Below are 50,924 nucleotides of genomic sequence, written 5' to 3'. Positions count from 1 at the left end.
ATCAAGAGGGTCTCAGATGTTGTTTTGTGGGAAAGCTTTGAACATCCTACAGATACTCTTTTGCCCGGAATGAAAGTTAGTGATGTCACCAAAGGATGGTCATTAACATCATGGAAAAGTACTGAAGACCCTGCTCCTGGTCTTTTCTCTATGCATCTCGGTTCTTGGAACGGGGGTTCTTGGAAAGAATTAATTGTAATGAAGGGATCTGAAACATACTGGTCTAGCGCATTCATTGGTCTTTTGAATGATATATTAGTGATTGATGGGGAGTCCGTTACTTGGCGTAGTAAGTACACCGACAAAATGTTAAGAATAGTTTTAGATGTAACAGGGCAGTTTAGACTGCTCGAATCGAAAGAAGATGGCCTGTCTTGGCATTCGTTACCCTCGCCTAAGTGCGGAGCTTATGCATTATGTGGTGCTTACAGCATATGCAGTGAGACAACCGATAGAAGATGTGATTGTTTGCCAGGATTTAAACAGGTGGTTGCTGAAGGAAATAAGTCGAGTGGCCTAGGGTGTGTGAGGAAAATTGATCTCAAGTGCGGCAATGATACAAAATTTTCCCCCTTGCCTCAGGTAGATTGGCCCCGTAATCCGAAAAAATTGGACATCAGCGACTCTGTAGAGTGCATGTCAGCTTGCTCGACCGACTGTTCCTGTATTGCTTATGCTTATGATCATCGAAAGCATGAATGCTTAGTATGGGAAGGTCCTCTGCTAAATGTGAAGCAGCTCTCAGAAGATGACGGATATGGAAATGATTTTTATCTGAAGCTTGATCCTTCGGAATCGATTACGAAAGGTCAGCAAAAACACAAGGACTTGTTAGCTATTGGTGACTGTTATTGCTGTTGTTAGTCTCTTCTTCTTCTTTTCTTCTTCTTTCTTCAATTATTTACTTTTCTGTTTGAGTCATGAGATTTTTTCGAGGAGGTGCCTCTAGGCACTGCCAATGGTAAATCCAGTCGTAACACAAGTACAACGCACGTATAATTCTATTTCTCTGATTTCCTTCCAGGGAATGGAACTGTAACATCTCCAGGACATAAGAACACGAAGGTTGCAGGACTATTGTGGGCAATCATCATACCAACCGTATCTTTTGCACTGGTATTCAGTCTTCTTGTTTATTGTGCGAGGAGAAAGAAGGAGCTCAAAAGAAAGGGTGAGCAAAGAAGTGTTCAAAATGTATTTCGGAAATCAAAATGTATATTACTGAGCAAAGCCGTAATCATATGTTGTTCACCATGCAGGGGACAATTTGTTACTGTTAGATTTGACCATAGAGTCTAATAGTTCGGAGCTTACTGAATCAAGTAGGCATGGGGATAGCAGAAGAGGCAAAGTCAAAATGCCATTATTCAGTTTTGCAAGTGTTTCTGCTGCAACTGGTAATTTCTCGCCTGGAAATAAGCTTGGCGAGGGCGGTTTTGGACCCGTTTACAAGGTATGTTTACGTATCCCTAAACTTACTTCGAGGATGCCAGGTTAATGAAATAAGAAGTGGGCTGACTTCGGGTTAATGAAACTTAGTTTAAACTAAACTGTTGTATACACGCCATGGGGAGGTAGTTTAGAGTTTTTTTTGTCAGACTTTGAATACCAGGTTAAAATAAGTAAGATGATTATCATATGCAATAATTCTTATATAAGAATGGTTGCATCGCTTTGAGAAGAAGAGAAATTGGGAGATGTCAGAGTCCTTGTAAGTAAACTGATAGGATAACTTTTAGTGTGTGAGATTTGGGGGTGGTGTGTTAAATGTGAGGGTATTGTGGTCTCGAGATTGAAAGTTTCCAAACTTGTTGGTTTTAGAGATGAAAGTTTCCGAGTGCTTATCATTGATAGTGGATTTCTTGTGGATGCAGTTTACTATTTTAATTGTTTAATTTCTATCTTTTTCAAAATAAAAACAAATCCAGGGAACGTTACAGAGAGGGGATGTAGCTGTAAAAAGACTTTCAAGAAAATCTGGGCAAGGTTGGGAGGAGCTAAAGAACGAAGCAATGCTCATAGCCACTCTCCAACACAAGAATCTTGTTAGACTTTTGGGCTGCTGCATTGAAGGAGATGAAAAGATACTAGTTTACGAGTATATGCCAAATAAAAGCTTGGATTTCTTTATTTTTGGTTTGTAGTTTCTCGCACTTAGAAATACATTTCATTCCTCTCTGTGGAATTTTATTTTGTCGTTCAAATTTGGCCCCGTGTTGTCAATATAATCATATTTTTAAAACAGATGCAGAAAAGCGCAAGATACTAGACTGGGGGAAACGGATTCAAATCATTCAAGGGGTTGCTCAAGGACTTCTTTATCTTCATCAGTATTCCAGGTTAAGGATTATACATAGGGACTTGAAGGCTAGCAACATTTTGTTGGACACCGACATGAATCCCAAAATATCAGATTTTGGAATGGCAAGAATATTTGGAGGAAACGAGTCAGAAGCAAATACCAATAGGATCGTGGGCACACAGTAAGTCAAATAAAGGACGCTACTCAATCATAAAAACCAACCCAACAGTATAGCATACACGTAAAACTTTCTGCTACTTATATTTTTAACTTGATGATGGTGAACAGGGGTTACATGTCACCTGAATATCTTATGCAAGGTGTCTTCTCCATCAAATCTGATGTCTTTAGCTTCGGTGTCTTGTTGTTAGAGATTTTGAGTGGCCGGAAGAACACTGGCCATCTTTTGGGATATGTGAGTATCTGACTTGTACCTTCTGGTGGATAAATTCAAACACATTTGACTTCTGATTGATACTCAGGATTTTCACATTGTTAATGCAAAAGAAACTAGAAATAGTTAGGAAGCAAATGGAAGAATTCCAGAACTGCAAAGAAAGTTAATCCATTACTCCTCTCCTCTTATATATACCTGGCCCTCTCCTCTGAGTACTCTGATATGATGATGAATTGCCACTCTCTCAAAAGCTCAAATGATAGGAAAAAGGAATTCACTCACTTACCATTTTTTTTTTTTTTATTTGAAGGCGTGGGAATTATGGAGTACTGAGAAGGGATCAGACATAGTGGACCCGTTGCTCCTTGATGATATGTGCTCCATGTCTGTGGTGTTGAGATGTATTAACATTGCTCTCCTCTGTGTACAAGAAAGTGCAGCGGATAGACCTACAATGTCCGACGTTGTTGCAATGCTTAGCAATGATAGTAAAGTTCTACCTTATCCCAACCAACCTGGTCTCATGTTTGTGAGAAGTATGGTGAAGGCAATCCCAATCAGTGGCGTGTCAGACTTCTCTTATCTGAAGAATGAAACGGTTTCAATAGTTGAAGGCCGTTAAGCTTTGAAAGACGGGCCATAAGCATTATGCTATCTGTGTAAATCATCAGAAAAACATTCTGTTAGGTTGCCCACGGGTTGTACTTCCCTTTTTCCTGTTTTATGTCAAAGTCCACTCAACAGAGTGAGCAGTGTGTTTGGGATTTTTGAGTCTTTAGCCGTAGAACCTGTTAATATGGTTATGGTATTATAGTCAATCCTGTTACATATGCAATGAATATATGTAACTTTCGAGAGAGAGTCAATGTTGTTACTTCGATCTCCAACATTTTTTAACTCTTTTGATGTTCGGGAATGTGGAGGATTATCGACTAATACCATGGGAGACAAGATGATGTGGATGAACATGGACAAAACTTCCTAGATGCTAATAATTCCAAAATCCTATATTGCACTCAGATGTCTGTCTAATATTAACAACATTTTACGTGTTTGGTCCTAGCGCGTAGGACAAAAGACCAAAACATGAATGTTCAATGCAAAAAAACTAAACTTTTTCAAACATGTGAAGAGCCATGATCAAATTCTTATCATAGTTCGCTCTAGAGAGAGTAACTCATTTAAAAACAGGTTAGTATTGCCAGCTAGTTTAACATGTAGGTAATCATTTGGTGAGCCGGGCTTATTACGAGTGGGGCAGTCTCTACTGGATTGGCTTTCAAACAGGTATCTGTTTTTTTGTTCATTACAGTGCAAAACAGTTGCAAATAATATTGATCTGTATGGGATTTTGAATTTTATATTTGTTAGAAATCCTGTCCTAACCTATTCTCCTCTTGTTTGTGAAGTTCACATATTCAGGGGGAATAGGGTCAAGAAGCATGATCTGATCCCTAGCATTGGTATACCTATCATTTAGTCCCATAAGAAACTGAATGACATTATCTCTTTGACATCTTTCATTTAGAACAGTCAATTTTCCACATGCACAAGTAGGTATAGGATCATAAATAGCAAGTTCATCCCATAGAGTTTTAAGTTTACCATAGTAAACACTCACTGGATCATTTTCTTGTCTCAAGTTGGTCAGGTTCCTTTTCAATTGAAAGATGCGGGGTCCATTCTGCTGAGTGAAGCGGTCCCTGAGTTCATTCCATACATCCTGTGCATCATCAACAAAGGCAATACTTGACTTCACAGCAGGACTGATGGAGTTCTGGATCCAGCATACAATCATATCATTGCACCTTTCCCAAGCGTCAAATAAAGGATCTGCAGGGCCAGTAGGTTTGGCAATATTCCCATTGATGAAGCCGAGCTTGTTTCTTGCTCTAAGGGCTCGACGCATAGCTCGTGACCATGTTGTATAATTGTCAGTGGTGAGAAGATCAGTAACAAGGGTTACAGTGGTATTATCTCCATGATCAACACGGTAAGGATTGTTTGGGTTAGAGAAATTGAGGAAGGGGGAAGTGGGATTTGTATCTTGAGTGACCTCATGCTCAGTGTTGATCGATTGTTCTTCCATAGTGAAGGAAAATACAAAATCAGAGGATCAACCTGTGCTCTCTGATACCATGTAAGAAAAGGAGGAGAAAATAATAGGTATGTTCATCTTATCACTCCAATTAATTGGTTTCAGTTTACAATGTTATTAGAAGATTCAGAACCTCAAAAGAACCATTATACATCCACGCAACTGTCGGTTTGTTCTCTCTGTTTCTTCCTGGCAGTTAAGAGCATATATAAAACATTGTTTGACACCACAAAATGTGGACATAATTTCCAACTATACGTGCCCTTTTTGTTTGATCCAAAAATAAACATGACTAACGGAGTAGTTTTATAGAGAGCAAATGATCAGCTAGATCAAAGTAAGGTATTAGAATATCGTAACAGTTATTCATTATAGTCCAGTGTTACGAATGGACATGTTTGCTTGCTGTGCGGCCAACGTGCTCAGGGGATTCTGTGGGATACATACTTTCTTGGCGTTAACATCTCAGGCATAGTTATAACCAGACTATGCGGCGCCTTTAAAGGTCACAAGCATGATCAGTATACTTCTGGAGCAGGAGTTGAAAGTGTTTGAGACAGCAATACGTTTATCTATTAAGGTAACCTTCCTCTTGACTATGCAAAATCTTTCTTTTTGTAGGGTTTTTTGTTTTTTGTTTTTTGTTTTTAAAGCGTATGTGGGCTTTATGTATTAGAGTAAGTAAATTGCATCTTTGCACCCTCAAGGTTACCGTTAGAGTACTTTAATTTTTTTATTTAATGATTAAGAAAATGACTATTAATGAAATTGTATATTTTTTAATTTTTTTTAATAATGAAGGATGTTAAAAAAATAACTACAAATTTGAACTAGCCGTAAACGCTGGGCACGACTCCGCTATGACCATCTTTAGGGTAATGAGAAAGAATAATGTGATTTGTCCTTTTTATATATTATTGTAATTTGTCATTTTTATATAATATTATTCTATCTTAATACTTAAATATATATGCGTTTAAATAAAAAAGTAAAAATAATAAATCATATGTTGAAGTATGTAACGTATAACATTTCTCTTCATTTTGAAAGACTTTCGTTATAACATCTCTCTTTGTTTTCCATATGAGCGTGCTCAGTGGGTGTTGTTTAGTACTGTGGAGTCTGGTTCACATTGCTTGAGACTCCGTGGAGTCATTTACTCATTGGCCACTCTAGCGGAGGTAAGTCAGGGAGGTCCGCTTGAAGACAGCTCGACAGTGAGCTCGAGCAGTTGCGTGAAGAAGGTTCGCTTGACACGCGCTCGACACGCCAATCAAGCGAACATTGCTATTACATGGATTTAGGATTTTTTCCCCAATTTGATTATAAATATTTCATTTTGTGAAATATGGTCGTACAGTGAGAACAGTAATCATCCCACCATTGTATTGTGATTCCTCAAGTAATAAAAATAATCTGTAGCTCCTATAGACGTAGGCAATTTGCTTAACCACATAAATCTTTATGTCATGTGTGATTTTTTTCTCTTTCGTATTTACTTTTACTTTATTTTCATCGTTTTTCACAACAATTAGTATCAAGAGCCAAGGTTCAGCTCTGAGGGAAAACGATGGCTGCAGACGAAGTGAAAGTATCGAGGATCGAGAAGTTTGATGGCACGGATTTTGGATACTGGAAGATGCAGATAGAGGACTACCTCTATGGGAAGAAACTTCATCTTCCACTGTTGGGAAAGCGACCGGAAAAAATGGAGGAGGCTCATTAGAATCTGTTGGATTGACAGGTTCTGGGGGTTATTCGGCTAACCCTATCAAGATCCGTTGCACACAACGTCATTAAGGAGAAGACGACTGCATATCTCATGGCAGCTTTGTCAGATATGTATGAAAAGCCGTCAGCGAATAACAAGGTACATTTGATAAAAAAGTTATTCAGTTTGAAGATGACAGATGGTACATCTATTGCACAACATCTGAATGATTTTAATACTATCACAAATCAATTGTCGTCTGTTGAAATTGAATTTGATGATGAGATACGTGCACTGATATTATTGGCCTCACTGCCAAATAGCTGGGAAGCCATGAGAATGGCTATCAATTCTGCCGGTAAGTCAAGTTGAAATATGACGATATTCATGATTTGATTTTGGCTGAAGAGGTGCGCAGGAAAGATTCAGGTGAGACCTCGGGTTCGAGTTCAGCACTAAATGTTGATTCTCGAGGGAGATCACAAGACAAGAACTCAAACAGAGGAAGATCAAAATCAAAATACAGAAGCAAGAGCAAAGCAATGCCTGGTCAACAGGTAACTTGCTGGAATTGCGGCAAAGCTGGCCACATAAAGAAGAACTGCAAAAATCCTAAGAAGACCGAGAATGATAATGCTAATATAATAACTGAAGAAGTACATGATGTACTATTGCTTGCAGTTCATAGTCCAGTTGATGACTGGATACTGGATTCAGGGGCTTCATTCCATACATCTTCCCATCGGGAGCTAATGCAGAACTATGTTCCAAGTGATTTTGGGAAGGTGTATCTGGTTAATGGAGAGACTTTAAACGTAGTGGGGATGAGAGACATTGACATTGCACTCCCTAACAAAAACAAATGGACCTTGCAAAAGGTCAGACACATTCCTAAGTTAAAGAAGAATCTCATTTCTATTGGGCAGCTTGATGAATGTGGTCATTCAATAGTGTTCTCAAATGGCACCTGGAAGGTCACTAAAAGGGCATTGGTATTGGCTCGAGTTAAGAAAACTAGTACTCTCTATATGACTACTGATTTGATTAACATTATTGCTACTATCGTTGCAAAAAGTACAGCAGATTTGTGTCATTGCAGGCTTGGCCATATGAGTCAGAAGGGTATGAAAGAACTTCTATCTAGAGACAAGCTACTAGAACTAAAGTCAGTTGATCTCAATATGTGTGAGAGTTGCATTATGGGGAAACAAAAGAAGGTTAGCTTCTTGAAAAGTGGCAAAACGCTTAAGACAGGAAAACTAGATCTTATGCACACAGATGTGTGAGGACCTTCCCCAGTGGCATCTCTTGGAGGTTCTCGTTACTATGTCACATTCATAGATGACCATAGTATGAAGGTATGAGTCTATTTTTTGAAGCATAAATATGATGTATTCAATGTGTTCAAAATTTGGAAGGCCATGGTTGAGACAAAGACAAGCTTGAAACTAAAATATTTGAGGTTTGATAATGGTGGTGGGTATATTGATGGTGGGTTCAAGGAGTATTGTGCAGCTTTGGGTATCAAAATGGAGAAAACCATTCCTGGGACACCACAGCAAAATGGAGTTGCTGAACGTATGAACAGAACTATAAATGAGCATGCTAGAAGCATGAGGCTGCACGCTGGATTACCACCTACTTTCTGGGCAGATGCAGTCAGCACGGTCGTCTACTTGATAAACAGAGGGCCATCAATTCTATTAGATTGTGGATTGTCTGAAGAGGTTTGGAGTGGGAAAGAGGTCAAATTTTCTAACCTTAAAACTTATAGCTATCTTCCTTATATTCTTATTGATTTTGATGCTTGTAGTAAATTTAAGACTAAGTCAAAGAAATGTTATTTCATTGGCTATGGAGATAAGGCATTGGGCTATCGATTCTGGGATGATCAGGGTTGGAAGATCATAAGAAGCAGGAATGTGATTTTCAATGAGAAGATTGTGTACAAGAACAAGTCTAGTACAGCTTCTGAAGCAACTCCTCAAGAGTCCGAGTTATTAAAATTGGGGACCTACCAGAGGTCACAGTGCAGTGCAGAGATGTGAGTGATGGAGATCTTGAAGAAGACATCACTTCATGGAGACCTTGAATAAGACATTTACATGCACCAACCTAAGAGGTTTGTAGTACAGGAAAATGAAACTTTAGTTTGCAGACTGAAGAAGAGCTTATATGGCCTAAAGCAAGCTCCTAGACAGTGGTATAAGAAATTTGATAACTTCATGCGCAGTGCAGGGTACATCAGATGTCAGGCAGATCACTGTTGCTATGTCAGGCACATTGACAATTCTTACATTATTTTGTTATTGTATGTGGATGACATGCTTATTTCAGGGGCTAGTATTAATGAGATCAATAATCTGAAGAAGTAGATATCAGAGCACTTTGCAATAAAGGATCTGGGAGTTGCAAAAAAGGGTTAGTGATATGTGCCTTGCTGATGGAACTACGTTACATTCTCCCCGGGTTATTCATCACGCTATTGTTGAGTACTTTCAACATTTTTTAAGTCAAAGTCGCAGTACAGAATTGCCGAATTTAAGTGACTTAATTTCCCCTATGGTTACTACTGAGGAAAATCTTTTACTCTGTAAAGATCCTTCTTTGGAAGAAATTAAAGATACTCTTTTTAGTATCCACATTGATAGTAGCTTTGGCCCATATGGTTTTGGTTTTGACTTCTTTAGAGTCTGTTGAGATTTTACTAAGGATGACTTACTAGAAGCTATCTCTGAGTTTTTCTAAAGAGAGACTTTTCCCAGGTTCTATACTGTTTTTTACGTTGTTTTGATTCCCAAGTTGGACAAGCCGACTGGTTTTGATAAATTCAATCCCATAAGTCTTTGTTCAATTGTTTATAAGGTTTGCTCTAAAATTATTGTGGTATGTTTGACGAAATTGCTTTCTAAGATGATATCTCAGGAGCAAGGGACTTTTATCCCTAGTCGTAGTGTCTTTGAGAATATTTCCTTAACCCAAGAGATGGTCCATTCTACCCAAAAAAAATCAATGGGGGTAACGTGTTGCTTAAGCTTGATATGTCAAAGGTATATGATTGAGTTAATTGGAGTTTTCTACTGCATGTCTTGGATGCTTTTGGTTTTCCCCTCAGTCTATGAGTTGTTTAAGGCGTGTATTTCTTTGCCTTGGTATTCTATTATGATGAATGACACATCTTTGGGGTTATTTAAAGTTGAGCATGGTCTGCGACAAGGTGATCCTCTGTCACCGTATTTATTTATCATTATGCAATAGGTGCTCTCTCGTCTTTTTAAGCATTATTTTGAACAATGTAAAATTTGGCAGTTTACTCAAGCTAAAGGTACTCCTCTTGTTACCAACCTCATGTATGTTGATGATATTATTATTTTTGCTAATGGTGGTAAAAGATCTGTGCGAGCGTTGATACATGCTTTACAGATTTATGAGGATTGGTTGGGTCAAGTTCTTAGTAAAGATAAAACTGCTATTTATTTTTCTAAGCTTATTCCTGTATCTAGAAAGAGATTGCCCCTTCAAATCATTGGTTTTTATGAAGGGTTTTTTCTTTCAATGACACCGCTCGGTGTCCTGATTACGCCCAAAGAATAATGCAGTAGTTGTAGCACATCTTTGAGGTATCGATTCTACAGGGAGACAATTTAAAAATATAGCAGAAGGAACAAAAAAACTAAAGGAAAAATATTAAATAAGTTATGGAGAACAAAGATTAATTTTAACTGCAAAATAATAGTAAAGCAAAGCGATTAACAGAAAAAATACTTAAATTTGACGAACAGTAGAGTGTCGGGAATCCCTTGCACAAATCTGATATTTTAATTATTCTTAATTCATTGGATAACTCAATTAGGAACTCAATTTACGAAATTTTCAATCAGAATGTATAGATTTATAAACCAAAATTAAATCAAATGTAACCCTTTGAAAAATCATTCACCACTTTTAAAATACGTAAATTACTATCCCTATTGAGAAAATCTAATGAAGACAATATACTCAAGAAACAATATTGCAACAAAAAACTAAATTAGTATAGATAAATAATTGATCCAAACATAATCAAAGAACTAATCCATTCAATAGAAAAAGTATGACTGAATCCATAAACAGAATAAATTCTATAATTATTTGGAGAAGAAAACATCAATGATGAATTGAGAATGATAAAACAAAAGAGTTTTAACAATTGAAAATCAAATACATGGATTAAAAATAAATTAGAAATACCATCTATTTTGCTTGGTTGTTTGAAGGCGTTGGACTTAGGTGAGTTACTTGGGAAGGGAAAAGGAAAATTGCGGGTTGGAAGATGAAATTGCTTTCAACTAGTGGTAGAATTATTCTTTTACGTCATGTTTTATCTAATATGGCCACTCATCTTCTTGTTGTCTTACATGTCCCTAATATGGTGATCAAGGCGCTAAATAGGCTTATGAGTTTATTCTTTTGAGATAATTATGAAGGTAAAGGTAAGAGAAAATGGGTGTCTTGGAATAAAATTTGTAAACCCATTGATGAAGGTGGGGTGGGCATTCACGAATTTAGGGGATACTCAAAAGGCTTTACACATGAAGCTGGCATGTAGATTGATTTATGGGCAATCATAGTGGGCGGATTTTTTCAGAGGTAAGTATGTTCGGGGTAATCATTTTTTCCTTGTTAATCCTACGAATGGTCTTGATTTTGGAAGGCTATTCTTAATAGTATCCCTGATGTTCTAAACAATTTTAAGTGGATAGTGAGAAATGGAAACATCTCCTTTTGGTATGATAATTGGGATGAGGATGGCCCTCTTCATGGCCAGTACCCCGTGACTGAAAAGCCTTTGTTGAAAATTAAAGAGTGTCGTATTGATAATGGGTGGGATATTCATCTATTGGAAAGGTTTGTGGGTCCCCAAAAGCTATTGATTTACTTCCATTTTTGGCTAGGCATATGAAGGGGCAGGGTTTTCTTATTTGGAAGAATGATAAGGATTGTCATTTTACTCCTATGAGTGATTGGGATCTTATTCGGGTTCGGGCACCTTCTTTATCCTGGGCTCAATGGATTTGGCATGCCGATCTCTCCAAGAAAATTTCTATAATAATGTGGAAGGCGACTAATAACTGCTTAAGTATGAAGAAATATTAAAATGGCTAGCATTCCTATGGTCTCTAAATGTAATTATTATTCTGTGGGTCACCCTAAGGATGTTAATCATATTCTTTGTACTGGTAATTTTGCAAGACAAATTTAGCATTTGGCCGCAATTCACTTAGATGTACATATGGGTCTCTTCCGTACTTAGCATGAGCAAGAATTTCCTCTTTGTTTTTTTTTTAAGGAAAAATACTATTTGAACTTAGAATTCTATCTATAAAAACTATCAATTGTTTTTTTTTTCAAAGTGAAGTGTTTTTTTTTAATATTTAAAAATGTATGAAAAATAGTTGAAAGAAAATAAAAAAGTGCATACAATATGAGTCTTCCAAACATTGTCCTTTTTATAATGTCACTAGCACTGTCTTTCTTTATGTCTATTTTTTTCTTATGATATATATAATAGAAGTGTGTTTCCCTCTTTTTGATTGATGATGAAATAGATCTTCTATTACTACCGGAAAATGGTTCCTCTGTATAACTTACTTTTGGAAGCTCGTGCGAAAGCACTACTTTCGAGAAAGCTGATGACAACCACACAAGAGTAGTACAGAAGAAGACGACAAAAGACATTTTCCTCTCATTAACATCTCTTTTGATTCAATATACCAACGGTTTTGATTCAAAAAACTGTTTTAACCTAAAGGAAGAATCTATGAAAATGTTCAAACACCTTATTGTTACTCATTGGAATTATGCTACGATCTTGTCTTCCTTGTGTAGTGACTGTGCTTTATGGAGACTTCGTCGTTGTCACGAGGTTTCGTATCGTAGACAAGAAGTCTCAGAGGATTCTTGGAGTGGCCTAAAACTCACGCACGCAGGACTGGGAGGACCGTGGCCAAGGTGTAGAGGAGATTATGCACGAATGAAAAAGGGGCACTCACACGAAGCAGGATCCAGCCAATCAGGAGGAAAGAAAAAATGGCGCATGGAGTATAAAGCCTTCTTTTCGATTTTTGGTTACGGGACGTTTTAATTTCTTGTTTCTTTTTGGTTTTCGGTTTAGAGACTTCTGAGCCATTTTTATTCATTTTTCTTTTGGGATGGATTCCGGAAAGGGGATAGGATTTTTGGATTCGAAGATGATAGGCTAAATTTCTAAGCCTAGGCTTTGGGAGTAACCCAGGAACAGATTGGTTTGTGCTCACTTTTCTATTGATTTCCATTTTACAACTTATTGAGTTACAATGTTATTATATTCGGAGAAGTTTGGAATTCTTTATCATGAATCCTGATCTGTTGTAGACGCTAGGCACAACTGATACTTGAACTGATGCAAGATTGTGGTAGACTTCTTTCATTGTACATCTAGCTTTGCAACTCAGTAGGGAATTTGGGCTAAGAGATAATTTGTGCATGATTTATTATATTTTCAACCATGATCCTTACGAATGGGTTGATGGTTGAGTAAAGAAGGGCATTTTTCACTAACGATCTGTGAAAAGGTCAAACCTGCAGCCTAGGTATTTGATATTTTGTTTCATTGATATTTATTTCTCTGCAATATCTAATTTTCTTGCCCACACCTCCCTAATATTCATTTGTTTCACTTCCTTCAATCTACAAACACCTAGAAAACCATTTTATAAAAAGATCATAACCATCCTTCCTTCAATACCCTCCACACCAGTACATTAGCATATATTCTTGTTTCTTTCCTTAGCTATCTAAAAATCCCTTTCTCAAACACGTTCCTTGTGCAAAATGCAACTCATTATATGTTTGTTCAGCATGAATACTGTTGTCTCTGTAGAAATGACATTGGAACTCCTCCATGTACTACTTTGATTGCTTCTGCACTTGGAAGATAGATTTAGAAAGTCATCATACTTCAATCTCCAAGATTTTTTAACTCTATTGATGTTCGGGAATGTGGACAATTATCTACTAATATTATGGGAGACAAGATGATGTGAATGAATATGGACAAAACTTCCTAGATGCTAATGCTTCCAAAATCCTATATTGTACTCAATGTCTGTCTAATATTAACAACATTTTACGTGTTTGGTCCTAGCGTGCAGGACAAAAGACCAAAACATGAATGTTCAATGAAAAAAACTGAACTTTTCAAACATGTCAAGAGCCATGATCAAATTCTTATCATTGCTCGCTCTAGACAGAGTAACTCACATTTAAACACCAGGTTAGTATTGCCAGCTAGTTTGCCATGTAGATAATCATTTGGTGAGCCGGGCTTATGAGTGGGGCAGTCTCTATTGTGTTGTTACATTTTAATAAAAATTTATTTTGTAACGATTATCTTTTAAATTGCAACGTTTGGGTTAAAGCATTAATATAGATTTTTATTTGCATGTCGTTGCAGATTTTCTTATACTAATATATTTTGTAATTATCTTGAACACTGTTTGTAATAAATTTGATTGATTTGAGTGTTGTACGTTTTCATTACGTAGGCATGCATAGGCTTGTGCAAGAAATCAAATAAATCGATTAACCCGTAAGACCCGATTGAATATGACCCGATAAAGTCGGGTTCACATTTCAATCGGTTTGAAAGTCATTTCACCCGATTAATATCGGGCCATCGTTTGCAACCCGCATCTTAAAATCCCTTTTTACCAGACTCCATGTAGTCCTTTACTCTTATCTACCAGACTCAGCGTCACTTCCATTGTGCTACTTCCACCAGCAATCCCTCTTCGAACCCCCTTTCTTTCTATTGTGACCAGCCAAATCTTTGCCGCTATCGACGCTGATTTTATTGAAGTACCCCTCCGATGCACTCGCTTAATCGATCCCAGCTTCCGGTGACACCGCCACATACTCCGGCGACGCCTCTGAATCCAATATTCCAACCACGCAAATCTCCAAAGACCAATCAACAGCCATCCCACTATCTTCATCAAACCCAATCGTCACACTCTTTGTCTCCTCCAAAATCAATCCGTTATCCTCTCCAGCCTCAACCACTCTGCCTTCCCTTTTATCTACAAGATTCTCTGTCTTCAACCTTGCTAAACCAAAATCCCCAATCTTGGCCTTGAACTTAGCATCCAACAGAATATTACTGGGCTTAATATCGCTATGGATTACCGGCAGATGACAAGAATGGTGGAGCTAAGACAAACCAGTGGCAATATCAAGAACAATGTCGAATATTTTCTTCCAACCCATGAGCTCCGAGCACTTGTTGTCGAGCAGCGCGTCCTGTAAACTACGATTGGACATGTACTCGTAGACAAGCATGAGCTTGTGGCAGCAAGGGTCAGAGGAGAAGATGTGAGGAGAGTGGAGAGCGGAGGCGATGGATAGCTCATTGTGGAACTCGTGCTCGCATTGGAGGGAACCAGGGGAGTCCATGAGCTTTAGTGCCACATATTGGCCCGAAGGTATAGTGAACCAAAACCACCTTACGGGCTGTTCTTCTTTGGCATCTCAAGTTCGATAAAAACCGATAATTTTGGCCAACCCGAATAGTTTGTGTCGGTTCGGGTTATTTTTCCAAATAGGTTTTGCGGGCCAAGTCGGGTCGGGCCAAAAACTTTATTGGACGGGTCATTGCGCAGGCCTAGGCATGCATTGCATTTATGGCTATTGAGAGCACTCTTATTAGATTATCTATATGTAAAATTATTATACTTTTTAGCTATTAGGAATGAAGAGGGACTCATAGCATCCTCAATGGATTAGTTAAAATTAAAGGACACTTTTGATAAATATGAGATGAATTTAACTTTTAGTTATTTCATTTACATAAGTCTCCATATTGAATTATCTATTTATTCTTTATATAATAATAAAATAATATTAATTTAATATATTTTTTAATATATTTATTTATATCATATTTTACCATTATATTAATTATATGTTAATTAGTAATTATATTCTAATTAAATTATTGGTTAAAAAATCATATTTTTAATAGTCATTTAATATTCATAACCACAAATGTCTAATTAAATTTATCTAAAATTCAATATAAATGCCAAAGAATAAATTCAATATAATTCTAATAACCCTTGTTGACATTAATTGATGCAGTAAAAGCTAAAGAAACTAAGAGTTTTCAGAGAAAATGTTGAGGGAAGAGAGTGTTACCAAAAAAAAAAATAAACTAAACATTTGGTCATTGAAGAGTTTATATCAAATTTGACGTTACTTTTACAAATATTGTAACTAAAAGTCAAACTTTTTTATTTTACATAATCCATTGCAGCCAATTTTTGGTCCGTAATAGTTAAAAGGGACTCTTTTTTTGCATATGCATATTCTATTGAGAGTGCTCTCACGATGAATTATGCAAACTCAAATAATTTGATTTTGAGCTACAGTATATGTAAACCAAAATCCAAATTTGATGTCTACTGTTTAAGGACCAAATCTATATTTTATTATTTTTTTATAACACTTTCTCTTCTCTCCATCTAAATCCACAAATATTTAGATAATTTAGTTAGAATATGATTACTAATTAACATGGTAGAATAGTAAAATATGATAAAATAAATTAAATTAATAATTAAAAAAATTAAATATTTTTATAATTATTAATTACTTATTACTATATAATGAATAAGTTGATAATTCAATGTGGAGATTTGATATAAATAGTCAAAATCAAATTCATCTCATATTATTTTATTGTTATATAATATAAAAAAATAGTTATTCCAATGTGGAGACTTATGTGAATGGAATAGCCAAAATCTAAATTCATCTTATATTCATCAAGGAAAAGTCTAAACGCAATCATGGGGGGGCCTCCCCGCGGATGGTCTCCTACGTGGACTAAAACGCTTCGTTTGAATTAAGTGATCAAAACGCTCCGTTCTGAGTGTTTTTGAGACTCTTCTTCTCCATCCGCTCGAGAACACGAAGCCCTTCCCTCCCTGTTCCCCAAAACTGGCCTCTCTCTGGAGGTGTAGCCGCAGAAAGCCGAACTTGAAAAAGAACAAAAAAAAAAAAAGAACCCAGAAAGGATGAAATCTGTAGCCGAAGTTGATAATCTTATCAATGCTCTACTTATGGTTCACCAAAAGGGTGCATCAGCACACATGCGAGTATACACAGACTCACCAAGGAAGCGACCCACTTGAAAAAGAACCAAAAAAAAAAAAAACTCAAAAACGAAAAGATGAGATCTATAGCCCAGAAAGCCGAACTTGAAGGAGAAAAAAAAATAGAATAAACACAGATTTGCGGTTTCCAAACCTGAGAGATGAAGATATCTACTCAGAAGGATGAAAAAGATGAGATCTATGATTTCCAAGCTTGTGAGATGAAAAGATATGAGAGAAGGAATCTGAGATTTTCGAGCATGATAGATGAAGAGGTTTGAGAGCTTGAATTAACATTGTTTCCCGCTATTTTGCTTTTCATTCTTCTTCTACTATTTTTTTTTTAATATAGTTGATAATGTGGCCATGCCTTTTTTATTTTTTAAATGTAATTGATAATGTGGCCACGTCAAAGGCATTCACACGGAGGCACGATTCTGTGCCTCTCTCTAGCACAACTCACTTATCAAAAGTGCCATTTACATATACATAATCCAATAACAATGCTATGAGGTACTAGTTTTCCATCTATGACTTTAACTCATGTATATACATTGTCCTTCTTTTGATTGACAGAAAAATAGCTCCAACTTGGGAAAGTATTTTCAACGTTTGATGGATTATGATTTTTTACGATTTTGTTTTAAGGCTTGGCCGTTTCCAATCATTATTTCGTGCTTTAACTTATGCGGAGTTTAATTCTTCGGTTACTTCATGGGCCGTTTCAAAGTGTAATTATCAACAAGTTTTACTAGCTTATAAATAGGTGCTTTGGTTCGGTCAGACATGTGTGCATGAAAAATTAATACTATTTCATCTAATAATTTTTGTGTGTTCGAGAGATTCCAAGTAAAAGAGAAGTATTTCTTTTTTGTAAAACTTTGAGCTCAATTACTTGTGCAGAGTTGGTTCGGACTATACGACGATCAATTAGGCTATTGTGTACTTGAGGAGTCAAGTCAAGAGGAGTTCTGATGCACCGGTTAAACTGAAACTTTATACACCGCGAGATTTCTGTGCCTTCGTCCAAACTAGCTTCATTTGAATATTAATTTCATTATAATTTTTATTATATTATTGTATATTTCACCAACATATTGCATTGGCTTTCAAACAGGTATCTGTTTTTCTGTTCAATACAGTGCAAAACAGTTGCAAATAATATTGATCTGTATAGGATTTTGAATTTTATATTTGTTAGAAATCCTGTCCTAATCTATTCTCCCCTTGTTTGTAAAGTTCACATATTCAGTATGCTGGTATATTCATCTTATCACTCCAGTTAATTGATTTCAGTTTATAGTGTTATTAGAAGATTCAGAACCTCAAAAGATCAACCACTATACATGCCCTCAACTGTCGGTTTGTTCTCTCTCTTTCTTCCTGGCAGTTAAGAGCATATATAAAACATTGTTTGACACCTCAAAATGTGGACATAATTCCCAACTATACGTGCCCTTTTTGTTTGATCCAACAATAAACATGACTAACGGAGTAGTTTTAGAGGGAGCAAATGATCGATCAGCTAGATCAAAGTAAGGTATTAGAATATCGTAACAGTTATTCATTATAGTCCAGTGTTGCGAATGGACATGTTTGCTTGCTATGCGGCCAACGTGCTCAGGGGATTCTTTGGGGTACATACTTTCTTGGCGTTAACATTTCACGCATAGTTATAACCAGACTATGCGGCGCCTTTAAAGGTCACAAGCATGATCAGTATACTTGAGCTGAAGGCCAGTTGAAAGTTTTTGAGGCAGCAATACGTTTATCTGTTAAGGTAACCTTCCTCTTGATTATGCAAAATCTTTCTTTTTATAGGCTTTTATCTTTTTTGGTTTTTGGTTTTTTTTTTTTTTTTTTTTTTTTTTTTTTTTTTTTTTTTTTTTTTTTTTTTTTTTTTTCAATAAGCATGTGTAGGCTTTATGTATTAGACTAAGTAAATTGATTTTTTGCTCCCTCAACCGTTAGAGTATTTTAATTTTTTTATTTTTTATTTAATGATTAAGAACATGACTATTAATGAAATTGTATTTTTTTAATAATTAAATATGTTAAAAAAATAACTACAAATTTGAACTAGTCGTAAACACTGAGCGGAGCTCCTCTAACACCAACCTTAGGGTGATGAGAAAGAATAACGTGATTTGTCATTTTTATATATTATTCTAATTTATTATTTTTATATAATATCATTCTATCTTAATACTTAAATATATATGCATTTAAATAAAAAATAATAAATCATATGTTAAAGTATGTAACGTATAACATTTCTTTTCAATTTGAAAGACTTTCGTTGTAACATTTATCTTTGTTTTCCATATGAGCGCGCTCAGTGGGTGTGACTGTGAGTCAAAACGTTTGAGAGCATAAATAATAGAGAAATAATAACAGACCTTGGCCAAAAAATCAAGAAAAAGTATAGTTGTAAGTATAATTGTATATTAATCTGTGTACTAATATGATGTGATTGATCAAAAAGTAGATTTTATTGAAAATAATATTAATTTAAATTTTAAGTATGAATAAATTAATATTAATATACAGATTAGTATGCGACTGTGATTATATGTTTGTAAAATTCAAAAATCAATGTTATGCAACCATGCGGGCCAGGCACGAGTTGACCAACGCGGCAACATAGTAGAGCACTGACAAAGAAGAGAAATCCATTGAAGACGGCAACTTTAAATTACACGCATATTTTCCAATCGACAGCACATTGATTAATGTTTTCCCCAAGGAAGAATATATATAGTTACATAAAACCATAGGTCAAGAGTAAAGGGAATTTTACACGGCATTAGGTGGTGTTGGGCCCTGGGAGGTCTTTTTCATTATAAAAATTTAAAAGGCTATAAGAATCTAGGAATGTTTATAAGTAAAGAAATAGCCCTGCAGACTTATTGGCAAAGCTAGCGTGTGAGGATTGTGCTGCTATCTAGAGTCTTAGAATATAATCCATCCTTTATTAAAGGGTCTGATTTGAACTGATAAAGTGGGTCTTCCTTATATAAGAGTTTGATTATTTTATTGTGTTTTAGGCTTGTTAGACGTTTTATTTTGGTTTTGGATTGTTTTGATACTTGGTTTTGGGTTAGTATTTATAGATATATCTTGTGAACCCCCAAGTGTAAAGTATTTTCATAATATTCCTCCGTCAGAAGTGGTGGCTTATAAATAAACTTGAGACGGAACTGTTATGTAGGTAGATACCGGCTCTTAAAATAAATTATATATAATTACATAAAATCATAAGTCAGTAAAGGAAATTTTATACAGCGTTAGGTGAGATTGAGGGTCTTTTCCATTATAAAAATTTAGCAAGCTATGGGAATCCAGGATTGCTTTCTTACACTTATTTGAAAGCTATCCATTAGCGTTATATTATACGCACGTTAATTTAAAGATTGATAAATTTTTTGAATTTTTTGATTTTCAAAGATTCTGAGATGGATTAATGATTCGTTTTTTATTCTATCATCTAGAATCCCCTTACTTTTTCAAGGAAAATACTATTTGAACTTTGAATTCTATCTATAAAAGCTATCAATTGTTTTTCTTTTTATATAAGAAAGTGAAGTCTTTTTTTATTTTTTAAAAATATTTAAAAATGTATAAAAATTAGTTGAAAGAAAGTAAAAATTAAAATTAAAAAGTTTGTACAAATACGAGATTTCATTCTCCGTCTTTCTAGAATTGTCCTTTTTTATTGTCCCTAGCATTGTCCTTGAATCTTCCCTCTAGTGTAATGGTATAGATCATTATTTTTTTTTTATGATATAATAGATTTTCCTTTTTTTTTAAGAAATAGAAATAGTAGTCGCAATCGTAAATATGTAAATATTACACAATTATTTTAAAAAAAATTAAAAAAATATAAAATTTATATAAAAAAATTAATTTTTTAATAATAAATTTTGCTATTTTTTAAAACTACTGAAATAAACAAACACTACACGACTATCTTAGTATTACTATTTTTTAATTGACGACGACACAGATCTTCTATTTATTACTTTAATTCGGTGTGCCAAAATGTTTGCTTTTGTTTGCTAGGTTCTGAAAAATGGTTCCTTTGTATAACTTACTTTTGGAAGCTCGTGCGAAAGTACAGTTTTCGAGAAAGCTATTGACAACCACACAAGAGTAGTACAGAAGAAGACGGCAAAAGACATTTTCCTCGCATTAACATCTCTTTTTATTCAACTTTGAGTAATGATGAGGGTATACCAACGGTTTTGATTCAAAAAACCGTTCTAACCTAAAGGAAGAATTTATGAAAATGTTCAAACACCTTATCGTTACTCGTTGGAATTATGCCATCTTGTCTTTCTTCTGTAGTGGCTGTGCTTTATGGAGACTTGGTCGTTGTCACGAGGTTTTGTATCGTAGACAAGAAGAGGAAATGTTTGAATTTGAAGTACCCTTTTATCTAAATAACGTCAATCAATTACAATAAAATTCAAACGAAAAACAATTTAGCTAAAAAGAAAATTACAGAAAAATAAATTTATAAACTAATGTAACTTGATACAGTATATCAACCTTACTCAACAAGATAAAATATGCACAAGTAACAAGCTGCCAAAACCTCTTAATCCACCTCAGCTAGCTTAGAAGATTCTATCTTCTTCTCTGAATATAAACTCTGTTGTAACAAACTCTCATTTCACTTTACGTTTTTATCCTTAAATATTTACTCTGTAAATATGCATGTAAAAGGCAGCCGAGACTCCTTGTACTATTTACTAAAAAATGATTCAATTCAAATATATTCAAAATAGGTTGATTGCTGCATTTATCTTTATTTCTAATATGGTATCAGAGTTGCTTGACTAACAGTCTCTTGATCCATTCTTCTTCTTCTTCTTCTTCTTTCTTTTCTCTCTCTCTCTTTTTTTCTAATCACCCTACATCATGGCCGATAAATCTTCATCTTCAAACTCTCTATCATCTTCTTTTTCTCATCTAGTTACTCTCAAATTAACTTCAGAAAATTATATTCTCTGGAAAGTGCAGATTTCAACCTATCTGCGAGGCCAGGATCTTTTCCCTTTTGTGGATGGAACTCAAACCCTCCACCTAAATTTCTCACCACCCAAAAATGCTCAAATAACCAACCCTGGCTTTCTTTCCTGGCAGCGCACTGATCAATTCATTCTCAACATCCTTTTCTCTGCCATAAGTGATTCAATAATTGGTCATGTTATCTCCTCCAAAACCTCTCGTGATCTCTAGGTCTCAATTGAATCTAGGTTCTCTTCACACTCTCAAGCAAAGAATTCTAAATCAGATTTCAACTCACAAACCTAAGTCGCGGCAATCAATCAATCTCTAAATATTTCAGCAAGGTTAAGCTCCTCGTTGATACACTGGCCACCACAAGCACTTCTCTCTCTGACAAGGAATTTGTCACCTACCTTCTCAATGGGTTAGGAGCAAATTATGAGACATTTATCACCTCTATTATAGCTCGCACAGAGCCCCTCACCTCCCATGACTTGTATCATCTCCTCCTAATACAGGAAAGTCGCATGAACCTTACGGCTAACAACCCAAACCCCACCTCTCTCTTTGGGCCCTCAGCCAACTTTAGTTCTAATAACCAACGTGGAAGGGGATCCTATCACAGTGGCCGTAATGGTCGTGGGCAAGGCAGGTCCTCTTCTAACAGAGGAAGGTCCTTCAATAACCTCACACAAAATTACCAAAATCATCACCCAAATTCCTCTCGACCTACCAGGATAAACGCACGAACACGTTCCATGGCTTCCTCATTGACCATACAATTGGTTGGTTCGTCAAGCCTCATCTCAATCTAATGAAAGATCTAATGGAATCCAGGGAAGGGCGTTGACGAAGAAATTTAAAAACAAGAGAATATTGAAACGGAATCGCTGAACGATCCACTTCATCCTTGGAGAAAACCACACATACCTCCCCATCCACTGTTTTATGAGAGTGAAACGGCACCACCACCTCAGGGAGGGGCTGAGGGGATTCCAAAACCATGTCTGCAAATGATCTGAGCCAAGGAGCAGATGCTGTAATGGCCAAGGGGCCATCGGCGGCAGCCATGCATGAAAGCCCTAGTCACTCACGTCTAGAGAGAAACAAGGGCAAAAAAGACGGACTTGATTCCTGCACTGCACTAGTTTGTCTTTAAGCCATTTATGGCCTTAAACAAGTTCCACGAGTTTGGTTCTCGGAACTAAATACCTGGCTTCTACATTATGGTTTTGTTGCGTCTCAAGGAGACCCCTCTCTGTTTATTTTACACAAGAATTATTTTTCTATATTTGTTTTTGTGTACGTTGATGACATGGTCATCACTTCATCCTATGATTCTGATATTGGTTGTTTTCTTGAGTCTCTGAGTAAAGCTTTTCTTGTCACTGACCTTGGCCAACTGTCCTATTTTCTTGGGTTAGAACTTGACTATCTCAACAATGGTCTTCTTCTCATCCAAAGGAAATACATCTCGGATTTACTCACAAAAACAAATATGCTTGCTGCCAACCAAATATCCTCTCCAATGTTAGCCTCCACTAAACTTTCTAAGTTTGACTCACCATCTTTTGAAGATGTCACTCTTTTTAGGAGTGTTGTTGGCAGTCTTCAGTACTTATCTATAACACGGTAGATAAATTGTATGTTAGGAAATAGCAATATAAATACGTGATTGGTAAGTTTATTATGGTGTCAATTATTAATTTTTCTTGCACTCCTATATAAAATTCTAGAGTCTTCTTAAAAGTATGAAAAAAATAATATATATATATGTATATATATATTTTCTTAAAGTTCATAATTTTCTAGGAATAAACAAGATTTTATTAATCAAAAGAATAATTTTTGCATTCATAATATAAAGAATGAGTATACATACATAAAAAAATACCAAAAATATACCAGCTAAAATTTAGAAACTTGAAAATATTAGTTCCAAAATATACAAACCAAAAAGAAATCTCTTATAAATTGAATGAATATGAATTTAAATTATGTCTATTATGTATTTTCTTAAAATTATAAATAACAAAGTGTCATATATACATACACATACACATAGAGGCATATATGCAAGCAGCATCGTCATTCCATAGATCAATATGGCCCCCCATCGTAGACTTTCGGGTTCCGCCACTGCTTTACAAAAAAGTGAGTTGAATGGGCAAAAAAACTTTGATCTTTTGAACTTTATATGTAGCCTTGTTGAACTCTATGTCTCCTTAGTCCAAGGATACCATACTTCTGCTCTTCTGTTCTGTTAAGCAGTAGTAGTTCTGCAAAGAGCAAACTGTGCTGCATAGCTTCTTATCCAAATATGAGCCGTAGAATCTCTCCTTTTATTCCCACCCTTCTGCTTTTATTCTGTCTTGGTTTGCAGCTCGCCAATGGTAGTGTCACCGATACTATCCGACCAAGCCAATCACTAACAACCACGGAGACTATTGTCTCTGCTAAGAGAAAGTTTGAACTTGGTTTCTTCTCCCCGGGAAATTCGACAAGGAATTATGTGGGAATATGGTACAAGAAAGATCCTCGCACCGTAGTTTGGGTTGCAAATAGAGAGCGGCCATTCCCAAATTCCTCTGCCGTTCTAACCCTTAATCCGGATGGGAACCTTGTAATATCTGGCGGCATAATGCAGTACATGGTGGCAAACACTTCTGCTGGGAACGATACCTATGCCATCCTATTGGATACAGGCAATCTTAGAGTTATAAAGAGGGTCTCAGATGTTGTTTTGTGGCAAAGCTTTGAGCATCCTGCTGATACTCTATTGCCCGGAATGAACGTTAGTGATTTCACCACAAGATGGTCATTAACATCATGGAAAAGTACTGAAGACCCTGCTCCTGGTCTTTTCTCTCTGCATCTCGGTTCTTGGAACGAACTGCATCGGGGTTCTTGGAAAGAATTAATCGTCATGAAGGGATCTGAAATATACTGGTCTAGCGCACTCATTGGTCGTTTGGATGATATATTTGTGATTGTTGGGGAGTCCGTTACTTGGCGTAGTAAGTACACCGATGAAATGTTAAGAATAATTTTAGATGTAAAAGGGCAGTTTAGACTGCTCTCATGGACAGAAGTTGACCAATCTTGGCATTTGTTACCCTCGCCCAAGTGCGGGGCTTATGCATTATGTGGTGCTTACAGCATATGCAGTGAGACAAGCGATAGAGGATGTGACTGTTTGCCAGGATTTAAACAGTTGGTTGCTGAAGTAAATAAGTCGAGTGGCCGAGGGTGTGTGAGGAAAATTGATCTCAAGTGCGGCAATGAGACAAAATTTTTCCCCTTGCCTCAGGTAGATTGGCCCAGTAATCCGAATAAATTGGACATTAGCGACTCCGTAGACTGCAAGTCAGCTTGCTCGACCAACTGTTCCTGTATTGCTTATGCTTATGATCATCGAAAGCATGACTGCTTAGTATGGGAAGGTCCTCTGCTAAACGTGAAGCAGCTCTCAGAAGATGATGGATATGGAAATGATTTTTATCTGAAGCTTGATCCTTCGGAATCGATTACGAAAGGTCAGCAAAAACACAAGGACTTGTTAGCTATTGGTGACTGTTATTGCTGTTCTTGTCTCTTCTTCTTCTTCTTCTTCTTCTTCTTCTTCTTCTTCCTTCAATTATTTACTTTTCTGTTTGAGACTTGAGATTTTTTTGAGGAGGTGCCTCTAGGCACTGCCAGTGGTAAATCCAGTCGTAACACAAGTACAACGCATGTATAATTCTATCTCTCTGGTTTCCTTCCATGGAATGGAACTTTAACTTCTCCAGGACATAAGAACACGAAGGTTGCAGGACTATTGTGTGCAATCATCATACCAACCATATCTTTTGCACTGGTATTCAGTCTTCTTGTTTATTGTGCGAGGAGAAAGAAAGCGCTCAAAAGAAAGGGTGAGCAAATAAGTGTTCGAAATGTCTTTCGGAAATCAAGATGTATATTATCAAGCAAAGCCGTAATCATATGTTGTTCACCATGCAGGGGACAATTTGTTACTGTTAGAGTTGACCATAGAGTCTAATGGTTCGGAGCTTACTGAATCAAGTAGGCATGGGGATAGCAGAGGAGGCAAAGTCAAAATGCCATTATTCAGTTTTGCAAGTGTTTCTGCTGCAACTGATAATTTCTCGCCTGGAAATAAGCTTGGCGAGGGCGGTTTTGGACCCGTTTACAAGGTATGTTTAAGTATCCCTAAACTTACTTGCTAGGATGCAGGCTTCACATACAACCGTTTACAAGGTATGTTTAAGTATCCCTAAACTTACTTGCTAGGATGCAGGCTTCACATACAAGGTAAACAGTAACTAACTTACCATGTTAACAGACAAATGCCTCTTTTGTTGCTGCATATGCCGTAATGCCACTTTGTACCTATTTAAATCAGAAGTGGGCTGACTTTGGGTTGACGAAAACAAATGCAGGGAACATTACTAAGAGGGGACGAGGTAGCTGTAAAAAGACTTTCGAGAAGATCTGGGCAAGGTTGGGAGGAGCTAAAAAACGAAGCAATGCTCATAGCCACACTCCAACACAAGAATCTTGTTAGACTTTTGGGCTGCTGCATTGAAGGAGATGAAAAGATACTAGTTTACGAGTATATGCCTAATAAAAGCTTGGATTTCTTTATTTTTGGTTTGTAGTTTCTCGCACTTAAAAATACATTTCATTCCTCTTTGTGGGATTTTATTTTGTCGTTCAAATTTGGCCCAGTGTTATCAATCTAATCATATTTTTAAAACAGATGCTGAAAAGCGCAAGATACTAGATTGGGGGAAACGGATTCAAATCATTCAAGGGGTTGCTCAAGGACTTCTTTATCTTCATCAGTATTCCAGGTTAAGGATTATACATAGGGACTTGAAGGCTAGCAACATTTTGTTGGACACCGACATGAATCCCAAAATATCAGATTTTGGAATGGCAAGAATATTTGGAGCAAACGAGTCAGAAGCAAATACCAGTAGGATCGTGGGCACACAGTAAGTGAACTGAAGGACGCTACTGAATCATAAAAACCAACCCAACAGTATAGCATACACGTAAAACTTGATGATATTTTTAACTTGATGATGGTGAACAGGGGTTACATGTCACCTGAATATCTTATGCAAGGTGTCTTCTCCATCAAATCTGATGTCTTTAGCTTCGGTGTCTTGTTGTTAGAGATTTTGAGTGGCCGGAAGAACACTGGCCATCTTTTGGGATATGTGAGTACCTGACTTGTACCTTCTGGTGGATAAATTCAAACACATTTGACTTCTGATTGATACTCAGGATTTACACTTTGTTAATGCTAAAGAAACTATAAATAGTTAGGAAGCAAATGGAGGAATTCCAGAACTGCAAAGAAAGTTTATCCCATTACTCCTCTCCTCTTATATATGCCTTGCCCTCTCCTCTGAGTACTCTGATATGATGATGAATTGCTACTCTCTCAAAAGCTCAAATGATAGGAAAAAGGAATTCACTCACTTAACCATTTTGTTTTTTATTTTATTTTATTTGTAGGCGTGGGAATTATGGAGTAGTGACAAGAGATCAGACATAGTGGATCCGTTGCTCCTTGATGATATGTCCTCCATGTCTATGGTGTTGAGATATATTAACATTGCTCTCCTCTGCGTACAAGAAAGTGCAGCGGATAGACCTACCATGTCGGACGTTGTCGCAATGCTTAGCAATGATAGTACAGTTCTACCTTATCCCAACCAACCTGGTTTCTTGTTTGTGAGAAGTAAGGTAAAGGCAAACCCAATCAGTGGCGTGTCAGACTTGTCTTATCTGAAGAATGAAACAGATTCAATATTTGAAGGCCGTTAAGCTTTGAAAGACCGGCCATAAGCATCATACTATCTGTGTAAATCATCAGAAAAACATTCTGTTAGGTTGCCTACGGGTTGTACTTCCCTTTTTCCAGTTTTATGTCAAAGTCCACTAACGGAGTGAGCAGGGTGTATTGGATTTCTGAGTCTTCCGCCGTAAAATCTGTTAATATGGTTATGGTATTATAGTCAATCCTGTAATATAGTCGATAAATATGAGTTTTCATCTCATCCTATGCTCTGGAAAGTCCCCTAGTGACAAGAGTGAACTAGGATATGATACAATAAAATCTGAGGCTACAACTACCTCAAAGGTCTTCCACAAAAATGAGAAGAAAGCTGTGTATGTTCGTGAATCAGTTGCCAATGGAAAAACTAACTCATTCGTGAATCAGTTGCCAATGGAAAAACTAACTCATCTGACAAGGGCAAGAAATCCTCACATGTCCAAATGGGTGCTTTGTCTCACATGAAACCAAGAGCTAGAAATACAAGTCTTATTTGTTACCATTATTGTAAAATAGGTCATGTTGTAACAGAGTGTTTTAAGCTGAAAAGATACATCACGTTTGAACATACACCTCCTCAAAGCAAAAGTATGCACCCTCCAAAAATGGATAAACATCTCATAACTGCTCCTAAGTATATCTCATCGTTCAAAAGACAAAGAGATAGCAAAGAAAACTATGTGTGTCATAATTGTGGTAGGGCTGGCCACATCAGACCAAATTGCTATGAGCTTAGGAAGAATCCCATGAGAAATGGAGATAGACAGCCAAGAAGAGGGCATCTGAATCTTTGGAGTCAAATCATGGTCTTAACTAGACAGAATGAGATACTAAATGTCAAGTTAGACCAACTGTCAACTACCAAAAAGAGTGGTTCTCCAAAAGTTAGAAAGATGTGGGTCAAAACTGGAGAAAGAAACACATGCCATGTGGCACACATTGCTTTAAAGACTAGAGACACCTATGTGTGGTATCTTAATAGTGGATGCTCACGTCACATGTCAGGTGATAGAAGTCTATTTAAAACTGTTGAAGAGTACAAGTGTGGAATAGTAATTTTTTGAAATGGTGGAAAAGCTTATGTAATTGGAAAATGTGAAATTGATATACCTGGACTACTTGTCTTGAGGGAAGTGCTGTTTGTTAATGGATTAAAAACAAATCTCCTCAGTATAAGTCAAATGTGTGATAATGGTGTTGAAGTTCATTTCTCAAAAGAAATATGCATTGTTTCAAATAATGATGAAAACTGTATGATGCAGGGAACCAGGACATCTGACAATTGTTATGGCATCACTCCTAGTTTTCAGTATAGTTGCAATAGTGCTAAGAGTGAGGCTACAAACCTATGACACCAAAGACTAGGACATGTGAATCATAAAAATCTGTCCAAGATTGCCAGGAAAGTGATGGTGGTAGGTTGCCTGAGCTGGGTAAAGTGGAGACTCCTGTGTGTGGGTCATGTCAATTGGGAAAACAAGTTAGAACAGCTCACAAGAAAACTACGGCTATCCTAACCGAACAACCATTGGAGTTATTGCACATTGATCTTATGGGACCCTCTAGAACTGAAAGTCTGGGGGGAAAGAAATACATACTAGTAATGGTGGATGACTTCACCAGATATTCATGGGTGGAATTTCTGAGAGAGAAAGCTGAAGCTCCTAATGTGATTAGAACCTTGTGCAAGAAGCTTCTGAATGAGCAAGGAAAGGTAATAGTTAAAATTAGTAGTGATCATGAAAGAGAATTTAACAATTCAAATCTTGAGAGTTTCTGTGATGAAGAGGGCATTAGTCAAGAATTTTCTACCCCTATCACTCCATAGCAAAATAGAGTGGTCGAAAGAAAGAATAGGGTTATTTAAGAAATGGCTCGAGTCATGATACATAGTAAGAATGTTCCTAACCACTTCTCGGAGAAGCTGTGAACACAACGTACCATATTGTGAATAGAGTCTATCCGAGACCAAGCACTTCCAAAACACCGTATAAACTGTGGAAAGGAAAGAAACCAAGTGTGAAGTACTTCAAGGTATTCGGAAGCAAATGCTACATTTTGAGAGATAGGAAAAACTTGGCTAAGTTTGACCCTAAAAGTGATGAAGGGATTTTTCTCAGATATTCTAGAAACAGTCGTGCTTATAGATGCTACAATCTACACACCAGAACTGTAATGGAGTCCATAAATGCAGTAGTGAATGATGCTCCTGGAGAGAAATTGAACAAGGATGAGTCATCTCACTCACCAAGTGAAATTGAAATAGAAGATGTTGATGCACTAAAAGAAAACTTGGAGTCATCTTCAAATGAAAAGGTGAGTAGCCAAAAGGAGCTTTCTTCGAGAGTAAAGTTGAATCATCCTTAAGGAAACATTATAGGAAACATAGATGAAGGGATGAGACTAAGAAGAAAAGTGATAAATCAATGGCTCACTCTAGCTACATCTCACAAATTGAACCAAAAAGGGTCGAAGAAGCCTTAAATGACGAGAATTGGTTGAATGCGATACATGACGAAATAAATCAATTTGTGAATAACACTGTGTGGTACTTGGTACCAAGACCAGAAAGTCACAATGTGGTCACAAAATGGATCTTCAAGAATAAGTTAGATGAGAATGGAACAATAGTGTGAAATAAAGCAATATCAGTTGCTCAAGGGTATGCCCAGATGGAAAGTATAGACTTTGATGAGACCTTCGCTCCGGTTTCCTTTTAGTGTCAAAATTCAATCATTGAGGGGGTGTAAAACCATCGAAACTCTTGAGTACCAACAATTTATTATCAAAAAGCCAAGGTCGCCCTTGCCATACCCTTAGTTTTTTGGCTTTTGTCTCAAATGTGAATATGTTTGTGCTGACTTCCAAAAACTTTGCTGCCTTACTGACCCTCCATATTTTAGCCATTGTTGATCCCAATACCTCATTGCTTATAGTTCTCATTGAGCATACATTTTCCATGAAACTTCTATCTTTTTTATACTTCAATTCTTCAGAAGAGTTTTCTTCTATAATTATGTTTATGGCTTCCCCTTTCAATAGTCTGAGATTCTTCCATTTTTCTTCCAGGTCATTCATCGTCTCCGCCTTGTTCCTCCCTTAAGCCTCTGCCCACCACTGGAATTCTATTTTGGGCCTACTATGGAATCTTCCTCATGCCTTACTTCACATTTACGTTATAACTGAAAATCACGTGCCCCAATGCACACTCACACTTCACCTCCACCTTTTCCAAAGAGAAAAAAGAGAGAGTCAAGACTTAGAATTTTTTGCATGAATGGTTTCCATATGAGCGTGTTCGGCCTAATAAGTTAGTGGAGCCAATTTCATCATTCCCTCTCCACTTCATCATACACATTTCTCTTTCTTAATAAGTTAGTGGAGCCAATTTCAGCCTTCATACCTTTTGCTCGAGCTTTCCTCTTCCATTATCAGTATTGTTTTCTACTGTGCAAGCCATAGGAAAAAGTTTCCTTACGTAGAAAAACCTTCTATACTAAGGCTTCATTGTTTTCTACGTTGATAGCCTTACGTCACCTCTGCATGGCGGCCATCAAGCCATCCTCAATAGGCCATCAACGATTGTTCGCTGACATGGTTGTTGCGGTGCTACAACCCCTTCCTGAGATGAAAGTGGCTTTTCGCTTAGCAAAATTCATAGAGGGAGAACGTTGTTTTCTATTTTCTATGGAGGAACTTGATCGCACCGCCAAGCCATTTCGTTTCTCTCCGGTCCTTAAGTTCTTACGATAGCAGCCATCTATTGATGCTATCAAAAGTTTTATTCGTTGTCGGTGTGGTTTAGCAACTGTCCTTGTGGTCTCGAGCATGCAGCGGGCAAGACACGTCTTTGTTAGACTTTCGGATAAAGCTGGTTTAAACAAGGCCTTATCAAGGGAATCGTGTGAGATTAATGGCATCCCATATCGATAGTTTGCGTGGAAGCTGGATTTTGATGAAGACAATGAACCTTCATGTGTGCCGATTTGGATCTTTCTGCCTAAGCTTTCTCCTAATCTCTATCATTCATCAATTCTGAAATTGCTTACAATACCGCTTGGACATTTTATTCGTCGGGATAATTCTACACTTTGTGCAACAAGAACTGATGGAGCTAGAGTATGTCTTGAGATAGATGCTTCAAAAGAACCAATCTCTCCTTTTTGGATTGGAATATCTGGTATGCCACGGAGTAGAAAACAAGAAATTATCTATGAGACTTTGCTTGCATATTGTCGTAATTGTAAGAGGTAGGAGCACAATCTACAAACTTGTAGAATTGCTCTTGACAAGAAGAAAAATCAGTTGAATGAAGGCCAAGTTTGGGTCCAAACTGGTATAAAACCAGTGGTAGATGTGGAGGTTGAAGGGGACATTCCAGAAGTGGAGAATGGTGAGTTGTCAGGGATGGAACTTGAGACTACCAAAACTATGCAGGAATATGGTGGCATCATGGAGGATTCAGCCCTTCATTCTAAGAAACGTGACAATACTTTTGCAATGGTTCAAAATTCTGGCACTGAGGCTTCAAGAATTGATCCTCAAGTTGAAACTGATCGTCCTGGTGCAATGTTTGTGACATTGAAAAAGGAGGTTTCAAGATTTGAAAATTTTGTTAAAAATGACACGCATGTTGCATCGGTGCCATTACATGTAGGTGACAAGGAAAATTCTAATAGTAGTGGGCTTTTGCATAACATGATGCTAGAGATGAAGGACGGTTCTGATTGTCATGTTATTGTTGATCCTCTTGTAATGGACTTGTGTGTTGTTTTGGAAGAGCCCATTCAAATAGTGCAAGAGCCGAAGATCACATATACTGCTTTGGATGAAACTCAATCCAAAAAGGAAGTAGATCAAATTAAGATACGGGTCGACATGCAAAAAGACTATAGCATGGACTCAGAAATTCCAAGAGATAGTGCTAGGAAGGTAAAGATAAGAATTTCTACCAGGTCGGTAATACGCCCTTCCAAACTTAATTTATGATTAGTCCTATTATTTTTTGGAATATTAGGGGAACTAGTACTTCCCTTTTGTGTTTAAAAAAGCTTATTAATACTTACAGGCCTAAGATTATTGCTCTTGCTGAACCTTTTTTATTCCAGAATAGAATTCCTACTTTTTTTAGTAGGTTACATTGCAATTCTTTTCTTACTAACGAAGTGCATGATGGTAAAATTTGACTTATGTGGAATTCGACAATTTTTGTGAATTGGTTGGCAGGTTCTAGTCAGTTTGTGACAGTGAGGGTGGAGGACAATGGTTATGTTTTCATTCTTACTATTGTGTATGCCAAATGTAGTAGATCTGAGAGGATGTTTCTTTCGGAGGAGTTGGAAACGTTTGATAGTGGTAACCTTCCGTGGGTCATTTGTGGTGATTTTAATATTATTAAAGAAGACTCAGAGCGAAGGGGTGGGAGTCCTCGTCATTTTTCTGCAATGGAAGAGTTTAATATTTGTATTCAACATTATGGTTTATTGGACATGTGCTTTAAAGGATCAAGGATGACTTGGGGCAATGGTCAAGGTTGTTTGGCTAGGAGTTGGGCCAGGCTAGATAGATATTTTATTGATTCAAATTTTCTCAATTCCTATCTGAATGTTTTCTATCAAGTCTTGGCTCGTACCACTTCGAATCACTCTCATTTGGTTGTACAAATGGGAAAGGATCCCTTTAAATATGGCCCTAGTCTTTTTTACTTTCAATATATGTGGACTAATCATAAGGATTTTCTTAATTTTGTGGAGGGGGTTTAGAAGCAGGAGGGTTTTGGTATAGGCTCTACAAATTATCTTCCAAGTTGAAAAGGGTTAAGGTTGCTCTTGGAGAGTGGAATCAGCTTGTTTTTGGTAGAATCGATATCATTATCAAAGATCTTAAGCAACATATAGACAGATTAGAAAATAGTCTTCAAGTCTATTTTAATGCTGGAGACAAAAATGACCTTTTGGTGTCTAAGTTGGAATTATCAACTTGGATGCGAAGAGAGGATAGGAGAATTTCGCTCTTGGCTAAGAAAAACTAGATGAAAGATGGGATCAAAATTCTAAATTTTTCCATACTATTCTAAACTCTAAGAAACAAAAAAGGGTTAGTGATATGTGCCTTGCTGATGGAACTACGTTACATTCTCCCCGGGTTATTCATCATACTGTTGTTGAGTACTTTCAACATTTTTTAAGTCAAAGTCGCAGTACAGAATTGTTGAATTTAAGTGACTTAATTTCCCCTATGGTCACTACTGAGGAAAATCTTTTACTCTATAAAGATCCTTCTTTGGAAGAAATTAAAGATACTCTTTTTAGTATCCACATTGATAGTAGCTCTGGCCCAGATGGTTTTGGTTTTGACTTCTTTAGAGTTTGTTGGGATTTTACTAAGGATGACTTACTGGAAGCTATCTCTAAGTTTTTCCAAAGAGAGACTTTTCCCAGGTTCTATACTACTTCTTACGTTATTTTGATTCCCAAGTTGGACAAGCCGACTGGTTTTGATAAATTCAGGCCCATAAATCTTTGTTCAGTTGTTTATAAGGTTTGCTCTAAAATTATTGTGGTCTGTTTGACGAAGTTGCTTTCTAAGATGATATCTCAGGAGCAAGGGACTTTTATCCCTAGTCGTAGTATCTTTGAGAATATTTCCTTAACCCAAGAGATGGTTCATTCTATCCATAAAAAATTCAATGGGGGTAACGTGTTGCTTAAGCTTGATATGTCAAAAACATATGATTGAGTTAATTGGAGTTTTCTACTGCATGTCTTGGATGCTTTTGGTTTTCCCCTCGGTTTGTGAGTTGTTTAAGGCGTGTATTTCTTTGCCTTGGTATTCTATTATGATGCATGGCACATCTTTGGGGTTATTTAAAGTTGAGCATGGTCTATGACAAGGCGATCCTCTATTGCCGTATTTATTTATCATTATGCAATAAGTGCTCTCTCGTCTTTTTAAGCATTATTTTGAACGATGTAAAATTTGGCAGTTTACTCAAGCTAGAGGTACTCCTCTTGTTACCCACCTCATGTATGTTGATGATATTATTATTTTTGCTAATGGTGATAAAAGATCTATGCGAGCGTTGATACATGCTTTACAGATTTATGAGGATTGGTCGGGTCAAGTTCTTAGTAAAGATAAAACTGCTATTTAATTTTCTAAGCTTATTCCTGTATCCAGAAAGAGATTGCCCCTTCAAATTATTGGTTTTTATGAAGGGTTTTTTCCTTTCAAGGACACCGAGTGGTGTCCTGATTACGTCCAAAGAATAACGCGGTAGTTGTAGCACAGCTTTGGGGTGTCAATTTCACAGGGAGACAATTTAAAAGAATAGCAGAAGGAACAAAAAAACTAAAGGAAAAATATTAAATAAGTTATGGAGAACAAAGATTAATTTTAATTGCAAAATAATAGTGAAACAAAGTGATTAATGGAAAAAGTACTCAAATTTGACAAACAGTAGAGTGTCGGGAATCTTTTGTACAAATCTAGTATTTTAATTATTCTTAATTCATTGGATAACTCAATTAGGAACTCAATTTACGAAATTCTCAATCAGAAGGTATAGATTTATAAACCAAAATTAAATCAAATGTAACCCTTTGAAAAATTATTCACCACTTTTAAAATACGTAAATTACTATCCCTATTGAGAAAATTCAATGACGACAATATACTCAAGGAGCGATATTGCAGCAAAAAACTAAATCAACATAGATAAATAATTGATCCAAACATAATCAAAGAACTAATCCATTCAATAGAAAAAGCATGACTGAATTCATAAACAGAATAAATTCTATGATTATTTGGAGAAGAAAACATCAATGATGAATTGAATGATAAAACAAAAGAGTTTTAGCAATTGAAAATAAAATACATGGATTAAAAATAAATTAGAAATATAATCTATTGTGGTTGGTTGTTTGAAGGCGTTGGACTTAGGTGAGTTACTTGGGAAGGTGAAAAGGAAAATTGCGGGTTGGAAGATGAAATTGCTTTCAACTGGTGGTAGAACTACTCATGAATATGGGGATACTCAAAAGGCTTTATACATGAAGCTAGCCTGTAGATTGATTTATGGGCAATCATAGTGGGCGGATTTTTTCAAAGGTAAGTATGTTCGGGGTAATCATTTTTTCCTTGTTGATCCTACAAATGGTTCTCAGTTTTGGAAAGCTATTCTTATTAGTATCTCTGATGTTCTAAACAATTCTAAGTGGATAGTGAGAGATGGAAACATCTCCTTTTGGTATGATAATTGGGATGAGGATGGCCCTCTTCATGGCCAGTACCTAGTGATTGAAAAGTTTTTGTTGAAAATTAAAGAGTGTCGTATTGATAATGGGTGGAATATTCATTTATTGAAAAGGTTGGTGGGTCCCTAAAAAGCTAATGATTTGCTTCCATTTTTGGCTAGGCACAAGGAGGGGCAGGGTTTTCTTATTTGGAAGAATGATAAGGATGGTCATTTTACTCCTAAGAGTAACTGGGATCTTGTTCGAGTTCAGGCACCTTCTTTATCCTAGATTCAATGGATTTGGCATGCCGATCTCCCCAAGAAAATTTCTATAATGATGTGGAAGGTGACTAATAACTGCTTAAGTATGAAGAAAATATTAAAATGGCTAGCATTTCTATGGTCTCTAAATGTAATTGTTATTCTGTGGGTCACCCTGAGGATGTTAATCATATTATTTGTACTGGTAATTTTGCAGGACAAATTTAGCATTTGGCCACAATTCACTTAGGTGTACATGAAGAATCGAAGTGTAGTTTCGGTGGATTGCGAGAAATGAAAAAGAGAGAAAGGGGGAGAGAAAATGCGGGGAGGAAAAACTGAGAGAGAGAAAATAAAATAGACCGGTAGATGAAATAAAATAAAGTAAAATATTGGAAAGATGAGTGTATAGAAGCACTTCAAATATGAAGGAAACGTTAGAAATACTGTAAGTCAAAGTTACCCATTTATTGGTTTGACTAATCCAATGCAGCCATTTTTTCACATATTCATCATTTTATGTATTTGGCTTGACTTTTGATGAAGCCAATGCCAATGCTCTAATAGTTCGGAGCTCACTGAATCAAGTAGGCATGGGGATAGCAGAAGAGACAAAGTCAAAATGCCATTATTCAGTTTTGCAATTGTTTCTACTGCAACTGGTAATTTCTCGCTTGGAAATAAGCTTGCCGAGGGCGGTTTTGGAACCTTTTACAAGGTATGTTTTAAGTATCCCTAATCTTACTTGCTAGGATGCAGGCTACACATAAAAGGTAAACACTTTGCCAGTAACTAATTTACCATGTTAACAGACACATGCCTCTTTTGTTGCTGCATATGTTGTAAGGCCACTCTGTACTCATTTAAATAAGAAATGGGCTGACTTTGGGTTAATGAAACTTAGTTTAAACTAACCTGTTGTATACATGCCATGGGGAGGTAGTTTAGAGTTTTTTTTTGTCAGACTTGGAATACCAGGCTAATAAGTAAGATGATTATCATATGCAATAATTCTTATAAAAGAATGGGAATATCGCATGGAGAAGAAGATAAATTGGGAGATGTCACAATCCTTGTAAGTAAACTTGTAAAGACAGAAATTGGTGAGAATTAGATGACGAAATGATAAGATTTATCTTATCATTATTTGTTTAAATTTGGATGAATGTAAAATAAGAGATGATTTTATCTTTAACAACATTGAATTTATCTAGATGTTTATAAAGTTGTTTAGATAAGTCAATTACATGTATTTCAAATTCATAAGAGTCTGCAAATTATCAAGACCCGAAGTTGAACACAGATAAGAAACTACAGTAAAGAGTTATAGCGAAATGTTAGCAACCCGTCAGGAAACATTCTCACAATTGTCTTTACCTGTCAGCAGAATTTCGCTTCAACTAGGACTCTTTCTAGATCTAATATTTAAAGGGATTCGGTTTTGTATCTATTTAAAGTTTTTGAGCCACGTATTCTAGAGAGGAAATTTTGAGCATTTATGAGAGAAAATTTACTTGAGAATTTTCATGGGTTTTTTCATCTCTTTTTTAGTGTGATCGTGTTTTGAGTTTAAAGGAACATCGATTGGATTTCAGCTTCTGGAGTTCCAAAAAGGAAGTCAACATTTAAATATCGCCAGAGGTTCTGGCTACTACTACAATAGAAGACAAACGGGTCGTTTGTCTAGGCAAGTAAAAGAGTCGAATTGTAAATATTTTGTAATTGATGATTTCTTATAATTGTTCTTCAAATAATAAGATTGGCTTTCTTGAATTTGGCTGCCCTGTAGGGTTTTACCTTTAAAGAGTTCTTTAAAAGGTTTCCTTTCGTAACCAATCGTTATGTCTTACAAAGTTGATTATTTATTTTAAAGTATTTGATTCGTTTTATAATCTTGATAATTGAGATTTAATATATTTGATCAACAAAATTAGTAGACAATTTCGTGGTCCACAAGGATACGTTGAGAATTTCAAAACTGATAGTATAACTTTTAGCGTGTGAGATTTGGGGGTGGTGTGTTAAATGTGAGGGTATTGTGGTCCCGAGCTTGAAAGTTTCCAAACTTGTTGGTTTTAGAGATGAAAGTTTCCGAGTGCTTATCATTGATAGTGGATTTCTTGTGGATGCAGTTTACTATTTTAATTGTTTAATTTCTGTCTTTTTCAAAATAAAAACAAATCCAGGGAACGTTATAGAGAGGGGATGTAGCTGTAAAAAGACTTTCAAGAAAATCTGGCCAAGGTTGGGAGGAGCTAAAGAACGAAGCAATGCTCATAGCCACTCTCCAACACAAGAATCTCGTTAGACTTTTGGGCTGCTGCATTGAAGGAGATGAAAAGATACTAGTTTACGAGTATATGCCAAATAAAAGCTTGGATTTCTTTATTTTTGGTTTGTAGTTTCTCCCACTTAGAAATACATTTCATTCCTCTTTGTGGAATTTTATTTTGTACTTCAAATGTGGCCCAGTGTTATCAATCTAATCATATTTTTAAAACAGATGCAGAAAAGCGCAACATACTAGATTGGGGGAAACGGATTCAAATCATTCAAGGGGTTGCTCAAGGACTTCTTTATCTTCAGTATTCCAGGTTAAGGATTATACATAGGGACTTGAAGGCTAGCAACATTTTGTTGGACACCGACATGAATCCCAAAATATCAGATTTTGGAATGGCAAGAATATTTGTAGGAAACGAGTCAGAAGCAAATACCAGTAGGATCGTGGGCACACAGTAAGTGAACTGAAGGACGCTACTGAATCATAAAAACCAACCCAACAGTATAGAATACACGTAAAACTTTCTGCTACTTATATTTTTAACTTGATGATGGTGAACAGGGGTTACATGTCACCTGAATATCTTATGCAAGGTGTCTTCTCCATCAAATCTTATGTCTTTAGCTTCGGTGTCTTTTTGTTAGAGATTTTGAGTGGCCGGAAGAACACTGGCCATCTTTTGGGATATGTGAGTATCCGACTTGTACCTTCTGGTGGATAAATTCAAACACATTTGACTTCTGATTGATACTCAGGAGTTACACATTGTTAATGCAAAAGAAACTAGAAATAGTTAGGAAGCAAATGGAAGAATTCCATAACTGCAAAGAAAGTTAATCCCATTACTCCTCTCCTCTTATATATACCTGGCCCTCTCCTCTGGGTACTCTTATATGATGATGAATTTGTCAAAACCCCAAGGCAAGAGGTCACGGGCCATGCCTTGACCAGCACCAGCCCATGCCAGGACAGCACACCAGCAGCACTGTTGGCGTCGCTTGATTGCGCACAGACCAAGCCCTTGGTGAATGCTAGACCACGGTCACCCTCCATCAGGCAGCGAACAGTAGGCGCGCGCATGCAAGCGAGGTTGTCACACCACACTCAGCGCACGGCTAGACTGCACGCACTGTCACAACCCCCAGGAGATTTGCCCGGGACCACACCTCGGCACGACCCATGGAGGGTCAGGACAGTCACATGGCTAGTCTGCTTGCATGCCTTGGCTCAAACCATGACACGCAGCGGGCGAGCATGGAGGCTACTGACCGCACGCAGACCATGCGTGCAGGCTTGCGCGTGCATCTGCGCGCATGCATGCGTGCCCCCACACCACCTAGCAAGGCCAGTGGCGTGCCCCCACAGGCACGCCATCCAGCGCACGGCTCCAGCCCGTGCCTTGCAGAGCAGGTTAGTGGCATGCCTCGCGGCGTGCCATCCAGCGCATGGCTCCAGCCCATGCCTTGCGGAGCAGGTCAGTGGCATGCCTGGTCCAGCTCATGGCTCTAGCCCATGCCTTGCAGACTCAGCGCCCAGGCCACCAGCCTGGGCCATGCCGTGCACCATCATGGCTTACCTTCAGCAAGCCATGCCCATCATGCCGTGCACCACCATGGCTCACCTTCAGCAAGCCATGCCCACCATGCCGTGCACCACCATGGCTCACCATCAGCTAGCCATGCCGCACCACGCTGGCTCACCATCAGCCAGCCATGCCGCGCACCACCATGGCTCACCACCCAGCAAGCCATGACAGCACCACCTGACCATGGACCGACCTAACCACCGTGCACCACCTAGCCACCATGGGCCATGCATGCCACGGCTAGCCTTGGTCCATGGCCATTATCTTGTTATTTATTTTATTTATTTAATTTGCTTTATTTATTTATTTTCTAGGGACCTATTGGGGGTTTCCAATTTTTTTTCTTATAAATAGGACCTCCTTCATTTGCTTTAGGATCTTTTGGCAAAACTCCTAGAGGGAAGACTCTTGTTTGAGAGATCACAAACTGGTGCCTTTGCACTTAGGCTTTTTGGGTGCAATTCGTGAATCCCAAAGAGAGAATCACACTTTACAATTCGTGAATAAGTATGATTCAATCTATCTTGTTCTTGCAACTTGGTGCAATTCGTGAATCCAAGTTGTGTTTATCAATATATGAGGTTTATTCATTACTTGTGCAATCCGTGAATCAAGTATTGATTATCCTTTTTATGTGTTTGTTCATTCAAGTTCATTAGGATTTTGCTATTGTTCTTGAGCCTTCTTCGTTGTTCTTGAGTGTTCTTCATTTTGCACTCGAGTGTTCTTCATTGTTCATGCATGTTCTTCATTTTGTTCATGCATGTTCATCAGTGTTCTTGAGGTGTTCTTATTGAAGTTGGCTCATTCAATCCGTCCAACCCCTCAAAATCGCCCACCATAGTGTTTGTCAACTTTCCGTAGTTGATTGCTTCATCCATTTTACCCTAGCCGACCACCCCACTTTCCAATTAAGATTCCTATCATTTAGGAATCCTAATTGATCCCTAAAATCACTCCCATAATCAGCCATTCATATTTCCATCATATCCCAAGATTTTAGGAAGGTCATCTCCAAGATTTAAGGAAGTTTGACTTCCAAGATTTTAGGAAACTTCCTAAAATCTCTCCTCCATCAAATTTTGGCCAGCCCTAGCCATTCCCTCCACATCACTCATCTTCAATCCTAGCCACCCATCTTACATTTTCCAAACCCTAAACACATCATCCAAACCCTAAGCCTATCTTCCAAGTGGCGCCTACACCATAGCACTCACTAGTGTCGTGCGCCCATCACCCTTGAACCACACCATCACTCTTCATCTTCCATCACTCCATACACCCACCTTAGCCTAAACACTTAACCCCACCATCCCCAAGTGGTCATATTGACCACCTTTGCACGTGAGCCAAGCAAGAGAGGAACCAAGGTTCGGTCATCACAAGGCCACCATTGGCGTGGAGGACTTGGTGTTTTGGGTCTAGACCGAGGACCCCAACACGCACGCCTATGAAGGAATTTAAAGAATGAAGAAGTCTCAAGATCAAGTTGTCTACACAATGGAATCAAGCACATCAAGGAAACAAGCATGAACAAGAAGGGAACAAGTTCACATTAAAATTATAGAGTAATGTTGTAAATCTCTTCAAAATTCAAAATTAGGATTAATGGTCAAAATTAATATTTTATCATAAAGCATTAAAATACATTTTTCACGTGTGCATGAATATTTTTGAAAATTAAATTTGAAAATTTTGAAAGATAATTGATTGTCATCTTTTACATGTGCATGCCTTGATTAAAGGGTTGAATTTTGAAAATATTAAAGATGATTGATTGTCATCTTTCACATGTGTATGTTTTATTTGAATATTTTCAAAAGTGATTGATGTTTTTTTAGACTTATACAAAAAGTAAAAGATTAGGTTTGAAATTTTTGAAAAGGAAAGTGTGCTCCTTTTGTCATATGCAAAAAGTAAAAGATTAGGTTTGAATTTTTTGAAAATGAAAGTGTGCTCATTTTGTCATATGCCAAAAGTAAAAGATTAGGTTTGATTTTTTTGAAAAAGTGAATGATGTTATCTTTGACAATTGAAAAAGAATAACCTTTTATTTGAATTTTTTAAAAAAATGAATGATGTTATCTTTGACATGTGAATCTTTTTAAATTTGAATATGAAGTCTCATATGCCTATAAATAGATCATTTGAGAGCTTCACATTCACAACATCCAGAGCATACAACATTCATTCAAAGCTTTCATTCTCTCTTCTCTAAGTATTGAGCCTTAATCCTTATTCATTTTGAGAGATAGTTTATGCTGTATTGTTCTTATTTCACTCATTGAGGAGTGTTTTCTGATAACCTACACACTATCAGTTTTTGTATCAGAAAAAGGGTGTGTATAACCCTTGTACGTGTAGAAAGTATTCTATACGGGGAATAGTTGAATCACCACTTGTAAGGTGATTGCAAGTGTAGAGGGTGTTCTACACGGATCCTTTGTAGCGGTGTTGTTCAAAGGTGTAATAGGTTTCTATCTCTACCGGAAGGAGGTTGAATAGTGAATTTGGGAATCCTCAAGGGGTAGCTCGAGGCGAGGACGTAGGCAGTGGGGCCGAACCTCGTTAACATACTGAGTTTGCTTCTCTCTTACCCTTACTCTTTATATTTATTGTTATTTCATATTTTGTTTATATTTTATATTATATATTTGATTTATAATTGTTATTTTTTTTTAATACAACTCAATTCACCCCCCCTCTTGTGTTAGTCATCTGGGCAACACACCTACGCAGCGTACGCTTGCACATCCACCTTGGAATTGACGGTGCGGCTGCCCAGCAGGCCCACGCATGCTGGCATGCCGCTCAATGCCCTGGTCTTGACCAGGGCCATGCTGATCAACGCCCTGGCCTTGGCCAGGGCCTTGCTGCTCAACGCCTTGGTCTTGACCAGGGCCATGCTGATCAACACCCTGGCTTTGGCCAAGGTCTTGCTGACCAACGCCCAGGCACCACAGCCTGGGCCATGCAGACCAATGCCCAGGCCCCACTGGCCTGGGCCATGCAGCAGCCTGCCATGCTTAAGCCAACCATGGTCCAACCCAGCGACTCATCAATGGTGCCCCGCCCATACAACCTGAGCCACGCATGCAAGGACCATGGACCAGCCAAGGCTAGCCCGACAGGCCAATCTGAAGACCCACGCGTGCAAGCATGAAGCCTATGCTGTGAGTCATCCTGGCCACCCATGCGCCACTGACAGCATGAGGCCTTAACCAGGAGGAGTGGGCCTGGAACCATTTTCCCTTTGTAATCGTTTTAATTGCTTTCTAGTATAAGTGAGGCAATAGGCTATCACTTAGTTTTTATCTTTGAACATTTGGACGAATTTGGCTTGTAAGCCCCCATAGACACATTGATGCTTTGTCACTTAGGCTCCATTGGGTGCAATCCGTGAATCCCAAAGGAGAAGGCTCACCCTGTGCAATTCGTGAATCAGGGTAACCCATTCATTTCATTGTTTTCCTTTGATTAATGCATTGTTGAGGTATTTCAGTATTTTGGATTGTGTCTATTGCATTACATTCGCATTTGCTTGCTGATTATTTTGAACCGTTCAAGTGGGGCATCGCTTAAGGCAGCCACGAGTTGCCATTGAAGGGCATCTGGTCTGCACCAGGCCACCCTAGTCGAATCTGGAGCAAGGTCAGGGACAAGCTGACAGTTACCACCCACCAGCCAAGCCACATGCCCAGCCCTTACCACCTGTCTAGCCACAACCGCTCCCTACAAAGTAGGGGAGTAACCAACCATCCCTTAAACCGCTCAGCCATCACCCACTCGGCCAACCCACTTAAACCACCCTTAGCCACGTGTGCCTCATCATCAGAAGACACCTGTGTGAGACTTGGTCAGCCCCCCAAGCGAGTGACACCTGTGCTTGACTTGGTCAGCCACCATCAGGAGACACCTGGTGCCTGACTGGGTCAGCCCACCAGCAGGAGTCACGTGTGCCTGACCTGGTCAGCCAACCACTTAACCACCTGATCCCACTCACAACCATTTTTGACGATTCAGCTCCTGCACATGCATGCATGCACACACAGTCACTAGAATCTCGCCCACCATCAGCTACTGATTAACCATACGAACTCAGCCAACACCACCCATAACCATCACGGTCAAGCAAGTGGCAGCCCACATCGGTCATTGAGGAGCAAGAAGGGGCGCGGCAGCTTGGTGTCTAGGATCTCGACCGAGGACCCTATCACCAATTTGGTGCTTTCATTGAGAGCAGCCACGTGCTTGAAGGTTCAAGAGAGGTTCTCACTTCTCTATTGAGGTAGGCAACCCATCACTTGTCTTTGTGAGTTTGGTTGGGTTTTCCACGGAGGATCCCGACGTTGCTGCAATTTTTATTTCTGTTGTTATTGTTGCATTGTGAAGTTTGGGGGTTGTGGTAGAGGAAGGAGTATATAGGTTTGGAGCGGTTGCCACGCTAGAACGTGAGCAACCCAAGGTCGGACTCAGATTGTGGTTGGGGTCGGTCACCCTCGAAGGTGAAGGACCCACAGTTGGAACCACGAGCCTCTAACATCAGCCCGTTTTTCACCCCTTTTTACCAACAGTTGGCAAGCCTAAACCATCTGTGAGGGTCAGTTTGCAAGCCACTCAGCCGTGATATAGTAGCAAGAGTGAATCAACATGCAAGAGAGGCAGTCTGTAGAGGAGCCCACGGGCATTTCTAATAGAGCCCGGCTAGAAGTTCTAGAGGATCACACCAACAAGATTACTTCAATTCTTGATGGTGTCACCAACAACTTAGCCGAGCTGCGTGTGGCCATGGAGACCTCTAACAAGGATAACCAGAGGGCCATGGAGAACATAAGAAGAGAGACGAACACCACATTGGAGCGGCTAGAGAGGAGACTAGCCGAGAACCGTCCTGGGACACCACATCATGGGGGCGATGCCTATGCTGATGGACTGGAAGCCAGTGTAACCGAGTCCATGCATGCGTCGCCAAGGCAAGGTTGAAGGCATGGTGGCTGTGTAGAGAACCGTCAAGGTTACCATGAGAGATGGATTCTGAATGCTGCCTTTGAGAGGGAGGACCCATTGGCTGGCTATCGGGCTAGGAGCCCTAGTGTTCACCATGAGCACCAGGAATTTGAGCACGAGCAAGGCTATGAGGAGCCTTACCAACATGAACAACCCGGGCCATGGAGAAGACAACATGGTCGTGGCTACCATGGGCCACAATTTGAGAGGGACGACTATGAAGATAGAAGAGGAAACCGGCATCAGGATTGGGGACCCAGGCGCCCTAAGGTCGACTTCCCAAAGTATAGCGGTGGTGACCCCTATGAGTGGTTGGACAAGGTCCATCACTACTTTCTGACATATGACATCCCACACCATGAGAGGGTGTCCATAGCCTGCTTTTACCTTGAAGGCAAGGCTGGAAAATGGTGGCGTTGGATAAGGGACCAGTACGACAAGGATCATATGAGGCTGGGTTGGACAGCCTTTGAGAAGGAGCTCCTCAGTCAGTTCGGGCCATCACCAGTTGTCAATCACCATGGGCAGCTGGCCAAGCTAAGGCAAGAGGGCAAGGTCCAGCACTATATAGAGGAGTTCAGGCAGCTACAGATCATGGTTAGGGGCTGGTCGGAGGAAGCCTTGATAGGCACATTCATTGATGGTTTGAGACCTTGGCTTACCAAGGAAATCAAACTTAGACAGCCCACAAGGCTACCCGAGGTGATGAAGATGGCTGAAATTCTTAAGGAGAGCTATTCTAGTGAGCGGCGCCCAACCAAAGACATGGGGAGCAAGTCTTTCAAGACTGTGCAAACCAAGGTCTCTTGGAAGGGAAGGGACACATCAGCCACCACCTCCAAACCGAGACCAGAGATCAAGAAGCTATCCAGTGAAGAGATGCAAGAGCACATCAAGAAGGGGCTGTGTTTTAAGTGCGGAGACAAATGGGGCCCCGGTCACAAGTGCAAGGCAGCTCAGGTCTTGTTTATGTTTGAGGACGAGTCAAGTGATGATGAGTCTGAAAGCAGTCAAGAGGAACCCAGCCAAGAGGAGGAAACCGAGGAAACTGAATCTGGTGGCACACCAGAGGAGGCTGAGCTATCATTAAATGCCATGGCTGGCATTTCTAAACCCACGTCCATGAGGTTGATGGCATGGGTGGGCAAGCATGAAGTGACTTTGCTAGTGGATAGCGGTTCCACACACAACTTCATTAATTCCAGCATTGTGGGCAAGATTGGACTTAAGCCGAGCCCTATTCCCCCATTTGAAGTAAAGGTGGCAAGTGGAGAAAAGCTGCAATGTGAGGCCCTCATCCATGAAGTGAAGATGAATGTTCAGGGGGTCCGTATTATGGCAGACTTGCATGTGCTGCCCTTGGTCGGCCTTGACTTAGTCTTGGGGAATGCTTGGCTGAAGAGCCTTGCCAGGGTCGTCCATGACTATCACAACATGACCATGGAGTTTAAACTTGGCTCCAAGAAACGACTGTGGACAGCCATTGCCAGTAAGGAGATCAAGTCATGCGAAGCCATTATGTTTGAGAAGCTTTGCAAAGGCGGGGCACATTGCTTTGCCATTGTGGTGGCCAAAGAGGATGTAATGAGACAAGTCGAGAACAAGGGTTAGGAGGGCACCCGTGATGATTTAGAGCTACTGCCTGAGGAAGTCAAGCCTGTCTTAGCAGCCCACAGGGGGGTACTCGAGGTGCCCACTGCACTTCCACCTCCTAGAGAGTTTGATCACAGAATTCGACTAGTGGATGAAACCAAGCCAATCAACGTGCCACCCTATAGATACGCCCACTTTCAGAAGGGAGAGATTGAACGGCAGGTGGATGAGATGCTGAAGAGTGGCCTAATCCGCCCTAGTACCAGTCCCTTTTCTTCACCAGTGCTATTGGTGAGGAAGAAGGATGGCACATGGAGGTTCTGTATGGACTATAGGGCCTTGAATGAAGCCACGGTCAAGGACAGATTTCCAATCCCCATTGTCGATGAGATGTTAGATGAGCTGCATGGGGCTACGGTATTCTCAAAGTTAGATCTAAGGGCCGGCTACCATCAGATTCGAATGAATAAGGAAGACATCCATAAGACAGCCTTTAGGACTCACTCAGGTCATTATGAATACCTGGTGATGCCTTTCGGTTTGTGCAATGCTCCATCAACGTTTCAGGCTGCAATGAATAGCATCTTCAAGCCACTACTTCGGAAGTTTGTGCTTGTCTTCTTCGATGACATTTTGGTCTATTCTAAGACCATCGAAGAGCATAAGCAACACTTGGAGAAGGTGCTAACAATTCTGGAGGAGCATCATTTCTTTATCAAAGCCACCAAGTGTGCCTTCATGGAGAAGGAATTGGAGTACTTAGGCCACTTTATCTCAGGTGATGGTGTCAAAGTTGATCACAGAAAGATAGAGGTCATGGTGGATTGGCCTCTACCCAAGAACATCTCAGCCTTGAGAGGATTTCTAGGGCTCACGGGTTATTACAGGAGGTTTGTCAAAGGCTATGGGCTCATAGCCAAGCCACTCACAGCAATGCTCAAGAAGGACAGTTTCGAGTGGACAACCGAGGCTAGGGAAGCCTTTGAAGAACTGAAGCGAGCCATGATCAAGACACCTGTGTTGGCACTTCCCAATTTTGAGAGACCGTTTGAAGTTTATACAAATGCAAGCGGTGAAGGCATCGGGGCTGTGTTGGTCCAAGACCAAAGGCCTTTGGCCTTCATTTCCAAGGCACTCGGGCCTATGAAGAAAGCATGGAGTACCTATGCTCGAGAGCTATTGGCAGTGGTGCATGCTGTCAAGGTGTGGCGCCCATACCTCTTGGGGCGCAATTTTACCATCATCACAGACCAGCAGGCCTTAAGGCATCTATTGCAGCAGAAAATTGTCACCCCGGAACAACAGAAGTTCCTTGTCAAGTTGCTAGGCTTTGAGTATGACATAGTCTATCAACCGGGCAAGGAAAATAAGGTGGCTGATGCCTTAAGCCGCAGGGAAGGCAGCCAACTACTTGAGATAGTGGGAGATGATGAGGAGTCATCAAACTTGGCACTAAGGGGGGCAGAATGGCGAGTATGGGACAAGATCAGAGAGGCTACCAGATTGGATGCAAGGGCACTTGAGATCATTGAGCTCTTGGATGCCCAAGGGCAAGGGGTTGTAAACTACAAAGTGAGAGACGGTCTGATCTTCTACAAGAACTATGTTTATGTGCCGAACGTTCCTAATCTCAGGAATGAGATCCTAGATCATTTCCATAACAGCAAGGAAGGTGGTCATTCTGGATGGTTGAGAACATACATCCGATTGAAGCATTTCTTCCATTGGGAAGGAATCAAGGGTGATGTCAAGAGACTTGTGGCCAGCTGTGACATCTGTCAAAAGGCCAAGTATGACACTAGGCCAAAAGCGGGACTTCTCCAACCATTGCCAATTCCAAACAGAATTTGGGAGGACTTGGCTATGGATTTAATAAAGGGACTACCCATTAGTGCAGGGCATGAAGTGATTCTGGTGGTAGTAGACCGACTAAGCAAGTATGCCCACTTTATCCCTCTATATCACCCTTATACAGCCAAGTCAGTGGCTAAAGCCTTTGTCAATAACATTACTAAGCTGCATGGGTTTCCAAGGACCATAGTATCAGATCGGGACAGGGTCTTTATGAGTTCATTTTGGAGGCAACTATTTGAATTGCAAGGCAGCAAGCTTAAAACGAGTTCCTCCTATCACCCACAAACGGATGGCCAATCTGAGGTGGTCAATAGGACTTTGGAACAATATTTGAGGTGCTTCTGTCATGAAGAGCATGGAGATGGGCAGATTACCTTCCATGGGCAGAATTTTGGTATAACACCTCTTATCACTCTTCTATTGAGAAAAGCCCTTTTGAAGTCGTATATGGCAGACCACCACCACTCTTGGTCAGCTATGAAAAGGGCTCAGCCAGTAATAATGAAGTAGAGCAGGAGCTGATTGATAGGGACGAGGTACTGGCCAAAGTTAAAAGAGAGCTCAAGAAGGCCCAAACTCGAATGAAGAAGTACCATGATCAGGGACGACGTGCTGTGTCCTTCAAAGTAGGCGACTATGTCTACTTGAAGCTTAGGCAATTCGGGCAGAAGACCATGAGGAAAACTGCGAGTGCAAAGCTGAACCAGAAGTTCTATGGGCCTTATAGAGTTTTGGAGAAACTAGGCAGTGTTGCATACAAGCTTCAGCTTCCACCAACTTCACAATTGCACCCGGTATTCCATGTTTCCTTACTCAAGAAGAAGGTTGGAATCCGAGTCTCATTGGGGAGGAGTTACCCACAGTGGATCAAGAGGGAAAGATCCTTATGAAGCCAAACGAAGTGCTCGGATATAGGCTACATCGAAGGGGTCGAGGGAGACCAAGGGTGTGGCAAGCATTGATCCTGTGGGAAGGATTATCAAGGGACGAGGCAACTTGGGAGGACTATGATGGGCTGGAAAAGAAGTATCCCCAATTGATCCTTGAGGGCAAGGATATGCTAAAAGGGAGGGGGAATGTCAAAACCCCAAGGCAGGAGGCCACGGGCCATGCCTTGACCAGCACCAGCCCATGCCAGGACAGCACGCCAGCAACACTGTTGGCGTCGCTTGATTGCCCACAGACCGAGCCCTTGGTGAATGCTAGACCACGGTCACCCTCCATCAGGCAGCGAACAGTCGGTGCGCGCACGCAAGCGAGGTTGTCACACCACACTCAGCGCACGGCTAGACTGCACGCACGCCTAGTGAGCGTGCGCAGCAGGCACGCATAGGCTATGCACACACACCGCGTGCATGCATGGGCCGTGCGTAGGCACAAGGCCCATGCATGGCCTAGGCACCCGCACAGCGCACGCTTGCACATCCACCTTGGAATTGACGGTGCAGCTGCCCAGCAGGCCCACGCATGCTGGCATGCCGCTCAACACCCTGATCTTGACCAGGGCCATGCTGATCAACGCCCTGGCCTTGGCCAGGGCCTTGCTGCTCAACGCCTTGGTCTTGACCAGGGCCATGCTGATCAACACCCTGGCTTTGGCCAAGGTCTTGCTGACCAACGCCCAGGCACCACATCCTGGGCCATGCAGACCAACGCCCAAGCCCCACTGGCCTGGGCCATGCAGCAGCCTACCATGCTTAAGCCAACCACGGTCCAACCCAGCGACTCATCAATGGTGCCCAGCCCACACAACCTGGGCCACACATGCAAGGACCATAGACCAGCCAAGGCTAGCCCGGCAGGCCAATCTGAAGACCCACGCGTGCAAGCATGAAGCCTATGCTGTGAGTCATCCTGGCCACCCATGGGCCACTGACAGCATGAGGCCTTAACTAGGAGGAGTGGGCCCGGAACCATTTTCCCTTTGTAATCGTTTTAATTGCTTTCTAGTATAAGTGAGGCAATAGGCTATCACTTAGTTTTTATCTTTGAACATTTGGACGAATTTTGCTTGTAAGCCCTCATAGACACATTGGTGCTTTGTCACTTAGGCTCCATTGAGTGCAATCCGTGAATCCCAAAGGAGAAGGCTCACCCTGTGCAATTCGTGAATCAGGGTAACCCATTCATTTCATTGTTTTCCTTTGATTAATGCATTGTTGAGGTATTTCAGCATTTTGGATTGTGTCTATTGTATTACATTCGCATTTGCTTGCTGATTATTTTGAACCGTTCGGGTGGGGCATCGCTTAAGGCAGCCACAAGTTGCCATTGAAGGGCATCTGGTCTGCACCAGGCCACCCTGGTCGAATCTGGAGCAAGGTCAGGGACAAGCTGACAGTTACCACCCACCAGCCAAGCCACACGCCCAACCCTTGCCACCTGTCTAGCCACAACCGCTCCCTACAAAGTAGGGGAGTAACCAACCATCCCTTAAACCGCTCAGCCATCACCCACTCGGCCAACCCGCTTAAACCACCCTTAGTCACGTGTGCCTCATCATCAGAAGACACCTGTGTGAGACTTGGTCAGCCCCCCAAGCGAGTGACACATGTGCTTG

The 50,924-nt window shown here is 39.3% G+C and overlaps 2 protein-coding genes across 3 annotated transcripts in view; both read left to right on the top strand.

Annotated features, from left to right (window-relative positions):
• The window catches only part of LOC122281269 (G-type lectin S-receptor-like serine/threonine-protein kinase At1g11300), a 4,025-nt gene extending 452 nt beyond the window's left edge, over nucleotides 1-3,573 (top strand). Inside the window, exons 1-7 of one of the 2 annotated variants that reach the window (XM_043092630.1) lie at nucleotides 1-808; nucleotides 1,025-1,171; nucleotides 1,260-1,453; nucleotides 1,929-2,136; nucleotides 2,246-2,483; nucleotides 2,591-2,717; nucleotides 3,010-3,573. The exon at nucleotides 1-808 is cut by the window's left edge and continues 452 nt beyond it. In XM_043092630.1, coding sequence (XP_042948564.1) covers nucleotides 1-808; nucleotides 1,025-1,171; nucleotides 1,260-1,453; nucleotides 1,929-2,136; nucleotides 2,246-2,483; nucleotides 2,591-2,717; nucleotides 3,010-3,321 — 2,034 coding nt within the window. In that variant the 3' untranslated portion in view covers nucleotides 3,322-3,573. Of the gene's footprint in view, nucleotides 860-1,024; nucleotides 1,172-1,259; nucleotides 1,454-1,928; nucleotides 2,137-2,245; nucleotides 2,484-2,590; nucleotides 2,718-3,009 lie in introns of both variants that reach the window. The other variant, XM_043092629.1, reaches the window with a different exon arrangement.
• Nucleotides 3,574-23,777: 20,204 nt separating this feature from the next.
• Nucleotides 23,778-27,672, top strand: LOC122281271 (G-type lectin S-receptor-like serine/threonine-protein kinase At1g11300). The gene is made up of 7 exons (XM_043092632.1): nucleotides 23,778-25,229; nucleotides 25,482-25,604; nucleotides 25,693-25,886; nucleotides 26,133-26,343; nucleotides 26,453-26,690; nucleotides 26,792-26,918; nucleotides 27,220-27,672. The coding sequence occupies exons 1-7, from the start codon at nucleotides 24,014-24,016 to the stop codon at nucleotides 27,529-27,531; spliced, it is 2,421 nt and encodes an 806-aa protein (XP_042948566.1). The 5' UTR covers nucleotides 23,778-24,013; the 3' UTR covers nucleotides 27,532-27,672.
• The last annotated feature ends 23,252 nt before the right edge of the window (nucleotides 27,673-50,924 follow it).

Source organism: Carya illinoinensis, chromosome 11 (assembly GCF_018687715.1).
Source record: "Carya illinoinensis cultivar Pawnee chromosome 11, C.illinoinensisPawnee_v1, whole genome shotgun sequence".
NCBI classification, from domain to species: Eukaryota; Viridiplantae; Streptophyta; class Magnoliopsida; order Fagales; family Juglandaceae; genus Carya; species Carya illinoinensis.
The sequence above is the reverse complement of the archived record's forward strand: the minus strand, read 5'-3'. Positions and strand labels throughout refer to the sequence as shown.

What these genes read in the sequence shown, in the direction of transcription:
- LOC122281271 (XM_043092632.1), top strand. Translation starts at nt 24,014, where the DNA reads ATGAGCCGTAGAATCTCTCCTTTTATTCCCACCCTTCTGCTTTTATTC. An exon ending in TTCGGAATCGATTACGAAAG is followed by an intron (nt 25,230 to 25,481) that starts GTCAGCAAAAAC and finishes TAACTTCTCCAG; the next exon opens with GACATAAGAACACGAAGGTT. An exon ending in GAAAGCGCTCAAAAGAAAGG is followed by an intron (nt 25,605 to 25,692) that starts GTGAGCAAATAA and finishes TTCACCATGCAG; the next exon opens with GGGACAATTTGTTACTGTTA.